General features: G+C 37.1%; 1 protein-coding gene across 2 annotated transcripts; it reads left to right on the top strand.

The window, feature by feature from the left end:
* The first annotated feature begins 15938 nt into the window (after positions 1 to 15938).
* On the top strand, positions 15939 to 47599 carry LOC149820836 (transcription factor VOZ1-like). 2 transcript variants are annotated; one of them, XM_089982597.1, is made up of 4 exons: positions 15939 to 17387; positions 17545 to 17706; positions 46086 to 46602; positions 46711 to 47599. In XM_089982597.1, the coding sequence occupies exons 1-4, from the start codon at positions 17175 to 17177 to the stop codon at positions 47259 to 47261; spliced, it is 1443 nt and encodes a 480-aa protein (XP_089838723.1). In that variant the 5' UTR covers positions 15939 to 17174; the 3' UTR covers positions 47262 to 47599. The 2 variants fall into 2 exon arrangements, with proteins under 2 accessions (XP_089838723.1, XP_089838722.1); XM_089982596.1 differs by having other exon boundaries at positions 17542 to 17706.
* The last annotated feature ends 24490 nt before the right edge of the window (positions 47600 to 72089 follow it).

Raw genomic sequence — 72089 nt, 5'->3', positions numbered from 1 at the left:
GATGCTATACTGAGGCGGCACTGATTTCTTTCTGGATCTTGTCGGAACCGATCAATAATGCCAGTACTCTTTGTAGGATAAACAAGATGATCAGAATGATGGAAAAATTTTGAGGGCAACAATTTTGATGAAAAGGATAAGAGGAAAATGATGAGATCATGTTGACAATTTTGAAAGGATATCCCATTATCAGGGATTGGGTCATCGCTGGAATTGCGACAATTGCGTTATTACTCTGAAAGAAATAAACAACTAAGATAAGCCTTGTTACCTAGGCAAGGTCGTCAACTCTGATAAAGGTAAAAATGTTGCTTCAAAAATAATTAGAAATTTGGCTGACAATTGGAAGAATATCCCATTACCAAGGTTTGGGATGTCGCTGGAATTGTGACAATTGCGTTGTTATTCTGTGAGAGGAAATAAATAACAAGAATATGCCTTGTTACCTAGGCGAGGTCATCAACTCTGATGAAGAAAATGCTATTTTTGAAAAGGGATGTCTCTTGACGAGACGATCCATGAAAGATTTTTTTTGGAATAAAAAGAGGGCAAAAGGAAGGTGGGCAGACAATTTCCACTGCAACAATTAGGAAAAATCGCTAGAAAATATGAGGAAGACGAAGTCTGAAAACAGATAGCAAGATTGAAGTTGAAGGATCAAAATCCAGGAGAAAAATACATGATTTTCTTGAGGAAAATAACAGGCAGGATCAAATAAGGCCAAAAATTCAAGATCCAGAAGAAAGGAAGGGAAGGAAAATCGCCTGAAGTTTTTGAAGAATAGATGATTTGAAAAATCATCCAGGGTTTAAGAAAATTATTGAAAAATATGAGAAAATATAAGGAAAATAAACGAAAATAGCTGAGTTACAATCACATCCTGCATAATACAAGTATGCGCATATAACCTTCCCTAAAAGGCTGACTCTAAATGCAAAATTTTTAAAATAGTTGTAGGTCCCTAATCCTAACTCTAAAGCTCAAATCATTTGTGTCCAATCATGCTATGTCAATATACTCGAGCTGAAACCCGATGTACGTGGCATAAAAATATTTTCTTTGGTTCTAGGCTCATGTTTTCCAACATCCTTGAGTGTCTGCCGATATACTTTGGACTATGGCCCTCGGTACGTGGCAGGGGGTTCGACCTAAATAGGTGGCCCAGTTGTTAGGATTTGTCCCAAACTATGGTTCTGGAAGAAAGCCCAGTAACATGGCAGCTCGGTAAAAATAGGTGGGATTGTTTTGGAAAAATGATTAGCATGTAAGAAAACAAAAGATTCTAATGACCTTAAGAAGTAGAATTTTGAAATTTTTTGAGAAGCAAAAAATGTTTTCAATTAGATCCTAGATTGAGGAGGATTGTATGATACCTAAGTCTATGTGAGCATGAATAATGCCTCCTTAATCGGTCCTACCAAACCATGCCTAAGTCTACATGCTTTCATGTCAGCTGGGTTTGATTCTAGGCTCCTAGGTTCACATGAAATAGAGCTGACATTGATTAGAATAATGATTTTTTGAATTAAATAGAGCAAGACACAAGATTGATCAGGCGAAGATAGGTCCCATCTCGATCGCCAAATCTGGTATCATTGCAAAATTTTGCTTTTGCAAGTCAAACTGACCTTTGAAAAAGTTTTGAAAATAACTTGTCTCCATTTTTAAAATACAGAAAAAATATGTAGAATGGGACTCGCTTGTTAGTACGAGGTTCAACCATTCTATGGAACCATAACCAGGGGTAATCAAACCAAGGATCAATCTTGTATTTTGCTTTGTTCAACTATCTAAATCGTTATTCTATTTCCTAGATGCACAAAGAAGCAGACATATGCTATGACTTAGAAAAATACAATTTGAAAACATGATGTATGCTTCAAATTTGTTAAAAATACTTAGAAAAAGAGATGCTTTGAAAATTGTGATTCAGACTTGGAAAATACTCTTTCGAAGAAAAGAAAACTTGAAAAATCGTGAATTGGACATAGAAAATTATTTGAAAAAAGAGAATTGGAAAATTTGTAAGCCAGACTTAGATTATTAAGCATTTCTTAAAAATTAAAGATTTTGAGAAAATCAATTTTAAGGAAAAAGGACTCAGAAAATGATGTTGATTAACCTATATGATGAATGAAATGTTGTTTTATAAAATCATATTTGGAAGAAGGAAACTCAAAAATCTTTGAAGAACACCCTTTCTTTCAGAAATCGAATTTGTATAAAGGGATTTTATGCGACTTATAGAATTTGAACAAAATAAATTCGCCACATATTTCTGACTATGGCCATAAATATGCTTTGAATATATCCCATTAAATTCTAAAAGCAGGGTTTTGAAAAGGTTTTGAAAAGCTTTTGAAAATATGCAATGATTTTTTAAGATAGCCTAAAAGTGTAGGTTGTTTGTAACTTAAAAGAAGATGACAACTCTGAGTTTCATTCGTATTCTGACTATGACCACAAATACAAAATCCATTGAGTTTATCAACTCCCTAAAAGAAGGTGTACGTGCCATTTGTGTTAACCATTGTGAATTTGAGATATGTATGAATGATAAGCAATAGCAGTTATATATCAAAAACAAACTATATGCAAATGTATCCTAAGCTAAAAGGAAGGAAAATGTTCTTATTCCAATATTATAATTACAATTTACATTAATAATTGATTGAAGAAAGAAAAAAAATATAAAGAAGGTAAACTCTCTAGCTTTTCTGCAAAATTAGCAAACAAGTTAGTAGAAAAATGTAGGATTTTCTAGATTTATCCAACAATATTTTGAAATTGAGGGATTTATCTGGATATAAGCCTTTTCCCCATGCTTCTGTAAAATTAAATTAAATAAATAAAATAAAGGATGATATATGACTAAATAAATAATAAAATAAACAAATTAGAGATTCATAATTAAGAGTAAAATGACCAAAATACCCTTGGAAATTGATATTATTTGCAAAATAGGGTTTTTCAGAAAAAATCTTTGTAATACGCTTAATCCGAAGACCAAACGAATTCAAAATGATGCCAAATCGAGTGGAGAGAAACCTAACATGATTATAAAGATGATAAAATCTTAAAAATATAAAACTTTTTTATGAAAAAAATGAAATAATATAAAAAGATAGATTTTTGCCCATATTTCAGTTGAATCAGGACTCTACGAGCATCCTGTTTTTATGAAATAACTAAATAACATATCAAATAATCTCTAAAAATGATCAAAAATGATATAGACACTGTTAAAAACCCAAAAAATAACATGCAATCAAAAAATAAATTTTTATGATTATATAAAAAATAAATATAAAATAAAAGATAAAAAGGTAGCCTAAATAACATGCTTTCTTATACTTATCACAGTTTTAGATCAGAATGAGATATTAAACCTTAATAAAAATTTATAAAAGTTGATAGGAATAAACTAGGCATCTCAATAAAAATAACCCTTTTTACAGATTGAGAATATGATCTTCGATTAGGGAGATACGACTCTGACAAAATGCACTTGATTCTGGCCCACACATAACGATGCAAGAAAGAAGACCCGGTTTCGGGTTTAAGAAAAAATAACAAATTTACCTAAAAAATCCCAACAATCACACAGAAGAAACTAGACAAATAAACTAAAACATCACTTTTTACGAATCTAAAATACGATCTTTGGTTAGGGAGATATCATTCCGGCAAGATGAACCTGGATCTGAACCATGCCTATCGGTTCAAGAAACACAAGTTCTGATGTTGGGTGAAAATAAAATAGTAAATGACCATAGAAAAACATAAAAATTGTACAGAATAAACTAGATACATAAATGAAGATGTCTGAAATATGATCTCCTCTGAGGAAGATATGACCCCGATTAGTCGCTCCTGATTCTGCATAGCATTTTGATGGTGCAGAAAACAGGTTTTTACTTTGATTTTTGAAAACAGGGTTACAGAACTTTAAAAAATTCAATTTTTTTTAATAAAAAGAGTGGACAGATGCATGATTCTACTATAAAAAAATTAGATTTAAATAATAAAAATAAACAAGTAAAATAATAGCATAAACAGATGGCCAGAATTAAAGACTGTAAAACTAAAACCCTAGAACATAAAATATATTTAATGTATGCATGAATAATCACTAAAACATGTGATCAAGGTTTCTTGATCATGCCTGAATGTTTGAATGATGCAAAATAGCATAAATACAGCAAAAACAAACAGCAAAATTCAATGGAGCATGGATTTGCATTGATCTAGCTGATAGAAAGGGGGATTCAACCTATAGAAGGTTGAATCACCTTCTTTCTTAAGGCAATAATAAAATAAATCAATGAAGAGCAATATTCATGAAATAAAATCATAAAAAGATCACTCTTTGCTCAGTTGATCATCTTTTTATTCTACCATATGGATTCTTGATGCAAACAATGAAGAAAATGCAAAGAAAAGAGGGGCGGCTATGGAAGAAAAGCAATAAAGAAATTAAAATTAATAAAAAAATAATTAAAGGAGGAGAGGAAGATGATTATACCATGAAGCTGTTGAAGGAGGAGCTTGGAGCTGCCAAGGAGAAGGAAAAAGAGCACATGGGGGTCGACCTCCCCTTGGAGCTCTATTGATAGAAATAAATTATGGCTTTAATTAGAGAGTTTCGCCTTGGTTGGGACTCTCTTAATTAAAAGAGATAAAGGGGGGGGGGGGGGGGGGGTCGACCCACTCTCTTGGACAGTCCTAAAGCTCAGCTAATTGCTGACTTTTTTCTTTCAATAAAAATTTAAAAAAAGACATGCCAAGTGGTGCCACCTAGGCGGGTCCACTTGGTATTTAAAAAAATGTTTTAAAAGCTTGAAAATAAAGAGTTAAAGACAAGACTTTCAAGCGACATTGAAAACACTTGTAATTACTAAAATTTTATATTTTTTAAATAGGCAAACAACATAAAATTGCATAAATATTAAAAAATTAGGGTTGGCACCCCCTGCAGTGTGGGACCCACTTGAAGAAAATTGGTGAAAATCAAGAGTTGATTAAAAATCAAGTTTAAAACGAATCCGGATCAATTTTCTAAGGAAAATGCTTTGAAATAAGGGGATATAAAGCCTTGGGGGTTGGCCAAATGGCAAAAATTGGTTCTAAAACCCAGGTTTTTTAAATTGATTTCAAAAGAAAGGTTTTAACATCGAGTCTGGATTTGGTATTTTGAAAACAAGAATGCTGGATCTCAAAAAAGATATGCAATGATATGGAATGCAATAAAATATAATGAAATGATATGCAATGACATGCAAAATGCAAACTCTGGATGAGGAATTTAAAGTCTCAGACCCCTGGCAGAGACAAGGAATTGAAAATTCCTGTCCGAGGATGAGAATTGATAATTGAAATTGAGCCAAAATAGATATTGAATCTTGAGTATAGAATGAAAGATATTGAAATTGATGCAAATTTGGGCTTCGAATGGCCCTGGCTCAATGATCGACCAACTGGTTCCTTTGAAGGATTCAGAGAGTGGGCCCTAGTGGTAAAAGGAGAAATTTTTTTAATGAAGGTGGAAAATTTGGGGTGTTTACACTTACTTGGACCTTCCACATTTCAAAGAGAGATTAAAAAAATGCATGTGTGAGAAGTTATGGACAAATTTTAAGCTCAATTGAAATCGTGGCATGGTAGACTTCTAGATTTGGTAGTTTAAATTATGCTTATTCGAGCAGTCCTTTGCTCCTTTTTTATCTTTTGGATGGGATACTTTCATCTCCCAATATCTACCATTCAAGAAATAGAGAAGATTATGTGTAGCGTCCACTGGTATGATGATGAGAATCACATGCATCATTATCTTTTAAGTTGACAGCAAGTGTGAAAACCTAAAATTGAAGGAGGCTTTGGGATCAGGAGCCTCAAAGACACCAATAGAGCAGTATTAGCCAAACTAGCATGAAAAATTTGCCAGAACAACAACAGTCCTTGGGTTTCCTTAGTGAAAATCAAATATATGTATAAAGAATCATTGTGGGTTTCGAAGAAATGCCAAGCAATGTCCCATGGATGGAGGAGAGTGTTATCATGCAAAATTTTACTTTCGCAAGTCAACTAATCCTTTGCAAACTCGCCTCCATTTTGAAAAATATGAAAAAGTTGAGAAATTGGGACTCGCATGTCGGTACGAGGTTCAACCATTCTTAGTGCCTTAACCAGGGGTAATCGAACCAAGGATTGAACTGTATGCCTTGTTTTGTTTAAATGTTTAAGATATTATTCTAGATCTCAAAATGCAGAAAGAATCAAACACACATAAGATATGTTTTGGAAAAGAAATTTTATTGAAAACATGATGCATGCTTGAAATTCTTGGAAAATATTTTGAAAAGAAAGCTATTTTGAGATATTTTTAAATTGAATTTCGAAATGCAGCAAATGACTAGGTGTGTGGCCTTGTGGGCTCATGCCTGATGCAACCTAAGTCTAAATGATGCATGGATGCAGGTTTGTGAAAATTTCTTTTGAAAGCTTTAAAAAAAATCATTGATAAATCCCCTTGTGTTGTAAATTTTTTTTTATAAAAGAGGTTTTTGTATTTTATAGAATTCAGATGAAAACAAATCGCCATATATTCATAACTATGGCCACAAATATATTTTGAATATATCTCATTTGATTCCTAAAAGGAGAGTTTTAGAAAACACTTGGAAAGCTTTTGAAAACATGCGATGATTTTGAAAAATAGCCTAAGAGTGTAGACTTTTGCAACTTAAAATAAATTAATAAATCTGAATTTCATTCGTATTTTGACTATGGTCACAAATATGAATTCTATTAAGTTTATCAACTTCTTAGAAGAAGGTGCCCGTGCCATTCATGTTTCACCATTATGGAATTAGAAAAGTGCATATGCATGACAAACCATAGCAATTAATATTGAAAATAAACTATATGTTTATGCAACCCCTAAGCTATGCAAAAAAGTAAATTTCCACTATTTTTGGTATTTGATTACAATTTATATTGAATAATAAAATAAAGAAAGGAAAGAGGAAAATAAAGAAAATAAAATCTTAAACTTTTCCTGAAGTGCCTCCTTCGCTGCAGCTGGAAAGGAAAACGAAAAGGAAAAAAAAGAATGGCTAGAGAAAAAAGGGGCGACAACTAGGGGAAGAATAAGGAAGGAGAGAAAGAAAAAATAAAAAAGAGGGAGAAAAGGCTTGATGGATGGGCTGGACGTCCCCCTTGAGTCCTATTTATAATTTTTTTTTAGAAAGGATAGGGATTCTAGGGATCTAATTAATTAGCCTAATTAGCAACTAATTAGGAGAATTAGGGAAAATCGCCCCCCCCCCCTCCCCCTTGGGAGGAGTCCTATTTGGATTTTATATTTTGACTTTTCTTTCTCTAACCTAATTAAAACTCTAAAGGAAGACTCCAAACATGGTGCCACCTAGGTGGGGTCCACATTTGATTTTGAAACAATTAAAATAAATAAAGGTTAAAAACAAAAGAATAAAAATAAAAGATGAAAAGTGAAAAATAAAGTCCTAAACCAACTAATTTTCTGAAATAACCAAAATGTGAAAACCAAATGAAGGAAATGATCAAGAAGTGCCGCCACCTAGGTGGGTCCCCTCTAAGGTGAATTGGATTGGATCTAAGATCCATTTTGAAATTCGAGCTTGATAAAAAATCCAAATCAAAATACGATCTGGATCTAGATCTGACACATTGAAAAAGATGTTTTTCTAAAAAAGACATTTCAAAATATCAAATATAAATCATTGGGTTTAAATTAAAATGTAAAAATTAGTTTTGAACGCAAGTTTAGAATTGGAGGAAAAGAAAGATTTGAATTCGAATCTAAATCTGAAGTTTTAAAATGACAAATGGATTTAGATCTCAGACAATGAGTCTGGTTTCATGTTTTAAAAATAGTATACAGATCCTGGATCAAAGATAAAACATTAAGAATAGATCCTGGATCTTAATTAAACAGATGAAATGACTCTTGGATTAGAGATGGACTTAGAAAGTGGATCCTTGATATTGAATAAGAGTTGAAGAATAGATCCTGGATAATAAAAAAGTAGACCCTGGATATTTGATGAAATAATCCAGGTTCAGAAAATAAGTTGGATTCTGGATATAGCTAGAAGAGTGAATTGGATAATAGATCCAGGTCTGGAGATAGAATAAATATCAAATGTCAGACCCAACATTGGATCTATTGTCCAAATTGAAACATGAATTGGATCTCGGATATAGATATAATTTCAGAAAGAGAATTGATCCGAGTTTGGACTAGAAATTGATTGAGTGACCACTCTGAGTAGAAATGAGCAAGATCAGAAATGATTTTGCCCTGTAGGGAAAAGAGTAACACTTGGAAACTGGTTTGAACAAGGTTGAACTGAATTGAACTGGGTTCTAGGGTCTCTAAACTTATATGAACTAAAAAGACACTAACTCAACTAGACTTTTAGACCAAATGATAAAAAACAGACACAATTCTCAGAGAAAGGATGAGAAATTCACTGTAGAGTGAAGTGAGTAACGAGAATATACTGGGTTTGAGCTAAAATGACAATCAACTGTACTAAGGAGAACTAAATCCGAAGCTAAATCCTAGCTGGGCTGACAAAGGTTGGCTCAATTCTAGCTAAAATGAGTTGAACTGTGCTAAAATGAACTCCAAAAATGTGGGAAACAAATTTGAACTAAAATTGGATCACTTGAACTTCTGATGAGCTCAAATTAAACACAAGGGAACATGATCTACTGAAATTGATTGACTCTGGAACAATTAGCTTGAATTCGAGCTAGAAATGAGCCCATTTCATGTGAAATGAATCAAATTTAGCTAAAATGAACATGGTCTACTCATCGTAGAGCAAGAAATGACTGATATTCTAACTCTTCTAAGCTTAAAATGAGCTTGATTGGGTCTAACTAACAAGGGTCTAAGGCGACCTAGGAGTAAAATAATAATTTCATAGGTAAAAAATGGTGAAAAAATAGCTAAACTAGAATGAACCTGGAGGTTAGACTCCTACACTGTACTACAGAGTTGACATCTATGAAAGGGGGGTGTCCAAAATGGACTAGAAAAATTTGGGGTGTTTACAGGGAATCAGATGTGAAGTTGGGTCATTGGCAAAGGAAATATTTTGGGAGGTAGGGGATGAGAGAGCAACTGAATTCTGGTTTGACCTATGGATGAACCGAGGTCCTATTATACTCCAATTGCCTTCAAGTTCTCACCATATTATATACAATGATTTATGCTTAATCAATATAGGAGAGGTTATTGATGTTAACCACCATCCTTGCATGAAAATAGTTGATGTTAGAGTATGACTAGCCCAACAGGTCATGAGGGAGGTGGAAGAGAAAACACGACAACCCGGGAATAGTGATGGAAATTTATGAAAAACAAAGGAAGGCTTCTTAATGAAAAACATATGGAACCGTATCATAAAGGAAGGGCAAAACCATGAGATTTAAAAATGTGTGGCACAAAAAAAACCCAACAAGATTGGCATTCACTTTGAGATTGGGAGTTGAGGGAAAGTTGCTTAACTCAAAAAGTTAGGCTTTCAATTGCCTAGTATATGCGAATTGGGTAGGAAGGAAGAAGAACAAGAAGAACATTTGTTCATGAAGTGTTTATGGGTAGTGCAAGTGTGGAAAAAGGTGTCAATTTTTTTTGCAAAAATTGGAGGCCTGAAACTAATATAAAGGCATGCTTAGAAAAGTCAACAGATCAAAACTTTAAAGACAAAAGGATTCAAGAAAGCTAGAACATATCATTCCATGTAATCATATGGTGTATATGGAAGGAAATGAATGCAACAATTTTTGGGGACAGAACTAAATCTCAACAACAAATGGAGAAGGATAAAATACATGGAGTGAAAGAACAAGTGATGTGTATTCTTGAGAACTCTGCCCACCCAGTGGCAACTATATGGAGGTTCATGCATCAATGGGTCCCCCACCAGAAGGAAGGGTGAAGATTTACATAAACAACATATATGGCAACGAATGACATGTGTAATCACATGAGAGAAATCTTGGAAGCGGGATGCATTACACAGAAAGGAAGTTTGAGAGATAGGAAATGGAGAGCATGGGCTGGAATCATGTAAGGATCGAACATAACAGGAAAGGTAATGATTGAAACATGTTGGGATGACTTGGCTGATGACCTAAGTCGGTTTTTAGAAGATAGGGAACCCAAATTTGATAATCTCCAATTGTAATGCCCCAAAATTCTAACCTAAAAACGCATAATTTTTTTTTTGTTTAAACACTAAAAACGTCATTTCCTAGAACTTTAAGCGAGTTATAGATCATACAATCATCTCAACTGAATTAAAATATGAATAACATTCATTGTTAAAATTAATTTAGTCATAAATAAATTAACAGTTTATTCCGAGTATCGCAAGTTCAAAACAATAATAAGTGTCTTTTCAAAATATGATCCTGAGAAAGAAAATAATTAGCTCTCAACATTGTCGTAACATCTTGTCATCACTAGGCTTCTCAATTAATACCTACATGGTGATAAGTGTAGTTAAACTTGTCAAGTCTTAATTGAAAATACAAAATCACAATACATGTGAATATAACCCGATAACATAGAACATGCACATATTTACTTGTGTGCATCAATTAACACATGATATTAATTTCAAAACAATTAAGCAGTTATTCCAATAAGAATAGGCTATCAATTTCAAATACATGTCAAAGTTCAATTCAGGTGCAAATATCATAACCATGCATGAATTGTTAAATAATGCATGTACTTACTGATATCAATTAGATATCTCATTCATGCATGGGCAGCTTTAATATTTTTTATTTAAGTTTTCTTTCTTAAGTGATGTATGCAATGCCTAAACTAAATGCAAATCAATCATTGTTTCGATATCCAATATCTGTGGGTACTAACATTGATTCATTTTCTAGATTAGGGCAACGACTCAGGAGGGGTATATTCAAACAATTTATGGCTTAACCCTGACCGTGCACCATTCACCAATGTTGGATGAGGGATGACTATCATCGAGAGAGAGAGCTCCCAATACCTCTAACATGATATATCAGACTTAACTAATGAGTTATATACCTACCACTCTGTGACTACAGTGTAGTCAATTTCTCAATCTCTGTGGCTAGGGAGAAGCAACCTTTTGTACTTTAAATAAACTTTATATAGAGTCAGAAGTATCATTTATCTCTCATTGTAAGTATCAATGGAATTAATGTACATTTTCAATCTTTATTTCATTAATTCTATTATCATCCGTGAATAAACACAAATAATCATTTTCAAGGTTACATGACTCCAATTGGGCAAAATCATACATGATTCCATACATTATCCATATGCATGCCAAGCATATCCCAATATTATGCATGAGCATAATCTAATAACATTCATATGCATCTTTCATTATCAAGCATTTACATATTTTAACATCATGCATTAACACATTTTAATCTCATACATTGGCATAATTCAATAACATTTATTGGAAAATGCAATAACTTGCATGGGTCATTAGCTTACATCCATTTCATCATGATGCATGCACATCATATATTAATAGTTGGCATGTCATCATGCTGGAAATTATGGTATTTAGTATAGCATTATACAATGCCTATACTTTATACACAGAAACCGACTAGCTCCCTAACACAATACCAGTTGTGTAAAAACTTCTTTGGTGTCATAGCAGTTACCATAACTGTACAACATGAGTCTGGGTCCCAAATTTTTATGGGAGGTACTCACATGTGTTAGCTTTCAAACTACACAAGCCTTAATTTAAAATTCATTGTAAATTAAAAATTATAAACCAAATATCAAACTTTTTTTTTCCAAATTACATGCAATCAGTTCAATTTTTGATATAGGGTTTCCCTAAAAAATACAATCACTCTGAATTCTACAGACAGAAATAAAATCCCATTTTTTTATTAAAATTTTTCACACGTCTTAGCTTTCTAAAATCGAAAACCTTGTGTTTAGATTCATCACCATTAATTAATTAAATATCTGAGATCAGACACTATTTCAATGTGTCGTGGTGTATGTTGTTTGCTGATGATATTGTTTTGATTGATGAGTCTAGAGCTGGGGTTAATGCTAAGTTAGAATTATGGAGACAGACATTGGAAGCAAGAGGTTTTAAGTTGAGTAAGAGTAAGACATAATATATGGAATGTCAGTTTAGTAAGCAACGAAGTAGTGATGGGAGTGTAGTGAAGCTTGGTGAGCAAGAAATACTGGTGGATGACTGTTTCAAATATTTGGGATCTATCGTTCAAAAGGATGGAGAAATTGATGGAGATGTAAATCATAGGATAAAGGTTGGGTGGATGAAATAGAAAAGTGCAACTGAAGTGTTGTGCGATCGTAGAATGCCATTGTGGTTGAAGGAAAAGTTTTATAGGACAACAATTAGGCCCGCTTTACTATATGGTACAGAATGTTTGAATGCCAAAAGACATCATATTCAAAAAATGAGTGTAGCTGAGATGCGTACGCTTCGATGGATGTGTGAAAATACAATAGAAGATAAGATTCGAAACGAGGAGATACATAAGAAGGTAGGCATTGCATCCATTGAAAATAAGATGAGAGAGAATCATTTACGGTGGTTTGGACATATTCGGCGAAGGCCTAATGATGCTCCAGTTAGAAGGATGGAGAAATGGAAAAATATATTAGTTAAAAGAGGTTGGAGTAGGCCTAAGAAGACTTGGATGAAAATCATAGGAAATGATATGAATGCTTTGAACCTCACCGACGACATGACTTTGGATAAAAATGATTGGAGGAGAAGGATTCATGTGGAAGACCCAGAATGATTTTCTTATTTGGTTCATATCACCGACCCCAATTATTTTGGGATGAAGACGTAGTTGTTGTTTGTACCATTAGTTAATTAAATATCTGAGATCATACACTATTTCAAAAACAAGACCAAATCTATTTCTGTATAATCCAGATTTTTATCATACTGAGATGATTTTTTGTTGCTTACTAGTAATAAAAAAAATTACAAGATTTTAATCACGTGTTATTCCATATGTTCTCTAATTCTTGTAAAAATCTTGTACCCATAGTAGGTACACCCTTGGAGATATAATTCACGCAAATAAATATGTCGAAACCTCCTTGCAAACCGAGCAAATTTTTTGCCTTGTTTTGCAGCAAGCTTCTCTATCAAACCGTGCCACCCCTTGGTCCCAAAATTTTTTTGGAACATCTTTTATGTGTATAGAAGACCTCCAAAATTTGTATGGCTATAGGATTTATGGTTTGGGAGTTCTACATAAATCTTTGGGACTGGTTCGGTCCAAAATACTAAAATCGAGCATAGTCCCTTAATTCAAGCACTTGAAATATATTTTTTTTAACATGCAAAGTAAATACATCCATTTAATGGTACAAACATTAACATGATGCATATAGGTTTCATTAACATCAAATATCATTTCTAAACATGCTGAATTAAAGAAGATCATTTTCCTACCATGAAGAACACCTAATTTACATGTTTTTGTATAAATAATTCTGAAGCATGTTAAACAAGCAATTAGATTACTAATTTAACATGTAATCTAACCAAAGTAAGCATATATATTTGCTAGTACAAACCAAGCATGGTGTATACATGTTTTAAACACATCAATCGAAATTAACAATCAAGCATAAATGAAGAAAATCTGATCCCTATCATGGCCATCACTCTATTTACACATTTTACATATAATTAATTTTTTTAAAGCATGATAACTCGTACCAACACATCAAATACCTTTCGACCAACTTTCAGACCTAGGTGTATTATTCACAAAACCTTAAGACTTCTAACATTAATGCTAAACATTAATTCCAAACCAGCATGAATCAAAATCACCAAAGATAATATCTCACAACTAAGAAAAGCGATCTTGTGAAATAAATTGTCTTTTTTTTTTAATAACATATTAAGACTCCATATAAAATCTCAGATTTACCACAAATCTGATTTTTATATGTACATGTATCGGCCCTTCCTAATTCAATCCTAAACATGGATTCAAAATTCTGAAATTGGTTTTCTAAAAAAATCGAGTGGATGGGTTTTCTCCAAAAATTGATTTACCCGATATTGTTTTTGGAGTCCCATACCACTAAGCTCTACATGTGATCAATCTTAGGATCAGTCCTCTATACAATTCATATGTAAAACACAAAAACCAACAAGAACCTCCAGAAACGTTTTTCCACAAAACTTGATTTTTTCAAAAATCGTTTTTAATCTAAAAACGTTTTTGAAGATCCCACTACTTCAAGATCCATACCAGATCAGTCTTAACATTGTTAAGGACTGTTATAAACATGCATTTAATTTTTTAGAACCTCCGCAACATGCTTACGCCCACTGGTCCTACCTTGAAAGTCCAAAAATAAAGTCAAGAGTCAAATCACGGTGGTGTTTAGGTTGGGTTGACTGGATCAGCTTGCTGGTCCTCCTCCTAACAACTGCAACACCACCTCTAATGGAGTCCCTTCCACACGTGAGGGAGTTGAAGATACAAGAGAGCAAGAGTAGAGAACGAATTTGGGGAGAAAGAGTGTAGAGAGAATAAGAAGGAAATAAGGAGGGGGCATATAGAGGTCCATTCTTATAGGTGTTTAGGGATTTCTAAATCTCATTAGAAATTTTTTCAATCCCCTCTAACCTCTCAAAATTTCAGAACTTTACTCCCTCTTGGACATTCTCCAAAAATCTTAGGCTTATTTGGCTCTTTAATGCATTTAGGAAATTTTTGAAATAGCTATGTCCATCTCATTAGGAAACTTTTTTAATTTTTTTTTTTGACTTGCTTCAAAATAGAAGCTCCAACCACCAAAGACGGGCCCACTAGGGGGACGTCCCACCCTAGGGATCCTTTTTACCTTATAAATCAAAGCAACAATTTTATTTCTAAGTCTATTGCTAATTAGTCTTGATTTTAATTTAGAAAACTTAGTAATTTTTTTGACTTTATTTTCAAAGTAGAAGTTTCTAGGGATTTTTCACAAATATCTAGTTTAATAATTGTCAAGTAGGATGGGCCCACATAGGGGACGTCCCACCCTCTTGGAGTCCTACTTGCAATTTAACTTCAATTAAATTTTAATTTTTTATTTAAATTATAATGAATTTTTATATTGGATTCTAAATTTAATTTGGATCCAATTTAATTTAGGTAAACCCACATCCAAATTTAATTTCTAAAATCCAAATCCAAATCCCATATCAAAATCCATATTAAATTATATTCAAATTAAATTAAATACTAAATATAAATTCACACTTAATTAAATTCAAATTCAATTTCAAATTTAAATTCAACTTAGATTCAGAATAATGTGTAATTCAAATTGACATTCAATTTAATTCTGATTTCACCTAATTAAAACATAAAATTTGTTATTTAATTGTTTAATAAATATGAAAAATTCACACCAATTCACTTATAGATATTCTATATAGTTTTGAGAGGTTCAAAGTTAGCTTTAAATCCATTTTTTTGGGTAGAAGTGTAGGTAGATTAGCAAAGGAGTTGAACAAAATTTGAAAAGAGCACCGCCTGTTTGGCACCCACTTTGAAACGGGTGATTTTGTAGACTTTACTTACATATTAGTGAACTTATAAGCTTGACTAATTAAAAACCCCTTTGGGCCTATAGCCCCCGACTAGGGATGGCAGTGGATCGGGAGACAACGGGGCTCCGCCCCCACCTCACCCCGTTTGGACCGGGGATGAAGGGCATAAAACAGGAATGGAGGCAGGGATGAAGGGATGGACTTACGCTTTTCCCCGCCCCGTCCCCGGCTCAATCTCCGCCCCCACCTCGTTCCCAATCCTTTAAGGAATAACTATAGACCGAGGGGAAATGGGCCCCGCCCCGCCTCACCCCCGTTTGGAGAGGGGATGGAGGACATGAAGCGGGGGTGGAGGTTAAAATCGATGGAGGCGGCGATGAAGGTTCAGATTTTGAAACGGGGCGGAGGTGAAGACCTTGTCCCCCGCCCCGGTCCACTGCCATCCCTACCCCCGACTTCAAAAAGAAGACCGAGAAGGCGCTTTATATTTGAAGCGTTTCAAACGGCACACGATAAAAAGCAGTTGTAAGCCAAACCATCAGAGAATATCGCTGGTGTCGGAGTCGTCTCAATATTTCTCTTTTGGAGGGAGGTGATGTCGTCCCGTCCCCAATAGCATTCTCTACGACTCAGATTGAACGATTTTGACGTGTACCCATGTCGCTATACTGCACGTTGTTCAACAGCAGACGCTGTAGATCAGGTGTTTATCTCTGCAAATGGAATGGAATTTACTCTTGCTTCTCATGAGGTCAGCTAATAGAGAGCCTTCAATAGATTTATGGAGCGTTGTTGACCTTCAATGAGACGTGTTCGAGTTGTCTGTCTTCCTCATGTTTACTTTTTCTCCTAAGGAATAATTGGTATCCTGTGCTGTGGTTGCTATTAGTTCGTTGTCCACTCAGACTCGCATATGTGGGCTGGAATAATTGTACTTGGACATCTTTTTTGGATTCGTTTCTTTAATGAATTGGTTTTTTAATTTGAGAGAAATTGGGCATATGGGGTTTTTCAGTGTCACGGAGTTTTTAACTTGTCTTGTTTATTTGATAAGAAGGGATGTTCAAACCCATCTTTTCTTTTCCAATTGAAATGTAGTATCTTCCTTTCCTTTTTGATGATATATGTGTTGGACCGTCCAACGGCAATACAGAAGAAGATTGTGTTTGATTAGCCGGATGCGACCGTGTGTGCACAATTACAATCATAGTCAATTGCTCTCAGGGAGTGCGGAGGCCACTGATTTTCCTTCTTCTGGAACTGTGTTGGAGGCTTCCTTAATTATCTTGGAGAGGTTGGATTTCGTTTTGGTAATTTTCGTTGGTTTTAGAGCTAGATGGTTCTGAGAAAGAAATTGAAGGAATTTGACTTGGTTGAGTGTAACATTTACTAGTTTTATCGTTGTTGGTTGCCAACTTGAGAAGGCATGTGCATGGGGAATTGTTGTAGCTTGAGCTGTGGAAGGCTTGGGTTTGAGTGAAATTTTTTCAAGGGGTTGTAGTTATTATTGAGCATAGCAGCGTTCCTCAATAAATGGGGAACGGTTCCAAGTTGGCTTCTTACCAGCTTTACAAGGCAAAAGCTAAGAACAGGGTTGATGATCTGCAAGGCATATTTTTAGATTTGCAGTATGCTAGGAAAGAAGGTCGTTTAAAGGATGTTGCAGTTTTGGAGGAGCAAATCCATCAAATGCTGAGGGAGTGGAAGGCTGAGCTAAATGAGCTCTCCCCAGCTACGTCTTTACTTGTGAGCTTCTTACTACTCCATGGCCCGCTTTTTTGCTTTGCTATGAGTTCTTAGAGTGTTATACAGTTGTTATGAATCAATTTATGCATTACAAAACATGGACTTCTAGTTCCTAATGCTCTTATTTTGTTTTATTTTGTTTTGCTTTATCCAGCAGGCAGGTAGTTTGAATTCTTCAGAACTGTCATCCGACATGCGTCGATTATTACAGCTTCATGAAGAAGATGATGATGCAACTAGCATACTGGCAACTCCCCACAGTCCTAAGCTTCAGAAGGAGGAATGTATCCTTAGAGATGATGATCCTGGCCTTCATGAGGTAACCAGCAGTAGAGTTATATCAGGAGTTCTTTGTGTTCCACGCTTTCTCTTGTACACATGTTTACCATGTCATGACCTGCATAACAAATCTTACCGTGTCATGGAATGCATTTTCGTTTTCAGCTTATTTTTCCTTTCCTTTGCTTTCCTTTTTTTTTTTGATATGCAAGCTGGAGTTAGGCAGACACCGACCAGATTACAAAGAATCATTACATGCCAATCTCAGCTTCCCAAGGAAATTAATCAGGTTGTTTTTCTCTCCAAACCTTGTTAACTCTCAGAACTCCCATCTTCACTAACTGCATTGGAATGTGGTTTCACTCATTGGGAACCCATATACGTTCAAATAAATTAAAATTCAAAAAATCTGTCTATCACCTCTTGATCATTCTTTGTCCTCTATGCACACCCTTCAACTGTTCTCGTGACAGCAGCTACAACATCTCGTCAGTAAGATTCAGCCAGTATGTTCCTACTTTGGAACTCTTCCAAAATATTCCACTGCCATCTTCACTCTTTGAACTCCTCGTCTCTGACTTCTGCCATCCTTTCAGCTTTCAAGTTCCTAGGTGATCATGGATGGCATATCCGAGTAGCAGATGCAAATGGAAAACTTAGTGCAGTTCTCAGTTGGGAGATCCATCTATTTGCATTATAACCAGGGGCAGAACCAGGAATCTAAACTAGGGTAGGCACAAAAGAACAGTAAAAAACAAATAAAAAAGCCCTAAATTCTAACATGATTCATGGATATGCTAATTGAAAAAGAAACGTAAAACCCCTAAAATTCTAACCAAAATCAAGCATGCATTCAGGGAATCAAGGTTAATGTTGATTAAAAAAATAACAAAAAATGCCTAATTAACTATTCATGGCATTTAAGAAACCAAATAAAAAACTTAAATTCTAACAAAAATCAAAGATTTAGGGGTTTGGTAAGTAATAACCAAAATCAAACATTCATTAATGGAATCATGCTTAATATATAAAAAGAAAAAATAACACAAAAAACCCAAAAATTGTAATTAAATGTTTGCATCATTTGGAAAAATGCAAACCAATACCCTAATCTCTAAAAAATTCATGTATTTACTTCGACACGGGTACATAGGGTAAAATGGAGTGTCCATGTGACATAGCTTGCATGCTAATTTGAAAAATACACAAGAACCTTAATCTTAAGAAAGGGCATGAAAAAAAAAAAAATCCAGCCGGAGAGACTATCGGAGAGCGGATGGCTGGGAATAGGGCACCGGCCTTAGCAGGAGAGAGTGAGATAGAGTACCAAAGAGGCAGTATTTACCCAAACAATTCTGCCTGCACCCTTCTTGATAATTGGAGACTACAGCCTGAACCCTCTTGTTGCTCAGGATCTTCGTTCCTACAGCAAGACTTCTTCCTTCTCTTTGGGTTGTTTCCCTTGTTGATTCTTATGAGTAGCTATGCCTAACAAAGCAAACTATCTACTCTCAGATTCCTGCGGAAAGAGGCGAGGAACGAGAGAACCGGCGGAAGTGGGTGCTGTTGCCGCCTTTGGCGAGAGAGAGAGAGAGAGAGAGAGAGAGAGAGAGAGAGAGAGAGAGAGAGAGAGAGAGAGAGAGAGAGAGAGAGAGAGAGAGAGGTATCATATTCCCCTTTGAGTCAGGGTCAGTTGGGTCATGCACGTGCTTCCTTTGGGTTGGGGCCGTTAGGAACAAGTGGTGCCCACCTTTACCCGGGGCACTACCCACCTGCCCTACAGGTTAGGGTGGGCACAACCCACATACCCTACGGGTTAGTGTGGGCACTGCCCACCCTGACTCATACCCCTTTGGGGGATTTTTGTGGGTCAGGCTGGGCACGTGCTCACCCTCCCCACAAGGCGGCTTCACCCATGATTATAACCATCACAGTTTCACTGGATGGTCAGTTAACTTTAAGACTGACCATATGAATTTCCTCACTCCATTAAGCACTTCTAACCATGGTATCTGCAGTACGAGTTTTCCCATCAAACATCAGACGGTTGCTGATTTTCCATGTCTTCCTAATTGCCATCTGAAAACCAATCATCCTTGGTGAACATGCTTGTTTACAAAATGCTTCTTCGCCCATTGATTTGACAATTGCTTCGGATTCTGTTTGGGGGTGAGCACCACACACCAAAAAGGGTTCCAATTTGCTCCTTACTTTTTTCACTACTTTACACTGGAATAAAAGACGTGATGAAGACTCATAGGCACACTTATTAAGCTCACATATGCTGACCAACTGAAAGCCAACACCTCTCAATCTCTCTCACGTAAGGGGCCAATTTTCAATCACCAGTCTGAGGGTTATTGCAGGTCTTGGTGCATCGTGCATAGTCCAAATAAGCTGACATATAGGCACAGCAGCTCCTTCCTCCCTGCAACACTGCGAGCCTCCTTAGAAGTAAATACGTTTGATCTTTCCCAGATAATCTAACCTGGATCAGTACCTTGAGTACTTCTACATGCCTCCTGTATATCAATGGTAACCTGCAGAGCAAAATGAGACAGGTATTTATGAAGTTAAGGTTAGAAGGAAGAATCTGATGCATGGTAATTTTTCTAAGGGATTTATAGGATTTCCTTTTTCTTCTTTGTTTTATGCAACCTGTGTTAGTTTGTATCATGTGCACAATTGTTGCGGTTGTTTACCTGTCAGACCTGCATTTGACTGTGCTAGATGGTGAGTCAAATTAAGAGTTGCATATGCACCTAGATGAGGTGTCAGATTGAGTTGCAGATGCATTATGCCACTTAAAAAAGGACAAATTATAGTTTGCAAACTTGGTGGGTCGACTCGTGACTTGGTCAAGTTGTCTCACATCATCCCCTAACTGAGTCAAAAACCAATGACACTCGGCCGAGTCAGCCGAGTTTTATCTTTGACCTTGGCTGTCTTATATCCTATTTTCTTAAGTTTTAACATACTAGCTGTGACTTATTTTAACATACTAGCCGAGTTTTATCTTTGACCTTGGCTGTCTTATATCAGGCCGTCTTTCAATAACAAATTTTAGAAATAAAAATGAAACTTTTATTAAAAGCATCCATAATAGAAACAAATATATTTTAACTTTAAGGGGCAATAAAGTCATTTGAAGGTACAACTTCCAATGCAATTAAAAGCCCTGCTTGAATTATCATTGGATGTGAGGGGTGGGAGGCCCATTTATAGCATATAGGAATGGGACCCTCACTCTCTTCCATTGATATGGGACTATTCTTTACAGACAATGGCCTTCATGTCATTCACTCCCACCCATTAGCACATAGTTACCAGAAGCACCTCCCTAAGGGGGAGAAGCACACTTCCATAGCCGGGGGAGGGGGCTCATTTGGGGGAAACATGCTTCCCGCTCGCATCTTTTTCATTTTTCACTCATTTCCCTTTTGCTTCCCACTCACTTTCCCTTTGTGTTTTCCATGTTTTTTTTTTATGCTTCCCATTCATTTATCCTTCATTTCCCCTTGTTTTATTCACGTTTCTTTTTTCGCTTCTTGCATGCTTCCACAATTGCTTCTAGAATGAATCCCCACTTCACGCTTCATACTACTTTTTAATACTCGCTTCCCCGCTTCTTCTTCACGCATTGCTTGCCGTATCCATTTTGCTTCCTGGTAGTATATATAAATCATCCTCCCATTGATATGGAAATGTTCTTTAATGATGCACAATAGCCTTCTCATCACTTACAAAACTATGCATTCTTGCATCTTACAAACATATATCCAATAGAAAAATGTTAATGAATATCTTGTTTTTCCATTAAAAAAAGTTCTAGAATATTATGTTTCCCTAAAAAATTTCCCTTAAATAGAGAAAAAATAATAAACTCTAAAAATATTATGGGAGTGAAATATTTAAAAATCTTGCATATATATATATTATTTATTACATACACACACTTATTTAACTTTTAAAAAGTTTTGTATTATTATTATATATAATAAGGCACTGCTTATATGTTAATTTTTTAAAGTTTTTGTATTATAAATTATGATTGTTATTTATTTTTATTAAATTAAGTAAAAAACTGAGACTTGCCCTAGTTACCAAGTTGCATGTGGCCAAACTGTATCAAGTTTCCAGAATGCCAATCGTGGGACAAATAAGCTGAAAGTAATTCAAAAAAAGCATTACATAGTCTTCATTGATATTGGATCCTTGGAATTTGTTTCCTTTTCTCCTCATGCTTACACTTGAGGGAAAGATGACAAAAATCTGGGTTTTTGTTAAAATAGCTATGAGCAACAATGTTGTAAATATCGTATTGAAACCCGTTTAGAAAAGTCTCGGGATACAAGTGTATCGTACCATATAGAAGATTTTTTTATTTAAATTTTACAAAAAAATTTTAAAAACACAAAAAATAAAAAATCTAAAAATTAAGAAAAAAATGTAAAACCTAGAATACAATAAAAATAATTTAAGAATCAGTACAAGAATTAAAAATAAGTAATCAATAAACATAGACTATTGAAATGTCATTAGCATGAAATAGAGCCGAGTAATTCATTAGATAAAGTCAATAACATAGATGATAGAATATAGAAGTATAATTCGCTACATGACTACAAAAGTCAAAAAGCTCAAAAGTTCACTACATGAACTCATAAAGTCGATAACATAGAAGTTCACTACAACTACATAGTTGACTACATGACTAAAAAAGTGAAAAGAATCAAAAGTTCACTACAACTACATAATTCATTACTATTGAGATGCACATAGCCATGAGAGAAGAGAGCAAAAGGCAATGAGGAAGAAAGGGGAATCAAAACTTCATTAAACGGAAAGAAGAAAGATACTCGATAAAAAGGGGGTTCCCCTCTACACAACAAGACAAAAACCATTGAACGACACTATCTTTATATGGACAAAAATACCCTTAAAAGAAATTACATGCACAAATGAATACATAAAGATGGGTAGGGTATTCTCATATCTTGGAGAGATGACCTTGTTGGGATTGTTGTACACATAGGATAATTTTTTATTACAATTCATTATCCTCACATTGTTGGGATGCCGTTCGTGCTTACTATACGGTCTATGGCCCCTGCACTAGCGACTGGAAAAAAACTTTTTTGGGCGGAGCTTAGAAGGGTTAAGAATGAAGTGGACTGTACATCCAACTGTTGGTGTGTGGGAGGGGACTTCAACGCGTTACTTAGGCTCCATAATTCAAACAAGATGCAGCGGTATACAAGTAACATGAGGCGTTTTGCTTCATTTCTGGATTGGGGGCACCTTTAGGAGATGCCTATGCAAGGGGTTACTTACACATGGTCCAATAAGCTCACTCCCCTGTTCATGCACAAATTAGACCGCTTTCTTATCTCCTCTCACATGGTACATCATGATATGAAGACTTCATTGGACCCCATTGTGAAAAGGTGCAAAAGGATCCAATCCGGGATCCGACCCGATCCATGTAAAAAATTGTGTACCATATACGTTATGTTTAATCGGGTCTGGATACACCAGACCCGGATCCATATCTTTGTAATTAAGTTATAAATGAATAGTTTAGGTCACGATTTCTGATTGAAAAACGTGACAACCGCTCACCTCTTGCTTTCATCTCTTCGTCTCTCTCTCTCCCTTTCTCAACGCAGGTACTGGTGGACTCCATCGTTTCGTCTCTCTCCCTCTCTCTTTCTCGACGCAGGTAGATTTCTAACATGGTATCAGAGCGGAGATTTGTCTAAGGGCAAAAAAAAAGGAAGGAGGTTTCCGGCAGGTACGACCATCGGAGTTTTGAGGTTTTTCCCTCCTTTTCTACTTTTTTTCTTCTTCCTTCTCTCGTTCTCTCCTCATCTCCCTTTCCTGTTTTTTTTCTGTGTACCTACATCGCGTGGGATTGCTTCTCTCTTGAATCTGAGATTCACGTGACTCCTGTTCACGTGAACCCAGATCGCAAAAAAAAACCCCATCTCCCCTTCCTGTTTTTTTTTCTGTGTACCCACATCGCGTGAGCTTGCTTCTCTCTTGAATCTGAGATTCACGTGAATCCTGTTCACGTGAATCAAGATCGCAAAAACTCCACAGACCTATCGATTGCACCATTTCAGTTTTTTTTTATATATATTGCCTGCGTGATTTTTTTATATTGCTATCGTTTGCCCAATCTCCTTCACGCATATATTTCTACATATTCAAATATATTTGCCGTGAAGTCCCTTTCCTGTTTCTCTTTGTTATCTGTTTGAAAATATATTTAACGTGGGAAAGTTTCAACATCAATTTTCTAGAGTGCAAACAGAGGGGTTCAGTCTTTCTATTCTCTGAACCTGTTATCCTCTCTATTCTCTGAATCTGACTGTATTGGGGTGATCCGATGACTTTGGTGAGTAAGGGATTTTGATTGGAACTGTGGTGGCTTGAGGTACTGGGTATCTTGGAGCAGATTTAGATGTAGTGGGAATCGACTCCATCTACGGAAAGATGGGCAGCGCAACGTATGATTTCTAAACTTGTATTTGTTCATAGCAAGTTAATTGATTGGAATGGAACCAATAATGCCGATAAATTTGTGGCCTTAAAGAATTGGGAGGATTGTTTGACTTCACTCCAGCTCTTGGAAGAAGGGGTGAATGACGTGTTGGAGGCCATGGAGATTAAGAAAGAACGATAAGAGCTTGTGAATAATATTGGTGTATGGCGGGTGAGGGAGAATTTGTTGGAAGCAAAGGGCCAATGCACATTGGCTCCAATCTGAGGAGCTAAATACAAATGTTTTTCATATGTGTGCTTCTACTAGGAGGAAGAATCATATTGTGTCCATGGTGATTGATGGACAGCTTTATAGGGGACCCACCATTCTTCTCAAGGTCACTAAATACTTTAAGAGGCGCTTTACCTCGAGTTCAACGGGTGGATATGATATGTCAGAATTGGGTTTTAAGAAGCTTTCCTTGGCTGATCGGGGACATATAGAGGTTCGGTTCACAATGGATGAGATTAAAAATGTCATTGTTTCTCTTCCAAATGGGAAAACCCCGAGCTTAGACGGGTTCTCCGTTGAATTTTCCAGGCATAATTGGGAATGTTTAAAAGATCTCTTGCTTTTGATGGTTGAGCTTCACTCTAATGCGAAGTTACCGGGTGTTATGAGTCGAACCACACTTATTCTCATTCCTGAAGAGGCACAAGAGGAGATTGGAAGGTTTAGTCCCATTTCCTTGATGGGCACCAACTTTAAAATCATCACAAAGGCCATGGCTTTTCAATAAAAGCCCATTATCGACCCACTTATTTTGACCTCTCAGAGCGCTTTCATCCCTAGCCAAAAGTTGCAAGAAGTATGTATTTTGGCACTTGAGTCGATCCACTCTATCAAGCAATCAAGTAAGAAATCTTTTATTTTGAAAATTGATCTTGAGAAGGCATTTGATTCTCTAGATTGAAACTTTTTGTTATGTTGCTTGAGATCCATGAATTTTGGTGAATAATGGACGGGGAGAAAGGTGAGTCCTTCAAGCCTACAAGGGGTCTGAGACAAGGGGATCCCCTCTCACCTTTGCTTTTTATTGTGGCCATGAAGGCTCTATATGTTATGATCACCTCTGCTGAAAATGGAGGTAGATATCATGGTGGTTGGATATCTAACAACGTTAACATCACGCACCTCTTATTCACAGATGATATTTTGGTGTTTGGGGAGGCGATGTAAGAGAATATGTGGGCGATGCAGTTGATTTTCAGATGCTTTGGAGATATTTTAGGTTTGCAGTTGAATGGGGCCAAGAGTCAAGTCTTGGTACTTAATGACACCTCGGGTGAGTTACAAGATAAGGCCTCCATTATTTTTTATTGTGGAGTTGGTTCTCTCCCTTTGAACTACCTAGGCCTGCCCCTTCACTTAGGGGTTTCACAGGAATTGCATTGGAGTGGAGTGGAGGATCACATTAGAGCACAAACCCAATCTTATGCGGTGAGGCTTTTATCTAAAGCTTGTCACATTAATCTGGTGCGTTTTAATATCTCTTCTATGGTTTTGCACTTTTTGCAGATTTTTAAGATCTTTAAAAAAGTTGAGAAGAGATTTGTTTCTTCTCTTTTCCAAAAATTCATTTCGAAGGAGAATTTGGATGCTAAAGCTAATTCACTGGTGAGCTGAAAGGTTATGGCCCAACCGTTGGAGATGGATGGTTTGGGGCTGCGTCACCTTGAACGTTTTAATAAGTCACTCATTGCAAGGTGGTTATGGCTTATTTGTAAGAAAGAGGGGCTTTTATACTTAGTTTTTTTTGAGAAATATGGCCTATCGAATTGGCCATGGAACTGGACGGAAACCCATCGCTATGTTAAAATGTAATATAGATATATATAATAATAATATATTATTATTATATATATTTATTTTTTTTATTTTTTATTTTCTTATAATTTATTGTACAATAAATATTATCTAGTTCGTATCAAACTAGATAATATCTAGTTTGATTAAGTTCCACTAACCAAATACTAGTTGTTGGAACTAGTCCAACAACTAGTCCTGTTACGACAATGAAGCCGTACATGATACTTCAAGTACAAGGTTTTGATGATGAACAAGTGAATCAACTGCATTTCAGCTAAGGCAATGAAGAAAGATGACAATCATTGAAGAATTCGATGAAGAATCTTTGAAGACTAGTGTGCAAATGTTAAAATTCATTAAAAGTCTTAGATTCTTGTAAGAGCCTTACTTAGAGTGCATATTTAGGTTGCATTTCACCTAAAAAGTCTTTAGAAAAACTTTTCTAAAAGAACCCTTCATGAAAATCTTTTTAGAAAACTCTTTATTTAATTTTTCGTGTTTATTAGTCGACCAATAGACTCACCAGTCGACTAATCCTTTCGCGCCAAATTTTCTAAACAAAATGTCATTTTTGTCAAATTAGTCGACCGAAGGTTTTATCAGTCGATCAGACAGAATGTCTATTTTCTAAAAATTTAGCAGCAGTCGACTAATGATTTTATCAGTCGACTGGACAAAACATGTATTTTCAAAAAAATTTAGCAGCAGTCGACTGAAAGGTTTTTCAGTCTAGTGATGATATTATCAGTCGACTAATTTTTTCTCTAATCGACTAAGTTTCAAAACTTCAGATTTTCAAACGGCTTGATAAACATATTAGTCGACCGACGATAATTGTCAGTCTACTAATAGCTAATTATCAGTCGACTAACTACTGTTCCAGTCCACTAATTTTGCCGTTTTTCCTGAAACTTTTAAAAGGTGTGTCTTTTCATTTTTCAAACGTTTTGATCGTTCAAAATGGACTGTTTTGACACCCTTTCATACCCTCAACGTATGAAATCTTTCAACTATAAATATGAGTGCATTCTATATTCAAAATCAATCAATTTGAATGCAATTACAATGAATTACTCTTTGCTTTTTACTCATATTCAGTTTCTCACTCACTTGATATTTTTCACTTCAGTTTTTCACTCAAATTCCTTTGAGAGACAGTGAATTCGTGAGTAGAGTATTCCAACAACCTCAAAAGCCAATTACATCTCATTTGCATTCATAAGAAGGGCTCGTAGGTTGTTTTGTAAGTTGTTACTTATTTCTTTTTTCTGTAAAAGGAAGGACTCCTTGGTTTAAAGGCGTTGTTTGCTTTCAGTAGGTGTGTTACTGAAAGTGAGACCGGATTTGGTTTGTATGATCTTATAGTTACACAAGGTTGATAGTGAAAATCTCAAGCGGGTTTTGCTTGGGGACTGGATGTAGGTCGGGAAAGACCGAACCAAGATAAATTCTTGTGTTCTTTGTGTGATTGCTTTGTGAATTTTCAAAATCCGTCAAAATTCCAAAGACGATATTTAAAAGCACTATTCACCCCCCCTCTAGTGCTCGTTGCTTCGATCCTACTGCACTTTCATTTGGTATCAGAGTAGGTTAGCTATTATTTTGATTTGACCATCATCTAGCGTGACAACAACATCATCTCAGCACAAAGAAGGATGCTCCTTTGTTCGTCCTCCTCTCTTCGACGAAACAAACTATGGATACTGGAAAGTGAGAATGACAATATTCTTACAATCCATGGATCTCGAAATTTGGAAAGTTTCAGAAAAGTACCAAATGCCATCAACTGATTTCAGTCAATGAACCGATGAAGAAAAGAAGACTGCTTCACTTAATGACAAAGCTATGAATGCATTGTATTGTGCCGTTGACAAGGTAGAGTTCAATCGTATCTCTCAATGCTCTACAACAAATGAAATCTGGCATACTCTTCTCGTGACTCACGAAGGTACGTCAAAGGTAAAGGAATCTAAAATCGCTTCTTTAGTTCATAAATTTGAATTGTTTAAAATGAAGCAAAATGAATCTATATTGGACATGGTAACAAGAATGACCGATATCACTAACACTCTAAAATCTCTTGAAAAAGAATATTCACAAGTGGATTTAGTCAAAAAAATCCTAAGGTGTTTAACTCCTGAATGAGAGAGAAAAACCACAGCTATTGAGGAAGCAAATGATTTAAACACTCTCAATCTTGAAGATTTGGTTGGTAACTTAATGGCATATGAAGTCCAACTTCAAGACAGACAAGAAGAAGAACCCAAGAAGAAATCTCTTGCTTTTAAGGCTACTTCTGATTCTGAAAATTCAGAAGAAGATGAAGATATTGCTCTCATCATAAGGCAATTCAAAAGATTCATCAAAAAGGGAAGATTTCAAAGAAAGGTAAATAAAGCGGATTCTTCCAGTCCAAATGAAGTCAAGTGCTTTAACTGCAAAAAGACAAGACACATCAAGAAAGATTGTCCTTTTCTCAAAATCAAGCCTAAGGACCAATTCAAAAAGAAAAAGACATTTCAAGCATGTTGGGATGATAGTGACTCCTCTTCCGATGAAGAATAAAATGAAGAAGTCGCCAACATGTGTTTTGTAGCACAAGAAGACTCGGTAAGTCAATTTGAGTATGATGATTTATTAGAAGCATTTAATGATTTATATGCTAAATTTAAGAGTCTAAGTTCTAAAAACAAAGAGTTAAAAACTGAAAATTCAACTTTTGACTCTCAAAACAAAGTGTTACTTCAAGAGATAGAAGATCTAGAGAAAGAAAACTCTTGTCAAGCATTTGAGATAAAAGAAATTGGAATTAGAACCAATCTCTTACAAAAAGAAATAACTAGTCTAAAAGAAAAATCAAATGATCTTCTTTCTATAGTGACCAAATTCACAAATGGACAAGAGAATCTAGAAAGACTTCTTGGTTCTCAAAGATGCTCGGTTAATAAAACTGGATTGGGATATAGCTTCTTTGATACTCAAAATAGACCAAACTATGTGGTGAAGAATCAAAGACAATATTCTCAACCATTTGTTCAAAGAACTAAATTTTCTAGTTATAATAGAAATACATCTAATCATGGAACTTATAATGCTTATAAGCCTAGACATGATTACTCTAGAAATGCTAAATCTTTTTATAGAAAGAATATTTATTATCAAAGGAAACCAAAATCCAAATGGATATGGGTTCCTAAGACTAACTTTTATGAACCCCAAAATAGAAAGGGGTCAAATGCTTTGTCTTCTAATTTTGTTGTAGGTACACAAAATAAAGAGCAAATGGATATTGGACAGCGGTTGTTCCAAACATATGACTGGAAGGCTGGAGTTATTTTCCACCCTTCAAAGTAAGGATGGAGGAACCGTCACCTTTGGTGACAATAACAAGGGAAAAGTAATCGGTATCGGTAACATTGGTAATCCAAAATTTTCCTTGATAGAAAATGTTCTTTTAGTAGATGGTTTAATGCATAATTTATTATCCATTAGTCAATTATGTAATAAAGGTTTTATTGTTTCTTTTGAACATGATTTATGCTTAATTTCTGATTTTCAATCTAAAAAGATCATTTTTAAAGGTAAAAGAAGGAACAATGTATATGAACTTTATCTAGATGAGTTACCCACTTTTAATGAAAAATGTCTTATTGTTTCAAATGAAATTCAATGGTTATGGCACAAGAAACTTGGATATGTTAACTTTAAAATTATTTCCAAGTTATCCAAGAATGATCTTGTTAGAGGTCTACCTAGAATACCATATAAGAAGGATCACTTATGTGATGCTTGCCAAATGGTTAAACAAATCAAGAGTTCTTTTAAAGCAAAAGATATAGTTTCAATAAAACGTCCTCTTGAACTTTTACATTTAGATCTATTTGGACCATCTAGAATTCAAAGTTTGAATGGTAGCAAGTATGCTTTTGTTATAGTAGATGATTATTCTCGATTTACATGAGTAATTTTTCTAAAAAGCAAAAATGATGTTTTTTCTGAATTTTCCAAACTTTGTAGAAGAATTACAAATGAAAAATCTATATCTATTATTAAAATTCGTAGTGATCGTGGTGGTGAATTTGAAAATAAATCTTTTCTAAAGTATTGTGATTTACATGGTATATCTCACAACTTTGCTTTTCCTAGAGCGGCTCCACAAAATGGAGTTGTTGAAAGAAAGAATAGAACTTTGCAAGAATGTGCTAGAACCATGCTTCAAGATAAAAATTTACCAAAATACTTTTGGGCTGAAGCAATAAATACAATATGTTATGTTTTAAATCGTGTTCTTATTCGACCAATTTTACATAAAACATGTTTTGAATTGTATTATAATCGTATACCAAAGATCTCATATTTCAAAATTTTTGGTAGTAAATGCTTCTTGTTAAATACCAAAGATAATCTTGATAAGTTTAATTCAAAATCAGATGAATCAATATTTCTTGGATATTCTTTTAGAAGTAAAGCTTATCATATTTTTAATAAAAGAACATCTTGCATTTGATGAGAATTGTGAGCAGGTTATTCCTCTAAGCGAAGGAGAAGAAGTAATACTTCAAGAAGAACCTTTGATAGAGAGTACTTCTCAAGAAAATGTTCTTCTTCAACCGGTTTGGAAAGAAGTTCCCAATCATCCACATGAACAAGTTATTGGAGAAATAAAGAGTGGTGTCCAAAGTAGAAGGCAATTGCAATATATTGCAAATATTGCAAATATTGCTCTCATATCTAAAATAGAACCAAAGAATATCAATGATGCTTGTGATGATGAATTTTGGCTTTTGGCCATGTCTGAAGAACTTAACCAATTTACTAGGAATAATGTATGAGATCTAGTTGATAGACCAAAGGATCATCCAGTAATTGGAACAAGATGAGTTTTCCGAAATAAGCTGGACGAAAATGGTGAAGTCATTCAAAACAAAGCAAGACTAGTAGCACAAGGCTATAATAAAAAAGAAGACATAGATTTTGATGAAACCTATGCAACCAATGGCTCGATTGGAGTCAATTCGAATGATGCTTGCTTTTGCTAGCTACATGAATTTTAAGTTATATCAAATTGATGTTAAGAGTGCATTCTTAAATGGACACATCAATGAAGAAGTTTATGTAGAGCAACCTCCAGGCTTTGAAAATGAGAAATATCCAGAAAAAGTCTATAAATTAAAAATAGCTTTGTACGGACTTAAACAAGCACCAAGAGCGTGGTATGAAAGACTACGAAATTTTCTTAAACAATCTGTTTTTTTCATTGGTCGGGTAGACTCCATTTTATTTATTAAAAATCTTAATTCAGATATTCTTATTGTGCAAATTTATGTTGATGACATAATATTTGGTTCTACTAATGATTCTCTTTGTAAAGAGTTTGCTAAAGCTATGCAGGAAGAGTTTGAAATGAGTTTGATGGGCGAATTAAACTACTTCATTGGACTTCAAATAAAGCAAACTGAAGAAGAAATCTTCATCAACCAAGCTAAGTATACAAAAGAAATTCTCAAGAGATTTGGGATGGACTCATCGAAATCAAGAAGAAATCCTATGAGTACAACTACTTCTCTTGATAAAGATGAAAATAATAAAAATGTAGATACTAAGCTCTATAGAGGTATGATCAGATCTCTATTATACTTAACTGCTAGTCGACCTGATATAATGTTTAGTGTTTGTATGTGTACTAGATTTCAAGCTAATCCAAAGGAATCTCATTTAACTGCAGTAAAACAAATTCTTCGTTACTTGAAAGATACTTCAGATTTTGGTTTGTTTTACCCAAAATCATCTTCCTTTGATTTAGTTTCATATAATGATGTAGATTTTGCAGGAAGTAAATCTGATCGCAAGAGTACTAGCGGAACTTGTGATTTCTTAGGAAATTCCTTAGTCTCTTGGTTTAGTAAAAAACAAAATTCAGTGTCACTCTCAACAACTGAAGCAGAATATATAGCAGCTAGTTTAGCGTGTTCACAAGTACTATGGATGAAACAGACCTTAAAAGATTTTGGTTTGAATTACTCTACAACAACTATTTATTGTGATAACACTAGTGCTATAAATCTTTCGAAAAATCCTGTTCAACACTCAAGGACTAAGCATATTGAAGTTAGACATCATTTCTTAAGAGATCATGTGTTAAAAGGAGACATTTCGTTAAATTTTATTTCCGCTAATGAACAACATGCTGATATCTTCACTAAACCACTTAAAAATGAAGATTTTATGAGAATTAGGAGAGAACTAGGCATTTGCTCATTTTTAAATTTTATAAAATGCTAATTTTTTGAACAAAATCTCAAAATCGCACCATATTAGTCGACTGATGTTTTAAAATTTTTTTACTGAAGGAATTGCACCTTATTAGTCGATCGATAAAATTCTAGTCGACTGATATTTTTTAAAATTTCAACTGAAGGGACCCGATACCCCTTAGATTTTTTTTAACACCCTTTTTTTTTTAAAGGGCACCGTTTCATTTTTACGCCCATTCATTTTCCCTTTTCCTAAACAAAACCCTCTCTCTCTCTTTTCTGTATCTTCCGAAAATCCCTCAGAGTGCCGGTCAAACCCCTCCTCGCCGGAATCTTCTTGCCGTGACAGGGTGCCTCTTCAGTCTTCGCCGGAATCCTCTTGTGGCAGCCTCCTCTCACCTGCCGTCAGCCACTGCGTCATCCTCTATTTCTGTAACAGACGAACTCCTCTTCGCCTCATCACTCTTGCCTAAAATCCGTGGAAAATTGACATCCCTTTTCGGTGGGTTGTTACTGTCGATTGTTTTGGCCACTACCAACGATCTTGATCGTAGAAGGCACAACGTTCACTTTACACAAAGTGTTTCTGTTGCATTGGTTCTCCGCCACGACATCGGACAACATCTTCCTCCCCGCCGGACGTCATTTTTAAAGCATTTGAAAGCCAACATCAACACCATCTCCAACTGTTCCTCTCAACGACTGTGTTGACCAATCACTCTCTGCAACTGCGAATTTTTTTTGACAGGTGAATTTGTTTCGTTCCTTATCAACCATGTCTCGTCAGAAGACCGCATCCGCACAAGGTTCTTCTCCAACTACACCACAAGCACGTCATGGATTTTCTTTCAGACTACTCAGAAATCCTCTTTTATATGATACTTTTGGATCGATTTCTGCACTTCCTATTTTACCAGGCCGAAATGTCCTGTTTCACCTATTTTCTCGTTACAAAATCAGAGAATTATTCTCAGGCATTTCCCACCTTTTTGACACCAGTGCAGACCCCCTTCATTATCCTTTACTGATCCACTTGTTTTACACAAATTTACAAATTGATCATGAAACTGAATTTCTTTCCTCTCTTGTTCGCGATGTTGAAATTGAGTTTGATTCTAAACTGCTTGGACAAATCCTAGATATTCCACTTTCAGAAACTCTTTTCAATACTATTGAACTTAATGATGATTTTTTTTTTGAACAAATTCTTCTTCCCGGTGCATCTCATTGTCCTCTTTTCAAAAATACCAATCTTCAAACTCGTGCACGCATTGCTGGACGAATTCTTGCCCACAATGTTCTACCTAAAACTGGATCTTTTGATTACTATTCCACAGTTCTCTCTACGACTCTTTATGTCTTATTTAGAAATATTTTTGTAAATTGGGCCAACGTATATTTTACTAATTTGTGGAAACAAAAACCTTTTCTTCCGTATGGATGTCTTCTTACTCGTATTTTCAGATATTTCAAAGTACCCTTAACCAATGAAAAATATATTGAACAAAAGGAGTTCTTTGATCAAACTATTTTTAAACGTATGAAAATCAAATATCTGCCTCCTTTAAACTTTGATCAAACTGAACCATCTGAACCATCAATTTCTGAACCCTCACCATCTTCTGTGACACCTTCATCTCAAGCAAAACAAAAAAAATTCTCTACTAGTCAAGACAATGATGAATTTTTGCAGCGAATGGAAGCTTTGGAGCTGTATCAACACACTTTTCGTGAAGATGTGACTCACCAACTTTCTTCAATTAAGAAAGATATTGCTGAACTCAAGGAGATGATCAAGCAACACTTCACTTGATCTTTGTTTACTGTCCTTACTGAACTTTGATACTTTATGGGTTGTAATATTTTGAACTTGAATTTGCATTTTGCTTATGCTTTGTCTGCCCTTACTCTTTTTGCTTATGACAAAAAAGGGAGAAAAAGATAGAACTTGCAGGAGAAAAAGATAGGACTTGCATGAGACAAAGGACAAACATGGAAATTGCATATTGCATCATGTGAATGCCTTGAAAATTGCATTCTTTGAAAAAGCTTTATAAATGCATGAAGTAATGATGGAAATGCAAACCAATCAATATGTGATATATGTGCTTTGAATGTACTAACTTTTAATGTTTTGCAGCATATTGATAAGGGGAGTAAAATCTCCATCTATGCATCTACATGCTTCATCTTTGATTAGTTTGTCATCATAAAAAAGGGAGAGATTGTTATGACAATGAAGCCGTATATGATACTTCAAGTACAAGGTTTTGTTGATGAACAAGTTAATCAACTGCATTTCAGTTAAGGCAATGAAGAAAGATGACAATCATTGAAGAATTCGATGAAGAATCTTTGAAGACTAGTGTGCAAATGTTAAAATTCATTAAAAGTCTTAGATTCTTGTAAGAGACTTACTTAGAGTGCATATTTAGGTTGCATTTCACCTAAAAAGTCTTTAGAAAAACTTTTCTAAAAGAACCCTTCATGAAAATCTTTTTAGAAAACTCTTTATTTAATTTTTCGTGTTTATTAGTTGACCAATAGACTCACCAGTCGACTAATCCTTTCGCGCCAATTTTTCTAAACAAAATGTCATTTTTGTCAAATTAGTCGACCGAAGGTTTTATCAGTCGATCAGACAGAATGTCTATTTTCTAAAAATTTAGCAGCAGTCGACTAATGATTTTATCAGTCGACTGGACAAAACATGTATTTTCAGAAAAATTTAGCAGCAGTCGACTGAAAGGTTTTTCAGTCTAGTGATGATATTATCAGTCGACTAATTTTTTCTCTAATCGACTAAGTTTCAAAACTTCAGATTTTCAAACGGCTTGATAAACATATTAGTCGACCGACGATAACTGTCAGTCTACTAATAGCTAATTATCAGTCGACTAATTTTGCCGTTTTTCCTGAAACTTTTAAAAGGTGTGTCTTTTCATTTTTCAAACGTTTTGATCGTTCAAAATGGACTGTTTTGACACCCTTTCATACCCTCAACGTATGAAATCTTTCAACTATAAATATGGGTGCATTCTATATTCAAAATCAATCAATTTGAATGCAATTACAATGAATTACTCTTTGCTTTTTACTCATATTCAGTTTCTCACTCACTTGATATTTTTCACTTCAGTTTTTCACTCAAATTCCTTTGAGAGACAGTGAATTCGTGAGTAGAGTATTCCAACAACCTCAAAAGCCAATTACATCTCATTTGCATTCATAAGAAGGGCTCGTAGGTTGTTTTGTAAGTTGTTACTTATTTCTTTTTTCTGTAAAAGGAAGGACTCCTTGGTTTAAAGGCGTTGTTTGCTTTCAGTAGGTGTGTTACTGAAAGTGAGACCGGATTTGGTTTGTATGATCTTGTAGTTACACAAGGTTGATAGTGAAAATCTCAAGCGGGTTTTGCTTGGGGACTGGATGTAGGTCGGGAAAGACCGAACCAAGATAAATTCTTGTGTTCTTTGTGTGATTGCTTTGTGAATTTTCAAAATCCGTCAAAATTCCAAAGACGATATTTAAAAGCACTATTCACCCCCCCTTTAGTGCTCGTTGCCTCGATCCTACCGTACTTTCAAGTCCAATAGATAGAAGGGAGAGCTCTTTATGAGCTCTCCCATTAGCTCTTGTATAAATAGGGGTGCAACCCCCTTGTAAACTTCACTTCTTGTAATGCTTTTCAAGCATCCTTTTTACATAAATAAAATTATTTATTTATGTATGTGTTGTTCCTATTTTACCCTTTTTAAGGGCTTTGCTTAAAGTGTCTTTTAGACACTTCGTTCGATCATTCCAAGGACGTTCGTGGAAGACCACTATTTCATTACAACTTTTACATGGTATCAGAGCTACGGGAATATTAGATCTTGGAGAAAAGCTGCATCGGTTTTCGTGTCCTTTGCAAAAGTGTTTCGCCGCTTGAAGGGAAGTGTTTTATCACTTCATTTGAATAGCTCCCACATCTTGTATCCCTTTTCTTTTTCATTCTTTTATTGTTCTTCTCTTCTATCCCTATTCTTTCTCTCCCCTTGTAATCGATGGATGACAATGATAAAGTCACCATCATTCCCGTGAAGTTAAGTGATACGAATTATGTAACATGGGCTTCTATCATGAAGCACCATATATGGGAAAAAGGTTTATGGGGGATTGTGGATGGTTTCGATTCGGAACCTAAACAATCTCTTACCAAAAAAGAGGGAGATAAAGAGGTTCCTCTATCGGAAGAAGAGAAAATCAAAGCCCTAGCCTCTCATGAGAAAAAATGAAAAGAGTGAAGAATGGCTCATGCAAAAATAATGTCATGACTTATCAATAGCATTGACATTAAAAAATGTCCAAGCCTTGCCAAATTTGATCATGTCGATAAGGCATGTGAATACCTTAAAAATATGTATTCCCTTAAAGATATTGTATATGTGTGCAACCTCCAAGAAAAGGTTCGAATAATGACTCAAGGTGATAAAACGATTCATTAATATTACAATGGGTTGTCAGAACTTTCTCTCTTAGAACCAAGTGGCATTGTGCCGAAGACATTGAGCTTCGATAAAATCAACTTGATGCTGAACACTTTTACCAATTTATAACTGGGTTAAGGCCGGAATTTGAAACCACCAAATCGGCCCTCCTTCACCGAGGAAAGATTCCCTCCATTATTGAAACTATTGAAGAACTAACAATGGAGGAAAATCGTCTTCGAAAGATTCCTTTAAAACTGATGATGATTCCGTCCTAGCTGTATCTAGGCCTGAGAATCACACTCGCACTTACAAGCCACCTCATTTTGGGAGGCAAAATGGCGAGTTTGATAAAAGAAAGGTGATTTGTCATCAGTGTCATGAACCGGGGCATTATAGGCCTCAATATCCAAAATTAAAGAAAAGAGATGAAAAGAAGGTTGCATCAGTTGAAGAATCAAAAGATGAAGATGCACCTGTTTCTATGGCTCAACTTATGGAGATCTTTCAGCCTCTTCTTCAAGGGGTCTCTTCTTCCGTTGAAGCCTCAACTGGAGCGGCAGTTGCATTTGTTTCCGGTCCAGGTAACTTTCCTTGGCTTTTAGATTCTGGTGCCTCATTTCATATGACCCCACATTATAAATGCTTATCCGAATGTCTTAAAAATAACTCAAGTATTTCAAAAGTCTTTACAGCAGATGAAACATCTCTTGAAATAAAGGGAATTGAGTGTTTTGAAAAACACAAAACTTTTTGTATTTCAGAAGTTAGATATATCCCAAAACTTAATTTGAATCTCTTATCTGTTTCTCAAAGTTCTGATTATGGATGTAATATATCCTTCTCTTCTGATGGTTGTTGGATACATGATCTCTAGTCAGGGAAGCTGATTGGGGAAGGCCATAGAGAAAGAGGACTATATTACATGGATTTTTTGGAGCTACCCAAGAATGTTTTTTGCTTAAATGTTCAGAAATTGGAAACAGACTTATGGCACAAAAGACTTGGCCATCCTCATATGTCTAAAATCCAATATTTTCAAAATTTGGGAAAGTTTTGTAAATCTGAAAATTTTGCTTGTAAAGACTGCATTCTTGAAAAAATGAAAAGATTACCTTTCTCTAGTAGAACTTTTGTCTCTTCAAAACCACTTGAGTTAATACATTCGGATGTTTGGGGACCCGCACCAATAATTTCTGTTAAAATATATATATATATACATATACTTATATATATACATTCGTATATATACAAGTATATGTATACATATATGTATATATATACATATTCTAATTTATTGAAATACCCGATAGGGGTATTATTGTAATTCTGTCATTGTACCTTTCCTTTTCTTTTTTATCTTTTTCCTTTTTTCTTTTTCCTTTTTACTTTTTTGTCTTTTTATTTTTTCACTTTAGGATGACCACAAGGGGCCCCACTCTTGTAGTCGTTGGGGCCCCAACGGTCATATTTCTGACCGTTGGAGCTCCCAACGACTACAAGGGAGCCCCCTTGTAGTCTCTTCTTTAGAGCCTCCCTCCTCTATAAATAGAGGAGGTGTTCTCCTTCTCATGTATGGGTTTTATACACCTCTCTCTTCTCTTCTTCAATAATATCCAACTTATGACTTTAAGTCATTTCCATATTTGAGAGTTTTTGTGTGTGCACATTTGGTATTTGTGTTCTTGGCTTTAGTGGTCACTCTTTAAGAGTGACATTTGCTCTATTGATGCCAAGTTTCTTTCTCACCTAAAGATTGCACCGTGCAGGATCTCCAGTCAGGGAAGCTGATTGGGCAAGGCCATAGAAGGGGTGATCTCTATTTTATGGATTTTTTGACTCTTCCATCCAAGTCATCTTGCAATCTTGTAAAGGACAAAAGTATTGGAATTTGGCATGAGAGACTTGGTCATCCAAATTTTGTAAAAATGTCTCTTTTTCCTTTTTTGAACAATACTTGTAAAGCCAATCACATGACTTGTAAAGATTGCATTTTTGGGAAATCTAAAGCTATTCCATTTCCTCAAAGAAATTATTTCACCATTCGTCCTTTTGAACTTGTTCATTCCGATGTATGGGGACCTTCTCCTATTTTGTCCAAAGGAGGATTTTCGTACTATGTGGTCTTTATTGATGACTTCACTCGATTTACATGGATTTACTTCTTAAGTCGCAAATCCGAAGTTTTCTCCTTCTTTAAAGAATTCCATGCGATGGTTAAAAATCAATTTTTGGGAAACCTATCAATTCTTAGGTCCGACTCGGGAGGTGAATACATGTCCAATGAATTTCAAAACTATTTAAAAGAAAACAGAATTTGCCATCAACGTTCTTGTCCAAACACTTCGCAACAAAATGGTCTTGCAGAAAGAAAACAGACACATAATAGAAACCACAAGAACCTTATTGATCTAAAAAAATATTCCAAAATCTTTTTGGGCCGAAGCAGTCCTAACCTCAACGTATCTTATCAATAGAACTCCTTCATCTTCTTTAAAAAATCTTTCTCCATTTGAGAAACTTTTCAATATGTCTCCCGATTATAAAAGACTAAGAATTTTTGGATGTAAATGTTTTGTTTTAACTCGCAAAAATGATAAACTTTCTTCTAGAGCTATTGAATGCATTTTCTTGCGATATGGCGAAAAACAAAAAGGTTATCGGTGCTTTGACATATCAAATAATAAACTTTATATCTCAAAAGATGTCACATTCTTAGAAGAAGAAAATGTTTTTTCGCATAAACCAAATGAAGATATTGATTATTCCTTTTTATTTGACTTATTGCCTCAAGAAAAGGTCATTGATGATAATGTTGAATCTAGTGAATCGCTCATAGACGATACTTTTGAACCTCCTAATGATGACCAAAATTTACAAGAAAATGTACAAAGGCAAATACAAGTCTACTCTAGAAGAAATGAAAGTAATCCTCCTTGTGCCCTTGAAAAATTCTCTCAAAATGAGTCAACTGAAGAAACCTCTCAAAGAAGATCAAATCGTATTTCAAAAATACCAAATAGATTTGTATCTTATGATTCTTTTTCTCCAAATTTTCGGGCATGTCTGCTTGCTCTTCACTCTATACATGAACCAACTCATTATAATGATGCTAGACAATATGCTCATTGGAATGAAGCAATGAAACTGAAACTTAATGCACTTAAGAGGGCTCAAACTTGGGAAATCGTTGATCCACCCAATGGCAAGAAACCCATTGGATGCCGATGAATTTTTAAAGTTAAAACTAAGTGTGATGGATCTTTAGAAAGATATAAGGCCAGATTAGTGGCCAAGGGATATGCCCAAGAGTATGGGGTAAATTATGATGAAACCTTTGCCTCTGTTGCTCGAATGACTAGTGTTCGAGCTCTTATTGCAATAGCCTCTGCTAAAAAATGGCCAATTTTTCAACTAGATGTCAAAAATGCCTTTTTAAATGGAAATTTAAATGAAGAAGTTTACATGGAACCACCTCCGGGTATGAATTTAAATGGTAAAATTTTGAAATTAAAAAAGGCCTTATATGGACTTAAGCAAGCTCCGCTTGGTATGATAAGTTTAGTAATGTATTAATCAATTTAGGATTTACTTCTTGCTATACTGACACTGCTCTTTTTGTTAAGAAAACAGGTAATTTCATTATTATTCTTCTGTTATATGTTGATGATATGATCATCACTGGGGATGACAAAAAGGGGGTAAATGATGTGAAGTCTATGTTAAAAGAAACTTTTGATATGTCTGACCTTGGATTCATGAGATATTTTTTAGGAATTGAAGTAGCTTACTCCCCGCGAGGATACATTTTATCTCAGATGAAATTGGCAGCAGACGTTTGTACCAAATCTGGAATATCTGATGAAAAGCAAGTTGAGACTCCCGAAGTTATCAATGCAAAACTAAGACTTGAGGATGGTGTTCTTCTTGAGGATCTAACCCCCTACTGTCAATTAATTGGATCCCTTACCTATCTATCCATCACCCGTCCAGATATAGCTCATGTGGTTCATGCAGCAAGCCAGTTTCAGCATGCACCTACTTCGGTTCATATGGCAGCCGTAATGAGAATTGTGCGATACATCAAAAATACCATTTCCAAGGGACTCTTCTTATCCTCTTCCTCATCCCTTGAGTTAATTGCTTTTACTGATGCTGACTGGGGAAGAAATCCCAATGATCGTATCTCAACTACTGGTCTTTGCATTTTTTTATGTGAATCTCTCATTTCGTGGAGATGCAAAAAGCAGCAGAAGGTCTCACTATCATCCACTGAAGCTGAATATTGGGCCATGACAATGACAACTATGGAAATCGTATGGCTCATAAGTCTCCTTGGTGACATGGGCGTCCTCATTTCCTCTCCCACCAAGCTCTGCTGTGATAACAAAAGTGCCATATACATTGCAAGCAATCATACTTTTCACGAGCGGACCAAGCATATCGAAATGGATTGCCATTATGTTCGAGACGAATATCTCAGAGGAACTATCACGTTACCATACGTCACTTCAGAATATCAACTGGCTGACTTCTTCACCAAAGCGCTCCCAACTCCACGATTTATGTTTCTTCTTAGCAAACTTTCGGTCTTCTCCCCGTAAAGTTTGAGGGGGCATGTTAAATTATGTATATATAAATATATATATACATATACTTATATATATACATATGTATATATATAAGTATATATATACATATATGTATATATACATAATGTATTTCTTTTTCTATACAACCAAAAACCCGATAGGGGTGTTTTGGTAAAATACCATGTACTCTTTTATTTTTCTTTTTTCTTTCTTTTTCCCCTTTTTCTTTTTTTTTTTTATTTCTTATTTTTCCTTTTTGAAGGACCATAGGGGGCCCCACCCACCTAGTCGTTGGGGCCCCAACGATCATATTTATGACCGTTGGGGCTCCCAACGACTAGAAGGGAGCCCCCTTTAGGGTCCCTCCTTTAGCTCTCCTCTATAAATAGAGGAGGTTCTCACTTGTAATAACATGGGGTTCTCACCCTCTTCTTTCTTTCTTCAATAATATCCAACTTATGACTTTAAGTCATTTTCTCCTCTTGTGGGTTTTTTGTATACACTTTTAGTGTTTGTGCTCTTGGCTCTTGTAATAACTCTTAAAGAGTGTCTTTTGCTTTATTGGTGCTTCCACCCCTCTTCATTTCAAGGGGCACACACAAAAATAACGTACTTCTAAAACCTGTTCACAACCACATAGATAGAACTGCAATCGTGAGCTTTTGGCAAGCTCACGATGAAATCCATGGTTATGCACTCCCACAGACGACTTGGCAGGTCCTTGGTTTATGGGCTTATTTTGCTGGCAGATCAAGCAAGTCCGCACATAAGCGTCCATATCATCGCGCATCTGCGGCCAATAGAATGCATGTTCTAACAACGCCAAAGTTCTCTGTTGTTTGGTGACCCGCCAAGGTGGTATCATGGCACTTGTGCATTAAGTGCCTTCGTAGAGTATCTTGTCACGAAATATATTGACGATCTATCGATGCTCGACGTCATTTAGGTTTCGACTTTCAAATGCAATGGGATGTCCTTCCTTGAGCAACACTCCTCCAATTGCGAAGTCAGACGCGTTAGTCTGCACTTCAAATGACTGCTGACAATTTGGCAACCTTAACACTGGTTCTTCTGTCAGGGTGCACTTTAACTCATCAATTTTTTTTTGACATGCATTAGACCATAGCCATGGTCTGTCTTTCTTCAGCAGATCAGTGAGTGACGCATCGATCTGTGAATATCTCTTGATGAATTGCTGATAGTAATTTGCAAGTCCCAAGAAAGTATGTAATTTAGGAACCTTAGCAGGCGACTCTTAAGCTTGAATAGTTTCAATCTTCTTGTGATCCATTTTTAATGTGCCTCCTCCCACAATAGGTCTAAGGAAGTGCTTCTAACTAAATAGACACTTCTCCTGCTTGACGTACAACTCGTGTTCTTCAGAATCTGAAACATAATCTAAAGGTGTTGAATATGCTGCTCGATAGAGTCACTGTACACTACTATGTCATCCAAGTACACAACGACAAACTTATCAAGATGCAGGTAGAAAATTTTGTTCATCAGGATTGAGAAGGTTGCAGACGCATTTGTCAGTCTGAATGACATAACAAGGAATTCGAACGCCGCATATCACATTGCACACGTGGTTTTTGGTTCATTCCCTTCAACAACTCTGACTTGCCAATAGCCTGATCTCAGGTCTAACTTAGAGAAAACCTTTGCCTTTCCAAGCTGATCAAACAAGTCTGTGATCAAAGGAAGCAGATACTTGTTTTTCACAGTCATTTTATTCAATGCCTTGTAGTCTATGCACAGACGCTTCGGTCCATCGTGCTTTGCCTGAAATAGCACAGGAGCTCCAAAGGGAGGTTTGGATGGTTGAATGATTTCTGCTTTGAGCATGTCATCCAATTGCTTGCGTAATTCCTGCAACTCAAGAATTGCCATACAATAGGGAGCCATTGCGGGTGGCCGTGCACCCAACACTAACTCAATGTAGTGGTCTACCTCACGCTAGGAGGTAGTTTCTTCAGCTGTTCAACATGTATAACATCACCAAACTCCTTCAATACAGTCACTAAGGCCTTGGGATGTCAGCGGCTTCTCCCGCTTCATCTGTTGCACGAATCGTGACTAGAAAAGTCTCATCACCACTTTTCATGCTTCTTTAATTGAAGTGCAAACACCAAGCGCTTACAAGGCTTCACCGGTATCGCGGTAACAATGTAAGGTTGATTCTCACCCTCAAAGCTAACAACGTTAAGGTAAGGCATCAACACTGCCTTATTACTTCTCAAAAATTTCATCTCGAGGATGACTTTGAAATCATCCATAGGTACGATTGACAACGTGGTCCTTCCTGACCAGTTATGGATCTGCACTAGCGCATCACGAACAACACCGTAGATGGCCCTTGCTTCAGAGTTAACCGCTTTTATGCAGTTTTCCTTCTTTTCCCACTGCAATCCCAACCGTTCTGCCTTTTCATGCGAGATGAAATTATGCGTGACACCTGTGTCTACCAATGCCTTGGTGAGTCTTCCGTTGAGTATAAGTTTCAAGTATATCAATTCTTTGTATACGATCGGTTCTGCAGTAACAGTTACCTTCACTACATTCATCATCTGCATTGCCCCAACAGTTAGCGCCTCTGAAGGTTGATGAACTTCTTTTGAATGGCATTTGTAGCTCAGGGCACGCGATTATTTTCATTCCTGTTGGGATATGTATCGGCTCAATGATCATCGTGGCAGATATGACAATCACGACGATGGTAGTTGCCGCCCTAAAAGTTATTCCTATTCTGATGGTTATTATCTTGGCCCTCCTGTCGGCCTTGATTCTGCTAGTTTCCACGGCCAGCATTCTGTGCATTATCATTCTTTCGATTGTCTCTTCGATTATTATTGTTACGGTAATTTTCATGCTGTCTACTTTGAAATGTCGTGTTCCTATCAAGCTTAACAAGCTTTTTCGCAACAACAAGCATTGCAGCGAGAGTTAGAGGATCATGCTGAATGAGTTCTGTGGTTGCCCACCCTTGCAATCCGTGACTGAAGTAGAACAATTGATCTGCATCATCCATGTTTTTGATGTCCAACATTATCGAGGAAAATGCCTTGACCCTGTCTGCTTCAATGCCAACAACCTATTGCGGGATAATTTTTCTTAATTTCTGGGCAAAAAGTAGTCGCATAACTTTCTTGAGGTCCTCCTATGAGGCTATCGCGACCAGCCCACATCGAACATCATTTAAGCGACGTCTCCACCAAAGAGTTGCTTCATCCGCAAAGTACATTGTTGTGGTGCGCAGCCTATCCGTGTCTTCCTCTATCCTAGCAGCTTCAAGAAACTGCTCCATCTTATAAATAAAGTTCTCAAGGTCCCTCGAGTTCTGAGTGCCCTTATACTTTATGGGCTCAGGTAGCTTGAAACGCGATTTATCTACATACGCCGCAGCCCCACCAACTGGGATAGTCCTTAACTATCGCTCCAACTGATCATTCTTCCGTCAGACAACATCCATTTCTGCAGCCATAATGTTGAACCGACCCCGCAGATCATCTAACTTGGTGGCAAGGTCATCCACCGAATCCCCAAATCTAGTGGCAAGAATTTCCACAGTGTCTTTCACACTTTCTACTCCCATCTTGATCTCCTTGTTGAGATCCGTAAAAACAACACAAGTCTTATGGACCAACTTCTCTACATTGGTCACTGTCCCAGTCAACTCGGCAACATCAGGTGCAATAGCTGACACATGATCATCGGCCATGAAGTCTTCTTCGGGAGAAACTATACTGCTTGAAGGAGTTATGACATTTCTCTTCGGTACCACTGTCAATCCCAATGTCGACAAGACTCTGGTACCAACTTGTCATAGGCTTAGAAGCGAAGGCCCCCGCAATGTAGCTTCGGGTAATCACAAACACTGAAAGCAAGCCTTTTAAGCACACAAGCAACTCACAACACACGCGTAGGAGTGAAAGCAAAAGTACGCGCATGCACAAACACAAAGACAACAAAGAGGCAAAGATGCATAAAATTTCTTTTGTAACTTGTAAGCAGAGTACATAAAGAGGGGGAAAAAGGGGCCCAATACACGGGGTTCTTAAGCCAAAAGGTCATATCTGACACTGGAGAGTGCCGAAGAGGTATATGCATCATAAACAAAAAGGTGGAAACATGCCGGTCCGAAACACTTTTTGCCTCTTTAAGAAAGGAAAATTGAATGGATAACATGGTTTCCTATTCTCAATTTTGATTACTCTTTCTTTCACACCACAACCCAAAATGCCTCCATCCTACCTCTTTTTCTATTTTGATTATTTCTCTTTTTCCTGGTGTTTCTTTTTTACCTCTTGGAATTGAATCCTTCATATATCTCATTGTAAGGGTACCGTGCCCGTGTTGATCTGTGTAGAAGCTAGTATTCTTACTGGTACTTCATGGGTACGGGTTAGGCCAATTTCAAACCAGACCCGATCCAGATCTAACCCATTACCTATTATGTCAATTCATTTCATCCATTTATCATGTTTGTTTTCATCCACTCTTCTATTCTGTTTTTTGATGTACACACACATGCACACACACAATATTTTTCTTAAAAAGTAATACATGCTTACACATATTATAGTCATATTCCTGTGCACATACTTTTAGAAATTTACATGTACTTTAGGTACCCGCACCTGAATCCATATACGCACCCATACCTATGTGACAGGCTTGTAAGATAAAGTATAGCATGAAGTGTGTCCTGTTCTTCTATGTTTTATGTTCATGAGATCTTTCTATTCCTCCAGGGGCTTTATTTAAACCGGGTGTTGCCACAAGACCACAGTGTTGACAGGGTGAATAGACCTGAAAATGTTCTTTTTGAGAGTCTTCTGCATACTGTAGGTGATGGCCTAGAGACAAATTCTCTTATTCAGGGGAATCATTTCACCTTACATCATGAATTGACTCACAATTTCTGCCTTAGTTTTGCAATTGCAGAGGATGATGGTCTTCCAGAGACTGGTCCACAGAATGGAATGAGTCCACCACCTTCTGCTTTCTTGGGGCCAAGATGTGCTCTTTGGGATTGCCAGAGGCCAGCGAAGGGATCAGGATGGTGCCAAGACTATTGCAGTGACTTTCATGCAAACGTGGCCCTGAATGAAGGCCCACCTGGGATGACCCCTGTCCTGCGACCAGGAGGAATTGACCTAAAAGATGGACCATTATTCACATCTCTTAGTGCGAAAACAAATGGAAAAGCTGTTGGGATTCCAGTTTGTGAAGGAGCTGCAACTACCAAATCACCATGGAATGCTCCTGGTAGAGCTAGTGGCTTTTCCCTTTTCCAAGTATTTAGCATTTTTAAAATTCCACTTCTCCAACCAGTCATCTTGATAAAGTCCTCTTTTTTCTTTTCCCCTGGTGCAGAACTTTTTGATCTATTTGTTCTTGATGGAGAAGTTATCAGGGAGTGGTTGTTCTTCGATAAGCCCCGTCGAGCATTTGAGAGCGGTAATAGAAAACAACGATCTTTACCTGATTACAGTGGGCGTGGTTGGCATGAATCAAGAAAGCAGGTAATGAAAGAAATTGGTGGTTTGAAGAGGTCATATTACATGGATCCTCAGCCATCAACCCAGTTTGAGTGGCATCTCTATGAATATGAGATGAACAACTGTGACGCTGTTGCATTGTACCGTCTGGAACTAAAGCAAGTTGATGGAAAGAAAAACACAAAGGGAAAGGTAACTGACCCACCCATTGACCTAGAGCATCAGATTGGAAAATTAACTTCTGATTTGTCCACTGATGCTAAAGGGGCTGCCAAGAGCAAAACAAAATTGATTCAAAACAACAATGTAAGACATGCCTTTTTAGCTTCTAGTCAGATGGTTCAATTAAATGACAATTTTAGCTTTGGAGCAGCTCCACATTATAGTTATTTTCTTGACACTAACGGGTGTCATGGGGGTCAGTGATTCAGGATGATGTTCATGAATACCCATTTTCTGAGTAAGAACTTCCACTAAAGGTGCCCTAACCTTCTTCCTTCCAGCTCCTCACCAGCTGCCATAAACTGTGCTTATTGGTGTTTCAAATGTATAAAACACGAGAAACTTCTTTACGAGATATGTGTATGCTCTATGTTAAAGATCTTATACTTCGTGCCACCCATTTGGTTTATAAATTAAGTAATTTAGGCATTCTGGTGTACCTCTAGGTGATAACTGTTGATAGGTTTGACATGTACTATGCAGTTTCTCAATATTTTTGTGGATATTATTCAATTTTATATGGTAAGAACTTCTGTATATGATGTCATGGGTTTTGTTTTTCTCTTCTGATCTCTCAGTTTTAGCTTTTTACCTTCACAAAATTTAGTTATGCCATTGAAGCTGGTACACCTCTTTTGCCGATTGTGCTCATTATTTTTCACATGATGCATATTTAAAACTTGAAATTGTGTATTTGTCTTTTCTCAAATCAATTATAAAGTTTTGACGTTTTCAATTAGAAAAAGATCTCATGGACTAAATTATTTTGGTTGGGGAATTGGGAAGAAAAAAATTCAATGCTGACGTCCTTTTTTATTTTTCTACTTTGTTCTCATTTCATTGGGGATGCTGATCTGGTGTTTTTTTCTGTAGAATCCATGGCTGGCTTTTGTTTATTCATTTTAATTTTAATCACCAATAGCACTTTTGTTGTACTACTGCATCCTTGGCATCTACTGAAAGGAGATTTGTGTGTGTGCACGTGCGTGTGATAAAATTATCAAGGAAACATGACTCCTACTAAAGAACAATTTTAATTCAGTATGTGCTAACTTTATTCCTTGTGGAATCTAGTTTAGTGTGCTTTTTAGGACTTCCCACATCATATTTCCCTCACATGGGCCTTGCTAAACAATAGCGGTCCTGTGCTAGTATCATGTTTCTCCTGTGAAGTTTATTCAATTCGTGCAAAGTTCTAAATCCTCACCTTCTATGCCTTCAGTAGGTTGATGGTTTTCTTGGCATCCTGAAGCATGGTTTGATTAAAGGTTGGGCACTCGGTTCCCTTTAATACTTGTGATTGTAAAACCCACGTTAAAAAAAGGGGGGTTTCAGACCCGGGTTGGGGCCAGACCCGTTCCGGGCCCGTTAGGGTTGTAAAACCCGACGCAGGAGTGAGGGTTTTTAAAAAACCCTCTCCCCTGTGTGCCGCTCCCCCCCCCCCTAAGGGAAACCCTTGAGGGTTTCCCTGTTTATCGCCTCCCCCGTGCCTTTAAGAGCACACAAGGGGAGGGGATGCCTCACCTCCCTGCGTTCCTCCTCCCCTCCCTCTCGAGTCTCCTCTCTTCCGCTCTCGTTCTCTGTGCGTGACAGCACCAACGACTCCGATCGATGACGCCGGCTGATGTCGTCGATCCCCTCCCAGGTACGCCCTTCCCTTCTCCTCCTCTTCTTCTTCTGTTGCCGGAAGGCCGGCAGGAGGCCGTCAGCTCCCTGCCGTGCCTCCCCCTTCTCCTCCCCTCGCCTTCTGGTTCTCCTCCCTCTCTCTGTTGTCTTGCCGGGAGGCCGATGGCCCCTGCTGTGACCTCCCTCTCCCTCTGTTGGCTTGTCGGGAGGACGACAGGAGGTCAGCGGCCCCTGCCATGCCCTCCCACTCCCTCTGTGTCTGTCGGAGGGCCGGCAGGTGGCCGATGTGCCCCCCCCCTCCCCTGTCGTCTCCCTCTCGCTCTTATGGTTTGCCAGAGAGCCGGCAGGGGGGGTGGTGGCCCCTACGGCACCCTCCCTCTCCTGTTGGTTATTGGAGGGCCGATGGGAGGTCGGCAATCCCCTTGTCGTGCTTTCCTCCCTCTCTCTGTGTGCGGGAAGGGTCCGACAAGTGGCCTCTGCCGCCCCTCCCCCTCTCCTTTGGGGTCTGCTTGAGGGTCGGCAGGTGGCCGGTGGCCCCTGCCACCCTTGCCCTCTCCTTTGTGACCTGCCAGGGGGTCGGCAGGTGGATGGTGGTCCTTGCCGCCCTTTTCCCTCTCCTTTGATCTCCTCTATTGTCGGAGGGCCGGTAGGAGGCCAACAACCCCTGTCGTGCCCTCTCGCTCCCTCTGTGCCTACCAGAAGATCAACAAGGGACCGATGGCCCCTGTCACACCTTCCCCCTCTTCCTGGCTTTGTCGGGAGGTCGGCAGGAGGCTGGCGAGCCCCTGTCGCACCTTCCTCCTCTGTTCTCTGCGTTGTCGGGAGGCTGGCAGGAGGCCGACGGCCCCTGCCATGCTCTCCCTCTCTCTTCTTCACTCTATCTGTTGGGCAGGGCCCCCCTGCCATTCAATGTCCATCGGCAGGGACTGGGGCCTTTGCCATTTGAAGTCAGTTAGGCAGGGCCCGAGGCCCCTGCCATTCGAAGTCTGTCAGGCAGAGGCCTTGGCCGTTGCCACTCATCAGATTTTGTACGACAGGGTTCTCAACCTCTGCCGCTCATGCTTTTCGCCGACAGGGCAGGCCTTATCACTGCCCTTCTATTCATATTACAACTATGGCATAATAGCTTTCACACTTTTGCAGATTTACGCAACGCGTCTCGTTTGTGCTCTGCGGCCCGAGCCCCGTATCACCTACACTTGTAGGCACACACAACGACACAACATCCCAAGGTAGGGGAAAGTCGCACAAGGATTTTGGATGAATGAAATAAAGTATAAGGATTCTGAGATAGAATAATTGTTTTTTCATACATGCTTACATGAAGAATAATATAACTTGTGATTGCCTTTTTTGTGTTTCCTCGTTCCTATTCTTCTAAAATTACATGCTTGATGTATGCTATATGGGTAGACTCATTTCTATAATGATTCCTATTACTACATTTTTTGTACTTGCTCACTGTTGTGATTGCACTGTAGATGCTTTATTTGTTATTACATGTTAGATTTTGTTGCCGCCTTCAGGTAAACCTTGTAGGGTGTGCAGGTGCACGTACCATATTTCGTGCCTTTCAAAAAGGTGAGAAATTGGGTACATGCGCTAAAATCTCGAGAAGAGGATCGTCTTGGTGCAAGACCGACTTCTTGAGCATGAAATCTTGCCTTTAAAATGAATATTCCATTTGTGCATTGCTAGAGGCAACTAAAAGTACCCCGAGTCAGTTACTTAGAGGAAATGATGGGATCCACAATGATCCCAAGACTTGTCTGAAATTTTTTGTTTTGTAGTGATTGAGCATGCCAAGTATATTACTGATTCTATGAAATACTGTGATAGGTTATCCTTCGAGAAACCCACAAGTTGCTATTGTAGTCGTACCTTGAGACAAATACGGTATACACATTATGATAGATAGCATGAGAGGTCGTTGAATATCTCGAAGTGTGCAATGAGCACTTTGTTGAAATAAATGAAAATAATGATGTTCGCCTCCATAAGCCAATTGCTCAAAGAGCAATGCATGTCATATATGAAACAAATGAATTTCAACATATTAAGTGTTGCTCTCTCATCGTAGTTGTACCTTCAGACAAGTATGACCATACTTTTGGACAAGTACGTCACGTTGGTGTTACAATATTTGAATGATGAGGTTGTGACAACCTCGAAGTGTGCATATGACACAATACTGAAATCACATAAATGGTGACAACTCGTCTTCACAGGGAAGATGCTCGAGTGAGTCTACCAGACTGGAGCATGTAGAATGGGGCGACGATTAAGAAACCCTCATCGTACCCATTCGACCTTCACGGTTCATCAAGGGAGAGGATGAATGGTACAAAAACTTTGATGGACAAATTGTTAACAACCACTCCATGAACAAAAGACTCGGCTTTCCTAGTCATCGAAGTTATGGAAATTGGGATTACCATAAATTATCCTAGGTGGTAACTTTTAGGTACTTCTGCAGAAGTTGGATGCATCCATGGGCCACAAATGCCTTTGGGGATTTATTCTCTTGGTCACTGACCGTCCCCTTAGGAGCAGACTCAGTCAGCCATCCAGGTTAATGAAAAACACTTGACATAATAAACCCCCAGATCAGTCTCGGCTGTTTCTACGTTTTGCGTCTATGCGTACCCACAAACCAATTAATATCAGAACTTAAAGAATATCTCTTTCATAATACTTGTATATGATTGAGATTTGTACTGTTTTAAATGCTATTGGCATATTGTTTCAAGACAATAGATCTTTGCATATGTTGCACCTGCTAGAGTTTACATATTGTACTTGTTGCTTTTAATGTAATAAATTGCTTATCTCATGAATGTCCTGCTTTATTTTATTTTATATTGTCTATTTGTGCACCTACTAGTTTGTTATGAAACTGACCCATTTCATGGGCAGGTAATGAGTAGGACTTCACAGGCGACCGATGGCGCGATGCAACATGGCTCAAGTTTTTTTTTCTTTCTGCTGACATCTTGGCTCTGAGTTTTGAGTTTTTCTTTAGATTATTGGATAGTAGAGAAATACTCATTTTGCAATAAACTGCAGATTTTATTAATAATCTATTGTTTTATTTCCTCACTTTCCTTGAGTAGTTGTTTCATGAGTGATGATGATTTTACTGCTAACGTACCTAGAATTTGGTAACTTGTGCTCCTTTCTAAATTGTTTCCGCTGACGATTTTAAAAGTAAAATCTCTTATCTTTGAAAGGTTTTTCGTCAATGTTTTTGAAATCACAAGTTAAAATTTTGGGGCGTTACAACTTGGTATCAGATCCAGTTCAGAAAGAAGTGAATCTTGACCATTAAGCATCCCATCACATTGTAAGTAAGTCTTTGATATTTTATAGCATGTTTAGATTGTATGCTTGTTTCTGTTTATAGCATGGTCCGAAAGATTGATCCGTTCGTTGGTTCTAGTGGTAGTCACGGTAGGGGCACACGTAGGTTGTGTGGCCGCTTTGTAAGGGGTAGGGGCTTCTTCATGAAAAGAGGCGGACATGGGATGTCCGAGGCTGGTTACTGAGCTAACCGCCCAGCTTTACGGATGAGTAGGGCTTTTCACTACCGGTCGCCTACCAGATACTTTTGGCAGCGACATGGGCTGAAGTTTATGTCTGAGAAGGTGGATCCTACGAGGGGTCACCTCCCTTCACCCCTAAAAGCAGATTTAGGCGCACATGCAATAAAAATGAATATATTAGGCAGTATTCTAGCCGTTCCTGAGGGGAGATAACACTTGCCAAGTTTTGATGGAGTATGCGAACTCCTTGATCATGCTGAATAAAACACTTTTGCTTATATACCAGCATTACTGGATCTAAAAGGAATGACTTTCTTAATAAAGACTTATGTTTGCTTGTGTTTCCTACTTATGACTTTCTATTGTTCCCTTAGCATATTGACCTTTAACCTTGACTACTTTTCAAGGATGACGGGAAGTATGAGCAACAACATGGCTGATGAGTTGCGCGAGCAGAGGGGATTCATGATGGATACCCTCAACTCCCTGACAGAGGTGATTTAGAGCTAGGTTCACCCACAGCAGGACCAGGTTCCCCTTACTGGGAATACACCAACCGCCACTTTCGAAAAATTCTTGAAGCTCGACCCTCCTACCTTCTCTAGGAAGGTTCACCCTAACATGACAGAGAGTTGGGTCAAGGAGGTGGAACAAGTGTTCCAAGTTCTGTCTGTCCTCGATGATAAGAAGATGATGTTCGGGTCCTTTCAACTAAAGAACGACGCACGCAAATGGTGGGACACGACTCGAGAAGTGCAGTTCCCAGGTGTTGAAGTGATTCCTGGGGAGGCCTTCCAGAGGGATTTTCTCGGAAACTACTTTCCTCCTCATGTGAGAGAAAAGAAGAAGGTGGAATTTCTGGAGCCGTGTCAAGACAGTTTGAGTTTGGGCGAGTACATCACCAAATTTTAGCGGTTGGAGCACTATTGTCCCAACCTGTTTGGGGATGACCACGAGCAGGCTAAAAAGTTCATTCGTAGACTAAAGGAAAGACTCAGGCACCGGGTCCTCACCAGCATGCCTGCAACTTTCTCTACGGCTGTAGTGGAAACCACCCTACTGAATGAGGATTGGGAGCGTTCGAAGAGCGCTCATGCGAAGAAGCCACCTGCGACAGGTGGTGATCAGAAGAGGACCCACTTCGACGGACCAGGGCAGCGGCCACCATTACCTGTGAAGACCGAAAAAGGAAAGAAGCAGCTTTCTCCAGCAAAACACCAACGACAACAAGGCCACCCACCTCCCAGGCAACTTTCTGGAGATAGCTGCCCCAAGTGTAAGAGGCCCCATGGCAGATAGCCTTGTCCGTGGGACACTGACGACTGTCTGTATTATGGTAAGATGGGCCACTTCATACATGACTGCCGCAAGAAAGCAACAGATGACCTCAAGCGAACCGGTGGCATACCTCAGCCTCCTCAACCACCTCAACAACAACAATAACGGGCGCAGTCAAGCAGTGTCAAGAAGGAGCTGGGTCGAGTTTATACAGCCACAGTCGAGCAATTGACCAAAGGAGATCTCGTACAAGGTACCATTCTTGTTGCTGGTCAAGCAACTTTTGCACTTTTTGATTGTGGTGCCACCCACTCGTTTGTTTCAAAAAAAATTGTAGAACAATTGCATATAGTTATAAAACCACTTGACAATGCTTTAGACGTGTATAACCCTATTGGGAAGAACACGATTTGTGCCACTTATATACCAGAGTTGGACGTAGTGGTGGCGGAGCGGCACTTGCCTGCTTGTGCCATCCTGCTTGAGATGACAGAATTTGACGTCATCCTAGGCATGGATTGGTTGCACAAGTATCATGCCAAGATCTTTTGCCATGATGGCAAGATCGTTTTATCCCCGCCAGGCTTTCTGAGAGTAGAATTTAAAATTCCCAGACCTATGTGAGCAAGTCAGATGATCCCGGCGCTGAAGGCACAAAACTACTTGCGAAAGGGATGCACTGCCTTCCTGGTTAGTGTTATCCAATCAGATCAAATGCCTATTCCCATCAGTGAGCTGGATGTGGTTTGCGACTACCCCGATGTGTTTCCCAAGGAACTACCTAGACTTCCACCGCCTCGTGAGGTAGATTTCAATATTGAATTGCTACCAGGTACAACACCAATCTCCAAAGCACCATACAGGATGGCACCAACCGAACTCGAGAAACTCAAAAAGCAGTTACAGGAGCTATTGGACCAGGGGTTCATTCACCCCAGCGTATCTCCTTGGGAAGCTCCTATGCTTTTCGTGAAGAAGAAAGACGAGTCCTTGCGATTGTGCATCGACTATCGAATGCTCAACCAGGCCACGATAAAGAACAAATACTCATTGCTGTGTATCAAGGATTTATTCGATCAGTTACAGAAGGCTAAAGTTTTCTAAAAAACTGACCTTAGGTTTGGATACCATCAACTCAGAATTAGGAATGGTGATATTCCTAAGACGGCCTTTCGGACCAGATACAAGCATTATGAGTTCACGGTCATGCCTTTCGGACTGACCACTGCTCTCGTAGCTTTCATGGACTTAATGAATAGGGTGTTCAAGCCATTTTTGGACACCTTCATGATTGTGTTCATCGATGATATCCTGGTGTACTAAAAAAGTCAAGAACAACATCGGGAACACCTAATCATCGTGTTGGAGACCCTGTGAAAGAACATTTATATGCCAAGTTCTCTAAATGTGAATTCTGGCTCGAAAAAGTTATGTTTTGGGGACACATTATTTCTAAGGAAGGAGTGTCCGTGGACCCTGCAAATGTTGAGGTTGTACTCAGTTCGTAGCAACTGAAGAATGCACGTGATATCATGAGTTTTCTCGGATTAGCTGAATACTACAAAAGATTTATCCAAGATTTTTCTAAGATTGCGTTACCTATGATGAAGTTGCTGAAGAAAGAGGCCAAATTCGTTTGGGACAATAAGTGCGAGGTGAGTTTTCAGTTGTTGAAGGAGCGACTTACCAGTGCTCCGATTTGGCCTTACCTTCTGGTAAAGGCGGATTCATGATTTATACCGATGCCTCTGGGTCAGGCTTCGGGGCCGTGCTGATGCAGAATTAGAAAGTGATCACTTACGCCTCTCGGCAACTTAAATTCATGAGAAGAACTACCCAACTCATGATTTAGATTTAGCCACGGTTGTGTTCGCGTTGAAAATATGGCAACATTACTTGTATGGAGAGCAGTTCGAGGCATTCATCGATCATAAGAGCTTTAAGTATTTATTTTTGTAGAAGGAATTGAACATGAGACAATGTCGTTAACTCAAATTTCTCAAGGATTACGACTTCACCCTTTCCTACCACCCAGTAAAGGTGAATGTCGTGGTTGATGCCCTTAGCCGCAAGGCACCTAAAGTTTTGATTAACGCCTTATTTGCTGGATGGAAGTTGGTCGAAGACCTAGCCTCTTGGGAACCTTTCACGATCACGCAAGGTTCAATCACTTTATCCCATCTTGTTGCTCAACCTGAGCTACTGGCTAAGATCATCAATGGACAGAAGATGGATGCACGCTACGAGAAGCTGAAGGCTCAAGCGATGCTGGCCAATACGCCTTTTCGTCTAAAGGAGGATGGAAGTATATGATTGAAAGAGCGCCTTTGGGTTCCTGATGACCTGGTCTTGAGAGACGAAATTATTGCAGAAGCCCACAAGTCTAGGTATACTATTCATCCTGGTGACACGAAGATGTTCAAGAACCTACAACGGAGTTATTGGTGGAACGGTATAAAGCAAGACATGGCTGAGTATGTCTCGAAATATTTGACGTGCCAACAGATCAAGATCGAGCACTAGAGACCCAATGGGGTCATGCAACAGATGGATATTCCACTATGGAAATGAGAGGATATCACCATGGACTTCATAGTCGATCTAGTGAGGATGCGGAGGAAGCATGACGCAATTTGGGTGATCGTCGATAGACTCACCAAGTCTGCTCACTTCCTACCTATCCATCTCAACCAGTCGTTGGATAGTCTGGCTGATCTCTATGTTAGAGAGCTTGTGAGACTGCATGGTGTTTCAGTTTCGATTATCTTTGATTGTGATCCAAGATTCACTTCGAGGTTTTAGGAGCAGTTTCAGCTAGCTTTGGGTACAAAGCTGAAGTTCAGTACTGCATTTCACCCTCAGACTGACGGGAAATTTGAGCGTACGATTCAGACCTTGAAAGACATGCATCAAGCTTGTATGATGGACTGGAAGGGAGAATGGGACACTACAACAAACCAGTGGATTAGCGACGACCTAAATCCATCGCTAATCTACCGCTAATCCGTCACTAACCACATTAGCGACGAATTAGCGTTGGAGTAGCGACGAATATCTTCCATCGCAATTTTTTTGACGCTTATAAGCGACAACATGTATCCGTTGCCCGTTCCGTCGCCCGTTCCGTCGCTAAGTAGCGACATACTCTATTTGTCGCCAGTTTCGTCGCTAAGTTGCGACGGAATAACGAATGACAACTTCCGTCGCAAGGCCATCGTTACTAAACGACGACTTCGGTTTGGCGACGGATTTATAATAGTCGCTAATCCGTCGCTACCTTCAACGGTAATAATAAATAGCAACGGATATATCCATCGCTAATCCGTCGCAAACAAGGAAAAAAATAAAAAAAATATTTGAAAATTAAATATCGAGAAAAAATTTCTCGTGATACAATTTATATTTTCTGTGAATAAAAAACAAAGTACACATAAAAATACATATAAAAGGAAACTAAAACAATTAATCGTTCCACTTTAAAATTCGCAAGTTTTAATTATTTATAATTCAACATTTACATTTTTGAAACAAAAAGAAAGTAGAACAAATTCAACACATTAATCTAATCATCACCAAGATTTTGTGCGTTTTCTTGTTCATTGCCTTGATCTGTCCCTTAAGCTCCACTAGGCTGATTATCGCCAGCAACCTACACAAGAAAAGAAAGGTCAATATTGATAAACAAAATATATTGAAATAAATTTTACATTATATGTGATTCTATCATGAATGATATGTATTCTAAGGCAGTAAAAAAACTTTATATGTGATTATATCATGATCATATGTGTTCTAAGGCAGTAAAAAAAACTTTATATGTGATTCTATCATGCTCATATGTGCTCTAAGGCAGACAAAAAACTTTATATGTGATTCTATCATGCTCATATGTGTTCTAAGACAGTAAAAAAACTCTATATGTAATTATATCATGCTCATATGTGTTCTAAGGCAGTCAGAAAAACTCTATATGTGATTCTACCATGCTCATATGTGCTCTAAGGTAGACAAAAAGCTGTATATGTGATTCTACGATGCTCATATGTGCTCTAAGGTAGACAAAAAGCTGTATATGTGATTCTATCATGCTCATATATGTTATAAGGCAGTCAAAAAACTGAATATGTGATTATAGCATGCTCATATGTGTTCTAAGGCAGTCAAAAAAACTTTATATGTGATTCTATCATGCTCATATGTGTTCAAAGGCAGTAAAAAAACTCTATATGTGATTATATCATGCTCATATGTGTTCTAAGGCAGTAAAAAAAGTTCTATATGTGATTATACCATACTCATATGTGCTCTAAGGCAGACAAAAAGCTATATATGTGATTCTATCATGCTCATATGTGTTTTAAGCAGTCAAAAAAACTGAATATGTGATTATAGCATGCTCATATGTATTCTAAGGCAGTCAAAAAAACTTTATATGTGATTCTATCATGCTCATATGTGCGCTAAGGCAGGCAAAATATGTGATTCTATCATACTCATATGTGTTCTAAGGCAGTAAAAAAACTGTATATGTGATTATATCATGCTCATATGTGTTCTAAAGCAGTCAAAAAAACTCTATATGTGATTCTACCATGCCCATATGTGCTCTAAGGCAGGCAACAAGTTATATGTGTGATTCTATCATGCTCATATGTGTTCTAAGGCAGTCAAAAAACTGAATATGTGATTATAGCATGCTCATATGTGTTCTAAGGCAGTCAAAAAAACTTTATATGTGATTCTATCATGCTCATATGTGCTCTAAGGCAGACAAAAAACTTTATATGTGATTCTATCATGCTCATATGTGTTCTAAGGCAGTAAAAGAACTGTATATGTGATTATATCATGCTCATATGTGTTCTAAAGCAGTTAAAAAAACTCTATATGTGATTCTACCATGCTTATATATGCTCTAAGGCAGACAAAAAGCTGTATATGTGATTCTATCATGCTCATATGTGTTCTAAGGCAGTCAAAAAACTGAATATGTGATTATAGCATGCTCGTATTGTATATGTGTTCAAAGGCAGTAAACATATTATACTGAAATAAATTATATTCAATGCACCTAAGTTAAGGTAATCAAAGTTATATGAAATCTAACGACATGCAATATATCGCATGAAACTTTCATACCTGAGAGACACCTTCAATCGAAGTTCCCCTGTTCAGCAAAAAACTGTTGAACTCAGCTCAGAGAACGTCGGAGATGGTTTCATGGAAGTAGTCACGCATTGTGTCCTTAACGATCTGGCGTACATCATCACTGGAAAAAATAGGATGCTTGGAGCTTATATCGACGGAAGAAGTCTGTGAGCCGTGACTGGAGGAAGCAACGACATGTGAGGTGTTCATAATACTCCCAAACCCGAACACACAACCCTTTTTGGGTTCACCTGCTGCAGTCACCCATGCTGCAGGATCAAATGATGGATGCTGAGTAGAGTCATTGCCATATCGCTCTATCATCTGTTGCTCATATGCCTCCTACAAAATAATGTTTACAGTATGCATTAATAATTAAGAATTACAATGTTTATGATAACTTGTATATTACAATGATTATTAATAGAATAAATATATACCGTTGTCGTTCTCGCCTTCTCTAATACGAAGTCTCCCGTGGTCTTTCGTTTATGTGTTTCAACAAACACATCCTTATATGGTACAATGCCTCCTTTTTCTGCTTCCTGTAAAGTTAAATGATAAAAGATTTAGTTAACATGTTTGCAACGATACTTATAAAATTGATAATATATATATTGATGAGTTACCATTTTCTTTAGGTGGCTCCCAAAAGTCTTTGATCCACCTGTGTGTAGCTGGACTTCGGGCATTTTCGCTCGATTTTGTGCAGCTTTCGCAGAGCGATTTCGAAATGCATCCCCCGCCCACTTGTCGCACATTCCCTCCCAATAATCTCTCCTGATAGTAATAGGGCCATGTCCCTTCCACTATAGTGGATCATCTATTCTGCCAGATGCTTTTTTTGCTGTAGTCTTCATATTATACAACATGTCTGCAAATCGATTGGCAGCCACCCTCTGCCACACCTTCCTTGCATCATGTTCCTCCATCGTAGTCGCGAAGCGATTCGAAGCCTATATATATTTTCAGAAAGTTAGTAGACATGAATATAAAAAAAAATTAAATATGAAACACATTAACTATGACAAACAACTGTATACAGTGAATGGGGACCACAATCTGTCTATCACCTCTTTTGGATACTCTTTCCATTGAGCGACCGGTCCTGGTAGATGTTGAAGAAGTGAATTCCTAATCTCGCGTACTACTTCATGTGGCTCAAACCTCATGTTGCACATGAATTGATATAGAGTAAATATCAATAAAAAATATTTATAAGATATGCAATAAATGAAAACAAAATATTTACGGTCGATTATCGATATACACTATTCAAATGAGTCTTCTTGTGCTAGACTGAGAAGACTCTGCATCCTGTGTTGGCTCCTGACTTGTATGATCAACTGGTGTAGGTGGGTCATGTACAGACAAAACATCATCTGTAAAAAAATACGTTAGAAATTCTCAGAATGCGTATTTCAACTAATCAATCATCCAATTAGTTAAATGATATACCTATCAAAGGAGCCCGTGAAGATAAAGGATGAGCCTGTCTACCACTGGATGAACGACCACTGTAACCTCCACGAACCATATTCTAACAAATAAAAAATGTCATGCAATATATTCAAATAATTCGCATAAAGTATTACAATACATTCAAATAATTTAAATCATTGGAATACTTGCAAATCATTCACATCATTGCAATACATTCAAATCATTCACATCAAGTATTGAAATACATTAAAATCATTCGCATCAAGTATTACAATACATTCAAATAATTCAAATATAAGAACATGTATTGCAATACAACCCATTCATTCGCATCAAGTATTACAATACATTCAAATATAAGAACATCAAGTATTGCAATACAACTCATTCATTCGCATCAAGTATTATAATACATTCAAATAATTCACATCAAGTATTGCAATACATTCAAATAGAGGTTTGTATTACAAGATTTTGCTCACTAGCTTGAGAATTCTTCCTCATCACTTGTTTGACTTTCATATTCTTCTTCTTCATTGTTTGCCCATCCACTTGGTATATAATTTGGATCACATTCTTATGAATGTTTCATCGACCAATGAAGATATGACATGCATATCATGCACAACATCGTGACCATAAGAGAAGTCATAGATATCATCTGATTGATAGTAATCACTGTCTTCAGCTAACTTGTCTTCCTGTAACTGATCATACTCAGGGTATAGTTTGGACTTTACCTTGCAAACTGCCCACCATTCATTTCTATCTGACTTTTTTGTACTCGGATATGAAGAATAATAAACTTGTTGAGCTTGCGAGGCTAATATGAATGGTTCATATGTTCCAAACCTTGATTTATGATTCACCTACACAATGCCTGAGGCTTTGTCAAGTCTTGTTGCACTTGGATCAAACCAATGACACTTGAATAAAGTTATCCTATTATTTATGCCTAAGTAAGTCAACTCCATTATTTCCTCTATAACATTGTAGTAATCATGTTCATTTTCACCGTAGTTGCTACCTTTGACACACACGCCACTATTCATTGTTGATTTGTTTATACCGTAATCTTTTGTATGGAATTAATAACCATTTATGATGTACCCATTGTAACATTGCACAACTTTGGTCAGACCATTTTTTAAATCACATATTCCTTGATCTTTAACATCACCATGGAAGACCTACACGCTAACATAAACATTGATTGTAATCACGGCCAATTAAGTAACATAGTGTTGTTTACAAGTACACAATTTATGTTAGCGTCCTTGCCAACTGTTTCAACCACTCCACAAACTTAGTTTCACGTTCTTTTTGAAATTCTGCATCAGTGAGATGTAAAACTTCTCTTTGCAACTCTCTGCAAACCACAAATACTTATATTACCAAACCATGTATGCACGTATAGAACATAAAAGGATTTATAATTGTGTTGCATCTACATATACTTACTCGATGTATGAGTCGATCACTGAGCAATAAAAAAGAATATAGTGAAAGTGTAGTAGGATCGAGGCAACGAGCACTAGAGGGGGGGTGAATGGTGCTTTTAAAAACTGTCTGCAGAATATTAACGAATTTTGCAATTTAAAAAGCAACTACACAAAGAAACACAAGAATTTATCCTGGTTAGGTCTTTCCCGACCTACATCCAGTCCCCAAGCAAAACCCGCTTGAGATTTCCACTATCAACCTTGTGTAACTACAAGATCATACAGACTAAATCCGGTCCCACTTCCAGTAACACACTTACTGAAAGCAAACAACTCCTTTAAACCAAGGAGTCCTTTCTTTTACAGAAAATTGAAATAAGTAACAACTTACAATACAACCTATGAGCCTTTCTTTTGAATGCAAATGAAATGCAATTGGCTTTTGAGGTTGTTGAAATACTCTACTCATGAATTCACTCTCTCAAAGGAATTTGAGTGAAAAACTGAAGTGAAAATATCAAGTGAGTGAGAAAATAAATACTTGAATAAATAGGAGTGAAAAGCAAGAAGTAATTCAATTGGATTTGATGTATTTGAGTGTAGAATGCACTCATATTTATAATTGAAAGTTTCCATACGTTAAGGGTATGAAAGAGTGTCAAAACAGTCCATTTTGAACGATCAAAACGTTTGAAAAATGAAAAGACACGCCTTTTTGAAGTTTCAGGAAAAACGACAAAATTAGTCGACTGGAACAGTAGTTAGTCAACTAATAGTTAGTTATTAGTAGACTGACAGTTATCGTCGATCGAATGATCTGTTAATTGATCCGTTTGAAAATCTGAACTTTTGAAACTTAATCGACTAGAGATAAAATTAGTCGACTGATAATATCATCAGTAGACTGAAAAACCTTTCAGTCGACTGTTGCTAAAATCTTCTGAAAAACATACATTCTGTGCGGTCGACTGATAAAAGCATTAGTCGACTACTGCTAAATTTTCAAAAAACACATGTTCTGTCCAGTCGACTGATAAAACCATTAGTCGACTGCTGCTAATTTAACAGAAAACAGACATTCTGTCCAGTCGACTGATAAAACCTTTGGTCGACTAATTTGACAAAAATGACTTTTTAGAAAATATGGCGCGAAAGGATTAGTCGACTGGTAAGTCTATTGGTCGACTAATAAACATGAAACTTTAAGAAAAGAGTTTTATAAAAAGATTTTCATGAGGGGTTCTTTTAGAAAAGTTTTTCTAAAGACTTTTTAGGTAAAATGCAACCTAAATATGCACTCTAAGTAAGGCTCTTACAAGAATCTAAGACTTTTAATGAATTTAACATTTGCACACTAGTCTTCAAAGATTCTTCATCGAATTCTTCAATGTCTTCATTGCCTTAGCTGAAATGCAGTTGATTTCACTTGCTCATCATCAAAACCTTGTCCTTGAAGTATCATGTATGACTTCATTATCATAACAATCTCCCCCTTTTTGATGATGACAAACTTAATCAAAGATGAAGCATTTAGATGCATAAATGGAGATTTTACTCCCCCTATCAATATGCTGCAAAACATTAAAAGTTAACACATTTAAAGCACATATATCACATATTGATTGGTTTGCATTTCCATGCTTTCTTTTTCTCTTAATTTCGCATTTCTCATGCAAGATCTCCTACAATTTCAATGTAATTTCAATGTAATGCTATCTTTTATCTTTTTCTCTCCCTTTGTCATAATAAAAAAGAATAAGGGCAGAAATAGCATAAGCAAAATGGAGATACAAGTTTAAAATATTACAACTCATAAAGTATCAAAGTTTAGTAAAGACAGAACATAAAGATCAGAAAAGTGAGTTGAGCAAGTCCTTGATTGAAGTAATCTCTTTCTGAATCGAAGATAGTTGTTGAGTCACATCTTCACGAAAAGTGCGTTGATGCAACTCCAAGGCTTCTAGTCGCTGCAAAACTTCATTATTGTCTTGACTTGTAGAAAATTTCTTTCTTTTTGCTTGAGATGAAGGTGTTGCAGAAGATGGTGAAGGTTCAGAAATTGATGGTTCAGTAGGATCAGATGGTTCAGTTTGATCAACATTTAAAGGAGGCAGATATTTAATTTTCATTCTTTTAAAAATTGTTTGATCAAAGAACTCTTTTTGCTCAATATATTTTTCATTTGTTGAAAGAACTTTGAAATGTCTAAAAATACGAGTTAGAAGACAACCATAAGGAAGAAATGGTTTTTGTTTCCACAAATTTGTAAAATACACATTGGCCCAATTTACAGAAATATTTCCAAATAAAACATAAAGAGTCGTAGAAAGATCTGTGGAATAGTAATCAAAAGAACCAGTTTTAGGTAAAACATTGTGGGCAAGGATTCGTCCAGCAATGCGTGCACGAGTTTGAAGATTTGTATTTTTGAAAGGAGGGTAGTGAGGTGCACCTGGAAGAAAAAATTCTTTCATCATTCAGTTCAACAGTGTTGAAAAGAGTGTCTGAAGATGGGATTTCTCCAAGTAGTTTAGAATCAAACTCGATTTCAACATCACGAACAAGAGAGGACAGAACTCCAGTTTCATGATCAAAATGTAAATTCGTATAAAACAAGTGAATCAGGAAAGGATAGTGAAGGGTATCTGCACAGGTATAAAAAAGATATGAAATTCCTGGAAATAATTCTCTTATTTTGTAATGAGAAAACAAGTGAAACAATACATTTTGGCCTGGTAGAATAGGTAGTGCAGAAATCGATCCAAAAGTATCATATAAAAGAGGATTTCGAAGTAATCTGAGAGAAAATCCATGTCTTGAAGAAGGTGTAGGAGGAGGAGAGCCTAAACCTTTTGCAGATGCAGACTTCGAACGAGGCATGGTTAAAAAAAAACAGATTTACCAAAAAGAATGTCGGCTTCCAAACGACGCCCGACAGAAGGAAGATGTTGTACGGCGTTGTGAAACAGAAATAGAGGAGGATACGGTGGCTAACAGTTGGTGAGAAGGCAGCCACAAGGGGATTCCGGCAATGGCTGAAGATACACTGTCACGACAAGAGGGTTCCAGCGTGTTTTTGAAGATGCGCCAGTTACTGCAAGAGGATTCCGGCGTTTCCCTGTCACGGCCAGAAGATTCTGGCGACTCCTTGTCACGGCCAGAAGATTCCGGCGAGGAGAAGGTCGAACGACACTCCGAGAGTTTTTCAGAAGAGAGAGAGGAAAGAGAGAGAGAGAGGGTTTCATTTTTTCAAAGGGTTTTGCTTTTAAGAAAAATGAAAAGGTGTGAAAATAAAATGAAACGATGCCCTTAAAAAAAAAACGGGTGTTAAAAAATCCAAGGGGTATTGGGTCCCTTCAGTTAAAATTTTAAAAAAAAATTTTAGTCGACTAAAACTTTATCGGTCGACTAAGAATGTGCGACTCATTCTAAAAATTTTAAAACATCAGTCGACTAGAAATATATCGGTCGACTAATATGGTACGATTCATTCTAAAATTTTACAGCATCAGTCGACTAAAATTTTATCGGTCGACTAATATAGTGCGATTTTGAGATTTTGTTCAAAAATCAGCATTTTTATAAATCCAAAAATGAGCAAATACCTAGTTCTCTCCTAATTCTCATAAAATCTTCATTTTTAAGAGGTTTAGTGAAGATATCAGCATGTTGTTCTTTAGTGGAAATAAAATTTAACGAACTCCTTTAACACATGATCTCTTAAGAAATGATGTCTAACTTCAATATGCTTAGTTCTTGAGTGCTGAACAGGATTTTTAGAAAGATTTATAGCACTAGTGTTATCACAATAAATAGTTATTGTGGAGTAATTCAAACCAAAATCTTTTAAGGTCTGTTTCATCCATAGTACTTGTGAACACGCTAAACTAGCTGCTATATATTTTGCTTCAATTGTTGAGAGTGACACTGAATTTTGCTTTTTACTAAACCAAGAGACTGAGGAATTTCGTAAGAAATGACAAGTTCCACTAGTACTATTGCGATCAAATTTACTTCCTGCAAAATCTGTATCACTATATGAAACTAAATCAAAGGAATATGATTTTGGATAAAACAAACCAAAATCTGAAGTATCTTTCAAATAACGAAGAATTTGTTTTACTGCAGTTAAATGAGATTCCTTTGGATTAGCTTGAAATCTTGCACACATACAAACACTAAACATAATATCAGGTCAACTAGCAGTTAAGTATAATTGAGATCCGATCATACCTCTGTAGAGCTTAGTATCTACACTTTTACCATTTTCATCTTTATCAAGAGAAGTAGTTGTACTCATAGGATTCCTTCTTGATTTCGATGAGTCCATCCCAAATCTCTTGAGAAGTTCTTTTTTATACTTAGCCTGATTAATGAAGATTCCTTCTTCAGTTTGCTTTATTTGAAGTCCAAGGAAGTAGTTTAATTCGCCCATCAAGCTCATTTCAAACTCTTCTAATATTACCAATACCGATTACTTTTCCCTTGCTATTGTCACCAAAGGTGACGGTTCCTCCATCCTTACCTTGGAGGGTGGAAAATAACTCCGGCCTTCCAGTCATATGTTTGAAACAACCGCTGTCCAATATCCATTTGCTCTTTATTTTGTGTACCTACAACAAAATTAGAAGATAGAGCATTTGACTCCTTTTTATTTTCGGGTCCATGAGAGTTAGTCTTAGGAATCCATATCCATTTGGATTTTGGTTTCCTTTGATAATAAATATTCTTTCTATAAAAAGATTTAGCATTTCTAGAATAATCATGTCTAGGCTTATAAGCATTATAAGTTCCATGATTAGATGCATTTCTATTAGAACTAGAAAGTTTAGTTCTATGAACAAATGGTTGAGAATAATGTCTTTGATTCTTCACAACATAGTTTGGTCTATTTTGAGTATCAAAGAAGCTATATCCCAATCCGGTTTTATTTACCGAGCATCTTTGAGAACCAAGAAGTGTTTCTAGATTCTCTTAACCATTTGTGAATTTGGTCACTATAGAAAGAAGATCATTTGATTTTTCTTTTAGACTAGATATTTCTTTTTGTAAGAGATTGGTTCTAATTCCAATTTCCTTTATCTCAAAAGCTTGGCAAGAGTTTTCCTTCTTGAGATCTTCTATCTCTTGAAGTAACACTTTGTTTTGAGAATCAAGAGTTAAATTTTCAGTTTTAACTCTTTGTTTTTAGAACTTAGACTTTTAAATTTAGCATATAAATCATTAAATGCTTCTAATAACTCATCATAGCCAAATTGACTTACCGAATCTTCTTGTGCTATAAAACACATGTTGGCGATTTCTTCATTTGATTCTTCATCGGAAGAGGAGTCACTATCATCCCAACATGCTTGAAATGCCTTTTTCTTCTTGAATTGGTCCTTGGGCTTGATTTTGAGAAGAGGACAATCTTTCTTGATATGTCCAACCTTTTTGCAATTAAAACACTTGACTTCAATGGGATTGGAAGAATCTGCTTTCTTTACCTTTATTTGAAATCTTCCCTTTCTGATGAATCTTCTGAATTGCCTTGTAATGAGGGAAATATCTTCATCTTCATCTTCTTCTGAATTTTCTGAGTCAGAAGTAGCCTTAAAAGCAAGAGATTTCTTCTTGGATTCTTCTTCTTGTCTGTCTTGAAGTTGGACTTCATATGCCATTAGGTTACCAACCAAATCTTCAAGAGTGAGAGTGTTTAAATCATTTGCCTCTTCAATAGCAGTGGTTTTTCTCTCCCATTCAGGAGTTAAACACCGTAGGATCTTTCTAACTAAATCCACTTGTGAATATTCTTTTCCAAGGGATTTCAGAGTGTTAGTTATATCGGTCATTCTTGTTACCATATCCGATATAGATTCATTTTGCTTCATTTTAAATAATTCAAATTTATGAACCAAAGAAGCAATTTTGGATTCCTTTACCTTTGACGTACCTTCGTGAGTCACGAGAAGAGTATGCCAAATTTCATTTGCTGTAGAGCATTGAGAAATGTGATTGAACTCTACCTTGTCAACGACACAATATAATGCATTCATCGCCTTGGCATTCAGTGAAGCAGTTTTCTTTTCTTCATCGGTCCATTGGCTGAAATCAGTTGATGGAGTTTGGTATTTTTCTGAAACAACTCTCCAAATATCGAGATCCATGAATTGCAAGAATATTGTCATTCTCACTTTCCAGTATCCATAGTTTGTTCCGTCGAAGAGAGGAGGACGAACAAAGGAGCTTCCTTCTTTGTGCTGAGATGTTGTAGTTGCCATGCTAGATGATGATCAAATCAAAATAATAGCAACCTGCTCTGATACCAAATGAAAGTGCAGTAGGATCGAGGCAACGAGCACTAGAGGGGGGGGGGGGGTGAATAGTGCTTTTAAAAATTGTCTGCGGAATAGTAACGGATTTTGCAATTTGAAAAGCAATCACACAAAGAAACACAAGAATTTATCCTGGTTCGGTCTTTTCCGACCTACATCCAGTCCCCAAGCAAAACCCGCTTGAGATTTCCACTATCAACCTTGTGTAACTACAAGATCATACAGACCAAATCCGGTCCCACTTACAGTAACACACCTACTGAAAGCAAACAACTCCTTTAAACCAAGGAGTTCTTCCTTTTATAGAAAATTGAAATAAGTAACAACTTACAATATAACCTATGAGCCTTTCTTTTGAATGCAAATGAGATGCAATTGGCTTTTGAGGTTGTTGAAATACTCTACTCACGAATTCACTATCTCTCAAAGGAATTTGAGTGAAAAACTGAAGTGAAAATATCAAGTGAGTGAAAAAATAAATACTTGAATGAATAGGAGTGAAAAGCAAGAAGTAATTCAATTGGATTTGATATATTTGATTGTAGAATGCACTCATATTTATAATTGAAAGTTTCCATACATTGAGGGTATGAAAGGGTGTCAAAACAGTCCATTTTGAATAATCAAAATGTTTGAAAAATGAAAAGACACGCCTTTTTGAAGTTTCAGGAAAAACAACAAAATTAGTCAACTGGAACAGTAGTTAGTCGACTAATAGTTAGTTATTAGTAGACTGACAGTTATCGTCGATCGACTAATCTGTTAATCGAGCCGTTTGAAAATCTGAACTTTTGAAACTTAGTCGACTAGAGATAAAATTAGTCGACTGATAATATCATCAGTAGACTGAAAAACCTTTCAGTCGACTGCTGCTAAAATCTTCTAAAAAACATATATTCTGTCCGGTCAACTGATAAAAGCATTAGTTGACTGCTGCTAAATTTTCAGAAAACACATGTTCTGTCCAATCGACTGATAAAACCATTAGTCGACTGCTGCTAATTTAACAGAAAACAGACATTCTATCCAGTCGACTGATAAAACCTTTGGTCGACTAATTTGACAAAAATGACTTTTTAGAAAATATGGCGCGAAAGGATTAGTCGACTGGTAAGTCTATTGGTCGACTAATAAACATGAAACTTTAAGAAAAGAGTTTTATAAAAAGATTTTCATGAGGGGTTCTTTTAGAAAAGTTTTTCTAAAGACTTTTTAGGTAAAATGCAACCTAAATATGCACTCTAAGTAAGGCTCTTACAAGAATCTAAGACTTTTAATGAATTTAACATTTACACACTAGTCTTCAAAGATTCTTCATCGAATTCTTCAATGTCTTCATTGCCTTAGCTGAAATGCAGTTGATTTCACTTGCTCATCATCAAAACCTTGTACTTGAAGTATCATGTACGACTTCATTGTCGTAACATATAGATATGTGCTGCGTCTTGCTCTCGATCTGTCAAGAGTCTTGATCGACAACTACCAAATGCATGCCCATGCCCAAGTGGTTGAAATATCGACATCTTGTCAACTACAGTTACTTGTTCTCCATCGTCGTTACGAGGCAGGCATGTGTAACATGTTGGAATGTGAGGTTCAAAGTACATAGATGAGAAATTTGAAATCTCTTCTAAAGTGTACGCCTTACAAATAGAGCCTTCTACTCTTGCTTTATTACGAACCTTTTTTTTGAGGTCAAACATGCATCTGTCAAAAATATACATTTCAAAATTATAATATCTGTCATTAAAGAGACAAATATAAGAAAACATATACCTTTCAAATGGGTACATCCATCGATATTGCACAGGGCCACCAACCCTTAGTTCATATGGCAAATGTATGATCAAATGTTCCATAACATCGAAAAATGCTGGCGGAAAAATATTTTCTAGCAGACAAACAATGGTGATGACAGAGTCCTCGAGATTCTTTACATCAGATACTACAACTTCCGATGCGCACAATATTCTAAAAAATCCACTCAACTCAGACAATACCCCTCATATAGGTTTGTCTAACATATCATAGAATGCTAGGGGTATCAATCGTTGCATAAAGATATGAAAATCATGACTCTTCAACCCATATAACTGCCGATCGTCAATCTTCACAGTCCGAGTAATGTTAGAGACATATCCATCTGGAAATCTCAACTGTCTCAACCATTGACATACATGCTTTATTTGATCAGGTCCAAGCACGTACTTTGCCTTTGGTTTCAGTACTTTGCCATTATACTCTTTGAGTTCCAATTCTGATCTTTTACATATTACTTTTAAATCCATACGGGCCTTCGGATTATCCTTCGTTTTTCCTTTAACATTCATTACTGTATTGAACACATTATCAAACACATTTTTCTCCACATGCATCACATCCAAATTATGTCATATCAATAGGGTCGACCAATATGGTAGTTCCCCAAAAATAGATTTCTTTGTCCAATTGTGATCCTTTCCAAATCCAAGAAAGGGTGTCGGACTGCGGGCATTTGTTAATACACCTGGAAAGTATCACAATCTTCTTAAAATCTCTATGCCAGACAATCTTGTGGATGGACCTTCAATTTCAGTTGTGCCTGCTCTAAACGCATTCCTTTATCGTCGGAATGGATGGTCGCTGGGTAGAAATCGACGATGGCACTCAAACCAGCAAGGCTTCCTTCCATGCGTCAATCTAAAAGCTTTGGTATCCTCCATGTAGTACGGACATGCGAACCTCCCATGTGTGCTCCAACCAGATAACATACCATATGCAGGGAAGTCACTGATTGTCCATAGAACAACGACCTTCATATTGAAATTTTGTTTTTTGTGGGCATCATATGTGGTGACACCGTCATCCCACAATACTTTTAGTTCATCAATCAATGGCCTTAAATATACATCAAGATTTTGGCCAGGTGAGGTCGGACCAGGGATCAACAGAGACAAGAAAAGATTTGGAAGCTTCATACACAAGCTTGGTGGAAGGTTGTATGGAGTTACAAATATTGGCCAACATGAGTATGTAGTTGATCTACCCCCAAATGGATTAAATCCATCTGTACATAGACCGAGTCTAACATTTTTCACTTCCATTGCGAAGTTCTAATGAGTACGATTAAAGTGCTTCCAAGCTTTAACGTCAACAGGATGCGTGATCTTGTCTTCATCGTGTCGAATTTTATTTGCATGCCATCTCATGTGTTTAGCTGTCCTTGAAGACATATACAATCGTTGCAATCTAGAAGTGATAAAAAAGTAGCGGAGCGACTTGTATGAAACTTCCTTTGATGTCGTGCTACCATTGCCTCTTGTCTTTGGCTTGAACCGAGGATGCCCACATAACGAGCATGATATGTTGTTTTCCTGATCCTTGAAATACAACATGCAGTGATTTGGACAAGCATCAATCTTTTTATACCCCATACCTAGAGCGTTGACCATAACTTTCACAAGATAGAAATTTTGTGGCAATTTCTCATCTTTGGGCAACATACTCTTCACAATCATGCACAAACGGCCAAAACATGAATGATTCAAATTATACTCAGACTTCAAATTCATTAGTTGAAGAACTGCAGACAAGATAGTGTGACTCTCGCAACCGTTCCAAAGTGGCTCATCAACATCTCTAAGTAAATCATAAAATCTACTAGCTGTATCGTTTGGTGATTCTTCATCTACTGTAGTTCTTATATCACTAGGACTCATAGCAGGACCCAATTCTGTTCCTGCGGCATCAAATATCAAATCCATATATGGATTATCGTGCACCATATTCACCCGTGCATCAAAATTTTTTCTAAATTCTTCTCCATGAAACATCCAGTTCTGATAATCACTCACAAAACCCTTCCTGTATAGGTGATGTCTAACACCATAAAGTTTTACAAATCGATTAATCTTACAAATCTTGCAGAGACACCTAATCCGACTTGTGGGATCCACTGTACTGACACTTGTCGTTGCAAATTCAATAAAACTTTCAACACCATCTATATATTCATGCGATAACTCATTGTCAACTATCCTACGGTACATCCATTCATGATTTGCAGTCATTTTGTAGTATGATGTTACGAATAGTATCCTAACCAGTTAAAAGAGAACCATCAGAATGCTATGATGAAGAAAATATCAAATTTATCATGCAATATATGATGTCATACAATCACGAGAATTATGATGCATGCATTGATAACTTAATATTTTCATGTGCAAACTATTCATGACACGATGCATTCATTTGAAG

The sequence above is a fragment of the Nuphar pumila genome, chromosome 12 (genome assembly GCF_984573655.1).
Source record: "Nuphar pumila chromosome 12, dmNupPumi1.hap1.1, whole genome shotgun sequence".
Lineage (NCBI taxonomy): Eukaryota > Viridiplantae > Streptophyta > Magnoliopsida > Nymphaeales > Nymphaeaceae > Nuphar > Nuphar pumila.
This window is presented reverse-complemented; position numbering and strand designations above follow the sequence as displayed.

Bases quoted from the DNA above. Each gene is read 5' to 3' on its own strand.
- LOC149820836 (XM_089982596.1), top strand. From the start codon at position 17,175: ATGGGGAACGGTTCCAAGTTGGCTTCTTACCAGCTTTACAAGGCAAAA. The intron at 17,388-17,541 runs GTGAGCTTCTTA...TGCTTTATCCAG, and splicing joins CCCCAGCTACGTCTTTACTT to CAGGCAGGTAGTTTGAATTC. The intron at 17,707-46,085 runs GTAACCAGCAGT...CTATTCCTCCAG, and splicing joins ATGATCCTGGCCTTCATGAG to GGGCTTTATTTAAACCGGGT.